This window comes from Lolium rigidum, chromosome 6 (genome assembly GCF_022539505.1).
Source record: "Lolium rigidum isolate FL_2022 chromosome 6, APGP_CSIRO_Lrig_0.1, whole genome shotgun sequence".
Lineage (NCBI taxonomy): Eukaryota > Viridiplantae > Streptophyta > Magnoliopsida > Poales > Poaceae > Lolium > Lolium rigidum.
This window is the reverse complement of record NC_061513.1, coordinates 148,059,249-148,121,613: the sequence shown is the minus strand read 5'-3', so window position 1 is coordinate 148,121,613 and position 62,365 is coordinate 148,059,249. Positions and strand designations below refer to the sequence as shown.

At 42.1% G+C, this 62,365-nt stretch overlaps 2 protein-coding genes and 2 long non-coding RNA genes across 5 annotated transcripts; 2 read left to right on the top strand and 2 right to left on the bottom strand.

The window, feature by feature from the left end:
- Positions 1–23,413: 23,413 nt before the first annotated feature.
- On the top strand, positions 23,414–26,757 carry LOC124667968. Of its 2 annotated transcripts, XR_006991504.1 has the most exons (8): positions 23,414–23,662; positions 23,807–23,955; positions 24,027–24,091; positions 24,200–25,420; positions 25,708–25,864; positions 26,012–26,141; positions 26,444–26,497; positions 26,600–26,757. It is a non-coding gene; the product is annotated as an uncharacterized LOC124667968 (long non-coding RNA). The 2 variants fall into 2 exon arrangements; XR_006991503.1 differs by having other exon boundaries at positions 26,444–26,757.
- Positions 26,758–34,599: 7,842 nt separating this feature from the next.
- Positions 34,600–41,109, bottom strand: LOC124663405 (glutamate--cysteine ligase B, chloroplastic-like). The gene is made up of 9 exons (XM_047201112.1): positions 41,104–41,109; positions 40,490–40,516; positions 39,035–39,187; positions 38,852–38,959; positions 35,627–35,719; positions 35,120–35,203; positions 34,909–34,977; positions 34,753–34,823; positions 34,600–34,672 (listed from the first exon to the last, which is right to left on the bottom strand). The coding sequence occupies exons 1-9, from the start codon at positions 41,107–41,109 to the stop codon at positions 34,600–34,602; spliced, it is 684 nt and encodes a 227-aa protein (XP_047057068.1).
- Positions 41,110–46,082: 4,973 nt separating this feature from the next.
- LOC124667969 lies at positions 46,083–47,618 on the top strand. Its single transcript, XR_006991505.1, has 3 exons — positions 46,083–46,433; positions 46,602–46,698; positions 46,989–47,618. It is a non-coding gene; the product is annotated as an uncharacterized LOC124667969 (long non-coding RNA).
- A 2,764-nt stretch (positions 47,619–50,382) lies between these two features.
- On the bottom strand, positions 50,383–51,998 carry LOC124658894 (tyrosine decarboxylase 1-like). Its single transcript, XM_047196891.1, has one exon. The coding sequence runs from the start codon at positions 51,996–51,998 to the stop codon at positions 50,484–50,486; it is 1,515 nt and encodes a 504-aa protein (XP_047052847.1). The 3' UTR covers positions 50,383–50,483.
- Positions 51,999–62,365: the final 10,367 nt, after the last annotated feature.

The following is a 62,365-nucleotide window of genomic DNA, read 5'->3' as shown; positions in this document are numbered from 1 at the left end:
GGTGATGTGAAAGTAGCAGTGGTATGAGAGCAATAGTAATAGTAACACAGCAGCGGTAATAGTGATATGAGAGCAATAGCACCGGAAAGCGAGTTGACATGTAGAACAAGTATATGATGATGAAAGATGGACCGGGGTTCCCAGCTATCTACACTAGTGGTAACTCTCCAATAACAAGTGTTGGGTGAACAAATTACGGTCGGGCAATTGATAGGATTGAAATAGCATTAAGACAGAATATCAAGATCATTAATCATGTAGGCATGTTTTCCAATAATAGTCGTACGTGCTCGCAATGAGAAACTTGCACAACATCTTTTGTCCTACCAGCCCGGTGGCAGCCAGGAGCCTCAAGGGAAACTACTGGATATTAAGGTACTCCTTTTAATAGAGCACCGGAGCAAAGCATTAACACTCCGTGAAAACATGTGTCCCTCACATCACCGCCATCCCCTCCGGTTGTCCCGATTTACGTCACCTGGGGCATTTGGTTCCGGACGAGTGACATGTGCATACAACTTGTAGATACAATCTAAGCAATAATTATAGAGCTCAAATCTAAGATCATGCCACTCGGGCCCTAGTGACAAGCATTAAGAATAACAAGATTGCAAGCAACAATAACTTCATAAACTTTGTAGATAGACAATCATAACGTAACAATCCATCGGATCCCGACAAACACAACACCGATTACATCAGATGAATCTCAATCATGTAAGGCAGCTCATGAGATCATTGTATTGAAGTACATGGGGGAGAGAATACCAACTAGCTACAGCTAGAACCCGTAGTCCATGGGGGAACTACTCACGGAGCATGATGGAGGCGATGGCGTTGATGGAGATGGCTTCCGGGGCACTTCCCGTCCGGCAGGAGTGCCGGGACGAGACTCTGTCCCCGAGGTGGAGTTTCGCGATGGTGGCGGCGCCCCGGAGTCTTTCCGGAGTTTCGTCAAGAGTTACGGTGTTTTTAGGTCGAAAGGGGTTTTATAGGCGAAGAGGCGGCGCGAGGGGGGCACCGGGGCGCCACACCACGAGCGGCGTGGGCCCGAGGCCAGGCCGCGCCGCCCTATGGTGTGGTGGCCCTCTCGGCCCCTCTCCGACTCTTCTTCGGTGTTCGGACGCTTCCGGGAAAAATAGGAGGTTTGGTCTTCGTTTCGTCGAATTCCGAGAATATTGCCCGAACAGCCTTTCTCGGAACCAAAAACAGACGAGAAAACGAGAACCGGCACCGTGGCATCTTGTTAATAGGTTAGTTCCGGAAAACGCATAAAAACATTATAAAGTGCAAGCAAAACATGTAAGTATTGTCATAAAACAAGCATGGAACGACGCGAAATTATGGATACGTCGGGGACGTACGCATCCCCAAGCTTAGTTCCTGCTCGTCCCGAGCAGGTAAACGATAAAAAGAATAATTTCTGTAGTGACATGCTACTTACATAACCTTGATCATACTATTACAAAGCATATGAAATGAATGAAGTGACTCAAGGCAATGATCTATAGTTGCTAACAAATAGATAACATATAGCAAAACTTTTCATGAATAATACCTTCAAGACAAGTCTCAAAAGTCTTGCACAAGAGTTAACTCATAAAGCAACAAGTTCAAAGTAAAGGCATCGAAGCAACACAAAGGAAGATATAAGTTTCAGCGGTTGCTTTCAACTTGTAACATGCATATCTCATGGATAATTGTCAACACAAAGTAATATGATGAATGCAAATATGCAAGTATGTAAGAATCAATGCACAGTTGACACAAGTGTTTGCTTCTAAGATGGAAGGAAGTAGGTAAACTGACTCAACATAAAGTAAAAGAATGGCCCTTCAAAGAGGAAAGCATCGATTGCTATATTTGTGCTAGAGCTTTGGTTTTGAAGACATAAAGAGAGCATAAAAGTAAAGTTTTGAGAGGTGTTTGTTGTTGTCAACGAATGGTAGTGGGCACTCTAACCCCCTTGCTAGACAAACCTTCAAGAGCGGCTCCCATGAATTATTTTTATTTTTGGTTGGCACTCCTTCCAACCTTTCTTTCACAAACCATGGCTAACCGAATCCTCGGGTGCCTGCCAACATTCTCATACCATGAAGGAGTGCCCTTTTATTTTAGTTTTATTATGATGACACTCCTCCCCACCTTTGCTTACACGAGCCATGGCTAACCGAATCCTCGGGTGCCGTCCAATCAATCACATACCATGGAGGAGTGTCTATTTTTCTTAATTAATTTGGGACTGGGAATCCCATTGCCAGCTCTTTTTGCAAAATTATTGGATAAGCGGATGAAGCCACTAGTCCATTGGTGAAAGTTGCCCAACAAGATTGAAAGATAAACACCACATACTTCCTCATGAGCTATAAAACATTGACACAAATCAGAGGTAATAAATTTTGAATTGTTTAAAGGTAGCACTCAAGCAATTTACTTTGGAATGGCAGAAAATACCACATAGTAGGTAGGTATGGTGGACACAAATGGCATAGTGGTTGGCTCAAGTATTTTGGATGCATGAGAAGTATTCCCTCTCGATACAAGGCTTAGGATAGCAAGGCTATTTGAAGCAAACACAAGTATGAACCGGTACAACAAAACTTACATAAGAACATATTGCAAGCATTATAATACTCTACACTTGTCTTCCTTGTTGCTCAAACACTTTTACTAGAAAATATCTAGACCTTAAGAGAGACCAATTATGCAAACCAATTTCAACAAGCTCTACGGTAGTTCTCCACTAATAGGCTTAGACTACATGAAAAAACTTAATAATGATCTATTTGAGAGCTCAAAACAATTGCCAAGTGTCAAATTATCCAAGACATATGAGGCATTTTCTTTTTCCAACCAAATATAAATAAGTGCAATAGCTTCCAACTTTTATCATTGAACATTAAAAGTAAAACGAAGAACACGAGTGTTCATATGAAAAAGCGGAGCGTGTATCTCTCCCACACAAGGATTGCTAGGATCCGATCTTATTCAAACATAAACAAAAATAAAACATACGGACGCTCCAAGTAAAGCACATAAGATGTGACCGAATAAAAATATAGTTTCGGGGGAGGAACTCGATAAGTTGATGAAGAAGGGGATGTCTTGGGCATCCCCAAGCTTAGACAGCTTGAGTCTTCTTGAAATATGCAGGGATGAACCACGGGGCATCCCCAAGCTTTGACTTTTCACTCTTCTTGATCATATATCATCCTCCTCTCTTGACCCTTGAAAACTTCCTTCACACCAAACTTCTCATAAACTTCATTAGAGGGGTTAGTACTCAAAAAATTTGAATCCACCTTGGTCCTGTAGTGGCACATTGCAAGAACTCAATAAAACATTAGCTACAGCCCTCTACGTCTAGAAAACCTCGCTTAAAGTCCACAAGAGACAATGCAAAAAACAGAGACAGAATCTGCCAAAACAGAACAGCCAGTAAATACGAATTTTAATAAAATACTTCCGTTGCTCAAATCAGAAAACTCAAAACTAACGAAAGTTGCGTACATATCTGAGGAACACGCACGTAAATTGGCATATTTTTCTGAGTTACCTACAGAGAGAACAGCCCAGATTCGTGACAGATAGGAATCTGTTTCTGCGCAGAAATCCAAATCTAGTATCAACCTTCGATTAGAGGCTTCACTTGGCACAACAAAACACAAAACTAAGATAAGGAGAGGTTGCTACAGTAGTAAACAACTTCCAAGACACAAATATAAAACAAAGTACTGTAGCAAAATAACACATGGGTTATCTCCCAAGAAGTTGCTTTCTTTATAGCCATTAAGATGGGCTCAGCGAGTTTCGATGATGCACTCGCAAGAAATAGTATTCGAAGCAAAAGAGAGCATCAAGAGGCAAATCCAAAACAAGTTTAAGCCTAACATGCTTCCTATGCAAAGGAATCTTGTACACAAATAAATTCATGAAGAACAAAGTGACAAGCATAAGAGGATAAAACAAGGATAACTTCAAAAATTTCAGCATATAGAGAGGTGTATTAGTACCATGAAAATTTCCACCACCATATTTTCCTCTCTCATAATAATTTTCAGTAGCTTCATGAACAAACTCAACAATATAACTATCACATGCAGCATACTTTTCATGATTTCCAAACACATAATTTTTATCAAGTTCAAGAATAGTGGAATTAAAACTTTCAAACTTACTTTTATTAATAATATAACAAGGTAGTTGATCAATCTCAATAGATATGGGACTCATAGAATAAGTCAAGAACTCTCCAATCCCATTTTCATTTGTAGTACAATTAATATTATCAAGTAACATAGGACCATCGTCTAAAGCTTTATCATAAACATTTGCCAAGCAAAATTCTTTAGTACCATGCATTTCGACATCAGGCACAAACAAAGCATTATCATAAGATTTATCAAAGTAGCATGGATTATCATAAATAACAGTAGCATAATTATTTTCATAAGTTTTACTCATAGGCAATACTTCAAGAGAATCCACAGGAACATAACATTCAACCTCTTCCGGTAAGCATGGAGGACAATCAATTAGTGTAAGAGATAAATAGTTACTCTCATTAGAAGGTTGGCATGGGTAGCTAATCCATTCTTCCTCCTTTTGTTCATCACTCTCCTCTTCTTTTTCATCCAATGAGCATTTAGGTTCATCAATTTCCTCCTCTTTTTCATCCAATGAGCTTTCAGGTTCATCATTTTCTTCTTCCATCGGTTCCTGCAAATTGTGAGTGCATTCTTGTGCATTAATGTGTCTCTCTTTATAATCAAGGATATAAGGATTCCTACTGTAGCATTCTATGCAAGAATTAAGGATAGTAGAGACATAATCTTTAAGGCCCTTACAAACAACACAAGTTTCATAATTCTCAACCATGAAGGATTCTATCTCGGAGGCTCCCATAAATAAGACAAATTGTTCTACCTCTTCGAACCCATAATGAATATAGCAATTCCGATTATAGCTCTTAATTAAAAATTCCTCACTAAAGCCACATTGAAATTTAAGATGTTTAATATCCTGTTGAGAGCAACAGTTTATATCATGGCATTCAAGCAAGATTTTAGCAATTGTATTCAATTTTTTTTATCATAGCACTCATTATTTTACCAGTTCTTGATTCTCTATAATTATTATAACATTCTATAAGTTCCAAGTAAGTTGTAGGTTCTCCCATAACAGCAATTTTTAATTTTTCGATTTTTCAATTTTTTATGGATTTTTGGGTATATGAGGAAAATAAAACAAGACAAAAATTAACTAGGCAAAAGTAAACTAAGCAAAATAATACTAGACATAAATAAACTAAGCAAAACAAAATAAACTAAAATAGAGAGAGAGGTGGAGTGTACTCCCCAGGTGAACTTATGAGTAGAGCTATGCCTCCCCGGCAACGGCGCCAGAAAATAGTCTTGATGACCCACAAGTATAGGGGATCGCAACGGTCTTCGAGGGAAGTAAAACCCAAATTTATTGATTCGACACAAGGGGAGGTAAAGAATACTTATAAGCCTTAACAAGCGAGTTGTCAATTCAGTGTACACTGGAAAAGCACTAGCAACGGGGGTGATGTGAAAGTAGCGGTGGTATGAGAGCAATAGTAATAGTAACACAGCGCGAGTAATAGTGATATGAGAGCAATGGCACCAGAAAACAGTTGACATGTAGAACGAGTATATGATGATGAAAGATGGACCGGGGTTCCAGCTATCTACACTAGTGGTAACTCTCCAATAACAAGTGTTGGGTGAACAAATTACAGTCGGGCAATTGATAGGATTGAAATAGCATTAAGACAGAATATCAAGATCATTAATCATGTAGGCATGTTTTCCAATAATAGTCGTACGTGCTCGCAATGAGAAACTTGCACAACATCTTTTGTCCTACCAGCAGGTGGCGGCAGGGCCTCAAGGAAACTACTTGGATATTAAGGTACTCCTTTTAATAGAGCACCGGAGCAAAGCATTAACACTCCGTGAAAACATGTGTCCCTCACATCACCGCCATCCCCTCCGGTTGTCCCGATTTGTCACTTCGGGGCCTTTGGTTCCGGACAGTGACATGTGCATACAACTTGTAGATACAATCTAAGCAATAATTATAGAGCTCAAATCTAAGATCATGCCACTCGGGCCCTAGTGACAAGCATTAAGAATAACAAGATTGCAGCAACAATAACTTCATAAACTTTGTAGATAGACAATCATAACGTAACAATCCATCGGATCCCGACAAACACAACACCGATTACATCGGATGAATCTCAATCATGTAAGGCAGCTCATGAGATCATTGTATTGAAGTACATGGGGGAGAGAATACCAACTAGCTACGGCTAGAACCCGTAGTCCATGGGGGAACTACTCACGGAGCATGATGGAGGCGATGGCGTTGATGGAGATGGCTTCAGGGGCACTTCCCCGTCCGGCGGGGTGCCGGGACGAGACTCTGTCCCCGAGTGGAGTTTCGCGATGGTGGCGGCGCCCTGGAGTCTTTACGGAGTTTCGTCAAGAGTTACGGTGTTTTTAGGTCGAAAGGGGTTTTATAGGCGAAGAGGCGGCGCGAGGGGGGCACACAGGGGCGCCACACCACAGGCGGCGCGGGCCCGAGGCTGGGCCGCGCCGCCCTATGGTGTGGTGGCCCTGCGGCCCCTCTCGACTCTTCTTCGGTGTTCGGACGCTTCCGGGAAAAATAGGAGGTTTGGTCTTCGTTTCGTCGAATTCGAGAATATTGCCCGAACGAGCCTTTCCGGAACCAAAAACAGCAGAAAACGAGAAGCGGCACTGTGGCATCTTGTTAATAGGTTAGTTCCGGAAAATGCATGAAATCATCATAAAGTGCAAGCAAAACATGTAAGTATTGTCATAAAACAAGCATGGAACGACGAGAAATTAATTACAACTCTAACTTTCCTTAATATACCTTGGGCTTCCGAACCTTCTTATTCTTCGGGTAGTGGGCCTTCAGTAAATCCCGGGTACTATCTTCGGCAGGCCCATTTGGGATGCCTATGTCACCCCCCCATTGTAATTCTCCACTGAGTAATAGATCTAGCGGGACGTATGCCTTTTACTCTCCGGAGGGGCTGAACCTGGGTAAAACCTTGCGTCTTGTGCATCTCGATCTGCAGATGGCTGAGTTCCCTTGCCCCCGCATCAACGAAGTGCTGCCCCCCATAGCACCTGTCGTGGTCATATCCACGACACCCACCATTGTATGATATTAAATGACTTTGTTGTGCTGGGAATGCATGAAGATGATAATATGTCTATTCTTCTTGGGAGACCTTTTCTTAACACTGCATGGGCTATTATTGATTGTAACCAAGGAAAAGTAACTTTCAATGTCGATGACAAAGAGCACACGGTTTATTTTCCCAAGAAGATTGATGGGAAATATGGTCTAAATTCAATTATTAATGTTGATACCATCCAAATTGAGAAATTTCATTTGCCTTTGCCCAAGCCGAAGAAAGAGAATGATATTGTCATGATTGGGACTATGCCCATCAAGATTGAGGTAATATAATCATATTGTGAAATGCAAAGTTTCGATTCATATAAAATTGTTTTGATAACAAGACTTGATCAACCTTGTTAACAAAGTAATTTTGCAATGAATGAAACTATGTTTTCACCTATGTACCATTGATTGACTTTATACTAGAATGTCTCAGAGTTGTTGTAGATTTGGTTTTGAATTTTTTCCATCATTCCATAATTGTTTTCCTGTGTTAGAATCATTATTCAAATTCTGAAAATTGCCCAAAATAAAATTTCTCGAAAAATTTCAGAAAATATATCTAAAAATTTTACGCATGAAAAGGGGCAGAGAGGTACCTAGGGCAGCCCAAGGGGACCCACTGGCCGGCCACACCATGTGGTGGTGCGGGGGACACCCAGGCCGTGCCAAGGCCTGGTGTGTGCCCCCCTGGCCCTCCACTTGCTCCCTCCCCTGCCATTACACTCACTCACCCGAGAAAATACATCCCCATTGCTCAAACTCGTGTTCTTGCTGTTCTTTGTCGCGAATTTTCGATCTCCTTGCTCAGCCCATATTTCCTGCTGAAATTTTTACATTTGCTCTCCGGTATGTGACTCCTTCGATTATCCAAGTAGAATTTTGATTGGTGGAGTTTATTTTGAGTATTTTGCTGATGTAGATGACATGTTAAGTGAGCTTGCATGCTTGTATTATGATGGGATAAGTTGTTTTGATGCATGTTTAGTCCTCTTATAAGTGTCCATAGTGTTCTCCTTCATTTGTTTGTCTTAAAATCATTTTTATGAGGTTTGTTAAAAATTACAGAGAACAAGGATGGACAACCACACATATGGATAAATCTTTGAGAGAGAAGCACCTGGACTAAGGAGGTCTTCAAGATCCTACAATGAAGATCTCATTGCTCCGGACATTGGTGAATGGATGATGGAGATGCGCATCCATCCACTTTCCCTTGCACTAACTTCATGATAGATGCAGGGATTCATGATGATTTCTTGCTCCTTGTTTACAGGTTTGGCTTAACTGCTTACATGAATGATGAGAGTGAGCAATATGCTTTACTCACTAAAACTTTTGTTGAGAGTTTCCACTTTAGCAACACTAACTTCAATCCGAGTGTTGCATTTCAAATCTATAACAAGTCTGTCACTTTGCCTTTATCAAAATTTTGTGCAATCCTAGGTATTCCTACTATTGGGACATCAAGGAAGATTAAGGACAATCCTGCTGATTTGCTGGAGCTCTACCGGGAGATAACGAATGATGATGACCGCAAAGCCCAGCGTGGCAAGATAAGGTATATTTAACTCCCAGCTATTAGATACTTTACTTATTACCTTGCCACTATTCTTGGTAGGGAAAATACTAGCAATATTTCTCATTATCACTTAGCTTTTCTAGCTACTACACTCAACGATAGTACCAAGTACAATCTTGGTGCTCTTATTGCTCATTGTTTAACTGCTAAAGGACCCATTTATGGGGGAATTGTTGCTGCACGTATTGTAACTGCCTTGGATCTTCCTATTGATCCAAATGATGTGTTGTTGGAACCACAAAGGCTTGATCTTGCTGCTATGAAATACCATCAATTTGTTACGGCTAACTCTTGTGCAAGAAGTTTAGTATATAGAATGTTATTTGTTGATGGGAAAAAAGGGAGGTTCCTCTACCACAATCTAGTTTGTTTAGTGTTCACAGGAAGCCGTGGTCACGCTCAAAGGAGTTGGACAAGCAGCTGTGACTGCTTGGATTCCACGGGCAGCAGCAGGAGGAGGAGGAGGCGATCACTGATGACTACACCCACGCAGTACACCAGGCCATCCTCGAGTTCATACCAGGACGAAGGTGCTTCCTCGTCGTATTACGGGGGCAACATTTCTTTCGATGCTTGTTCACCCTGGGGGGAGCTACACCGACATCTCGCTCATCTACATATCATATTCCGTCGGAACTTTGTATATCCATGTTTCACTTTCTTTATGTTCTTGTTAGTTTATTTCTGTAATTTATCTTTTATGAATCTTGGAAGTTGTTACTACTGTAATAACCTCTCCTTAGCCTATTTATTTCATTTTTGTATCAAGGATAGCCTCTAATAGGAAGGAGGTAAGAATTGGGGAAGATGCTGCCAAAAAACAGATTTTGTGATGTCACCATAAAAATTCGTATAAATATCCAGGATGGAATTTTGAGCTGACAATTTTTGAGAATATGCCCCAGGTTGGTATATAACTTTCGTTAGTTGAGCACTTTTCAAGCTAGGCTACAATTTTTTTTTAAATCTATCTTTTCATGTTGTTCTAGGTTGACAGATTTCTGCCACTTGTTGCATTTGCGTCTTTATGTTAGTTTTCTTTCTTTTTGTTGTTCTTACTTTCGTTTCTACTTTCCAAAACATAAAAAGATCAAAAATATTTCTGTTGTTTCTCTTCATTTGCTTCTTTAGTTTGCTTCATTTCCCTTTATGGTTTGCTATTCAAAAATTTAAAAAGATTTTGTTTTGTGTGTTGATTAAAAATTGAAAACCCAAAAATATTTGTTGTTCTTCTTTGGTTTTGTAAAGTTTCTGCAGGGTTCAACGGTACTCCGTGACTTCATTGGAGCTTGTTTATCATTTCATATTATTCAATCCACACAAGTGAAGAGCAATAATGACGGTCACAACAATTCGAGTTGTGGTGACAGGCTGGTATGAACTCTATTTGTTTTCATTTTTGTACATGTACTCATTTATGTGTACATGCTTAGTTTGTTTGTGTAAGGTGTATGCTACTTAATGATGCTCTCTCATGGTTAGTTCCAATTTACTAATATTAGGTAACATGTCATATAGATGTTTGCTTGTTTGCTCTATTAATATAACGGTATGACATTGTGGTATCCTCCTCTGAATGCTTCATTTGAATCGACTTGACACATGCTTAAGCATGCATAAGACTAAACAAAAGTTTAAGCCTCGATGATTTATCTTGCCTCGGAGTTCTTGAATTACTTATATGCTTCCGTTAATTTTATCTGTCGCAAGCATGATTATGACAGCTACTGCTTTCTTGATTGTCACTTACCAGTCTATTGCTAGCCTTCACTTGCACTGAGTATGAGCTCTACTCGTGCATCCAACCACTAAAAACCAAAGTGTCAATTGTGTCCACCATACATACCTATATGTGGTATTTCGCTGCCACTCCAAAGTGAATTGCTTGTGTGCTACCTTTAAACCTTCAAAACTACAACATGTTTTGTGTTTTATTTTAGCACATGAGGAAATATTAAGTGCTTTATTGTCCTTTAATGACTTAATACCACGACTAGCATGTATAATGTGCTGGTCCATAATATTGCAAAAAGAGCAAGGCGTTGGGTGCCCATCCCAAATAAAATATAAAATGAACAAATAAACAAACAATGCTCCACACATTATGTACTGGAGAGATCCTAAATAATGGTGTGCATTGGAGAACTATATGGGAGCCGCTCTTGATGTCACTATATGAAGGATGATAAATCATTTGATGCCAGTCGTTGACATAGACATGCACACCTCTCAAAATGTATATTTTAGACACTCCTATTGCATTTGAAATAAAAAAGCTCTAGCACATGAGTAATCTTACTTCCCTCTGCTCAGGGCAAATCTTTCACTTTTATGTTGAGTCACCACCCGTTCCTTGAGCACTTTCTTGAAAGCATGTTGTCATTCTTAGTTTAATGTGCTTGTCCCGGAATAAGATTAATTGTGGTATAACTGTGATGCTTGAATCTTTCGATATTTTTACTTCTAGTCTTCTCTTGAACTAAAGAGGTGCCTCGGCATTTATGTTTTGATCCACAAATAGGGCAAGCGAGATACCACTTTATCATATCATATTATGAACATTGCAATCCTGCAGATACTTACGTTTCATGTTGCTTATTATTGTGTTGGTATCTTTTCATGACTTGCATAACTATTGATTAGCCTTAGTTGCATGCTTCTTATTATGAATTGCCTAAGCGTTTGATCATGTAATGAGAATATATACATCATATGAAGCAAATAGGTTCGTGAAAGTTTCTTTTATCGCACTCAGTTGTCAGTTGTCACTGAATTGCTTGAGGACAAGCAATAAGCTAAGCTTGGTGGGAGTTGCCAAAACATATCTACTTCCCCGAACACTTTTGCTGTTGTTTGCCCTCTATCTTGTGTGTTTCAAATGCAACTAACACGGACTAACGTTGTTTTCAGCAGAATTGCTCTGGTGTCTCATTTTTTTTTTGCAGGAATTCAACTTTCAGGAAAATTCCCGGAAAATATCACAAAACTCATATTTCACCCGAAGACTCACGGAGCCAGAAGACGAGATGCAGGGGGGCCACGAGGGGGCCACACCTGCCCTAGGCGCGAGCTAGGCTTGGCCACACCTAGGGGTGGTTTGGCCGCCTCGACCACCCCCTCGACCTCTCCTTCACACTATATTAAGCCTCCTGACCTGAAAACCGAAGGGGGTTCGATGATTTTCCAGAAAGAGTTTTGTTGTTCCGCCGCCACCAGAAACCCTAATCCGGGACCAGAAACTCCGTTCTGGCACCCTGCCGGGACGGGGATTTGGAGGAGATCATCGCCATCGCCATCACCGATGCCTCTCCATCAACCATCCATGACTCCCCCAACAATGTGTGAGTAATTCCCCGCTGTAGGCTGTAGGGGATGGTAGGGATTGGATGAGATTGGTCATGTAATAGCTATAATATTGTTATGGACATAGTGCCTAGTATCTGTTGTTAGTATTTTTGACATTGTTGCAGCTTGCTATGCGTAATGCTTGTCACTTTGGGCCCAAGTGCCATGATCTCAGATCTGAACATGTTGTTGATTCATGATGATAATTGTTATTTTTGATCATATCTGAAAGTTGTATACACATATTGTTGTCCGGAACCCGAGACCCCAAAGTGACAGAAATTGGGATAACCGGAGGGGATGGCTATGATGTGAGGATCACGTGTGTTCACGGAGTGTTAATGCTTTGCTTTGGTACTCTATTAAAAGGAGTACCTTATTTACCAGTAGTTGCCCTTGAGGGCTGCAACGGGTTGGTAGGATAAAAGATGTCGTGCAAGTTTCTCATTGCGAGCATGCACGACTAAATAGAAAGACACGTCTATGGTTATCTTATACTAGGATGCTTATATCATTGTTACTTGCAATACCTACGTCTTGCTATTATATGGACTCTCTCATTCATGCACCGTACGTTCAGCCATCCATGTGCCTACAGTATTTTAATCCTGCTGTCTACTGCAATCATCGCTACTGATGTTTTCATTTCATTACTGATGTTACTTCACTACTACCACTGCTATAAAATTGTTACAACTGATAAACTGTTGCGAGCAAGTCTATTTCTAGGTGCATGTGAATTTACAACTCATCTGTTAAACCTTATAAATATTCTTTGGCTCCCTTGTGTCGAATCAATAAATTTGGGTTTTACTTCCCTCGAAGACTGTTGCGATCCTCTATACTTGTGGGTCATCACACAGCTGCCGCCGAAGGAAGTACATGCTCTACAAGGACACCGCCGGAGGTACATCCCAGCCGGGTCAAAGATTACATCATCGCCTTCCTCATCGTGGTGATCGTGAGGATCTTGTTCTTCTGAGTGGTCTCTGATCATATGTAACATGCTATGGCATGGTAATCTCACTCTATTTGGATTGTGATAAGGATATGGAACTGTGATTTGAGCAACCAAACAACTGATTACTGTTTTTGTGTGTGCAAGTTGGGCTAGAAACGAGCAACCAAATGATGGGGCATGGGTTTCTTGTCCGGCGCGTAAAAAGCCACATAGACTACCAAACGATCCGGCTTTCATGGCTCATGGCCCGTTCGCGACGCGCATGTGAGCTTATCTCGCTAGCGCAGTGAGCCACAGATTAAATGCAGGCTACCAAACGCACCTCAGAATGAGAGTATTCCTCTAGATCTTTTTTTCCAGCTCTCCTTATGCATCTAGTCAACCGAGCGCTTAGAGTAGAGTATTTGTGCGATAGTAGAGAGGGCAAAAGTAATCTCTACTATTAAGAGCAAACTGGTGAATGCCTGGTGTCACATTTTCAGGATGGACAATAATACCCCGCGGTTCTTTTCTCTCTTATCTCTTTATCCAACCGCAACACACTTCCCCTAAAGATTTGGGGCTGCTAGATATCCCTTCCTTGAATCAAGGGATTTGTTACATGGACACATTTCAAGATCAAAGATAGAAAAACTAAGCGTCTCAATTCTCTACTCCACCTCCAACATGTCATGAGATCCAAGCAAAAAATGATTTATGTCTATGTGAAGCACGCCATCTGCCTCGAGCTCCGCCATGAACGTCAAGCAGTTCCCCAATAATAATCGTCGATTACTACACCTCGCCAACGAAGCGCCGCCGGCCCCAACTACGCCCTTCGATGTCGTCCCGCACCGCCCTCCACATCCACGCCGAATCCATCTGCCGTGGGCTCTATGCAAGGGCGCACGACTGCCCACCCCGCCTTCCTGCTCTTGACATCGACAGATCCCGACGCCTAGAACGGCGGTGACCTGCACTCGAGCGCCCGCCTGCTCATGGTCAGCAGCACCGGCCGCGTCGCCGGCTCCATGGCCACCATACTTTCCAAACTCCACCCCGACGTAAACATCCTCATCGGCGGCAGGAACAGGTAACTTCCACATCGGTGATTTCAGCTGCACCCTGTATGTTTGAAATGGGAGCCTTTAGTTTCAGGATATAAGTAAATTGATACATTTGAACGACCAATGCAAACACGTGTTGTTTATTTTTATCTGGAAGTGTCAGGGACATGTACTTGCTTTTAAATTAGCTAGCCTGTGTTTGTTTGTGTTCTGATTTGCCTGGGGGAAAGGCGAATCTTTGATACAGAATTTCTGGAAAAAAGATACGACGGCTGGAGGAAGCACTACATGGTCAGTAATGCAAAAAAAAACCACTGATACATCATTTCTGATTTATACTTCGGTTCCTATCTTTCATGCATTTATCAAGGCAAATTTGTGTGCAACCGTAGTTGATGGATGGTTTTCGGCTATTGATTTTTCCTGATACGCCATGACAAAAATATAACTGAATATATGCAGGTTTTATCTCCTTTGACACTTTTCATGTTTACTGATGTAACGGCTGATTGTCATGTCCGTCTATATAATGTTAGCATGAGTAAAATTCTTTATTACTTACTCAAATAAGAAGCAGATTTGAGTAAACGACATGGCCTCTATGTTGCATTACTCAAAACTTATCCTGGTTTTGTCCTGTTCGACATGAGGATCTAGGAAATGCAATTCATTGGTCAGACGATCCAATCTTTTGTATCCAGCGGCCTCAATCTCTCATGTATGTGCTCTATCTCTCCTTTCTTTCTACTGCCATCTATCTTTGTTTCCATATTATATTACGCCTTGTGGCCAAATATATTGAGAAGGTGTAATTTATTAGATATCAGCTTTGTGGCTTTGTACTGAGATAGTAGTTCGCCTGTCTGTCCCATGTTTCTATGCTATATAGCACTTTACAATGAAATCGGGGGCTTTGTCTGTTTTCTGTTTGTCTGATTTCATTTGCAATGAAATCGAGGGCTTTGCCCCTCAATTCGAAAAAAGAGCATTTTATATTATTTTCTTTCATATTTGTATCAATAGTGCATCGAACAGATATTCAGTGTCTATGATTCATGCCATATAGCATTTACACTCATTTCCTTCTTCAGTCTATACTCTATGGTAAAGATGTAAATGACAGAGCATGTTCTTATCAGTATATCCACGATCATCTCTAAATGAATGTGGATGGATCAGGATAACTATTGACATATTTCATTTATGATAGTCCCTCATACACCATGTCCTTGCACGTCTTTCTGCTAGAGCTCTGCAGTGAGGTGAGTCAGCCAGCACCCGATCAGGCAGGGTGGCCACAATGTGTTTTAGTTTTACTGATTTCCATTGTATTGTAGGCGTTGATAAGAAAAAACTGGAGAATGTATACAATGCGATCGTGGTTATGCTTAATGCATTTTTTAAATATCTTTTAGGCATGTAGTACCGTCAGGGAATGAAAATGTTTTGAGTCCTTGAGGATTGGCATGTCCAATTCGAATCTTATCCGTGATCTGTAGGGTTTTACCTCTGGGCATTTAACTAGGGTCTTTTTTTCCGGATCTTCTGGTGCCATTTGGATATAATTCATCCATGGATCGATATTGTGAAAATTATCACTTGGTGTGCATTACCAATTCACATTGTTTTCAGCTTGTTGTGAATTTCCAAATTGTTGTGAAAAGTGACCTTTGAATCTGCTAGGCACACCTGAACTCAACTATTGAAGTTTGAAGCACCAATTCCCTGACATTTGTTTTTCTCTAAACACTGACAAGATGAATATTCCTGCATGCTCAGCCATGTAGCAGAAAAAAAACCTACTTTTTCATATTGTAAAGACTTAATTCTTGTTGTCTCGGATATCAATGGTTTTGTTGGTTGATGTCTATGGTTTTGTTAGTATTATCAGGAGGGTCAGTGGATTGATACTTCAAAAATAGGAACAGAGCTATTGTTATCAGCTCCTAAATTCTGATATTTTTTTGTTGGAGTTGCAACTAATCCATTCCAAAAGTTTCTACCACATTTCCTCTTGAACTGGTTAATTTGGTTTCTGTAGTGCACAACGTCATGGGGCTCAAGGTAACATTATCAAAGTACAATATTGCTATATTGGTGAAGTTCTGTTGTTCATGCAGTTCGTGCCCACATAGCTTGTTTAAACAAGAGAAATTTATACTATAGTTGCAGCTAGAATTGTGTAGATTTGACAGATGAAAATGAAAAAGGCGTCACATTATGAGGTCTGGAGAAGAGTATTTCTAGGCAGTCTTTCCCTTAGTGACGTGTCGGGCATGCTGAGCACCATGACCGCCGCCTCGACCGCCACGCAGAACTGCTGGGAGAGATGTTGTCGGGCATGCTGAGCACCATGGCCGCTGCCTCGACCCCCATGCAGAACCGCTGGGAGAGATGCAGGGGAGCAGCTGGACGCGTGTCACGCCTCGGCTCACCACGCGTGTGTTGACCTTGGCCCACCCCTATTCGCCGGCCGCGCGTTGGCAGCCACAACGGCTTTTTTACCGCGAAGGTGCCCTGAAGGTGGGGCATCCGCGTGAGGCTGGAGGTCGTCATCGAAGAAGGGGATTGACCTTGCGGGAAGGAGATTGTCGTTTGAAATATTGAATTTTTGCGGGCATTTTGCAAAAAATTAGAAAGTTAACATCTACGCTTGGAATGACATGCAAGGTTAACAGTGAGTGAGAAGACGAGCACGACTATGTAAGATGAGCAAGTGACTCAAATGAACACTAAGCCGTTTCTAGGTACCATACATCATGTATTTCTAAGGTCGATGACCATATCAATTTTCCTCTCTAAGTTGTGGTACCACGGATGCATTTTACTCGAGAAGAAAAATTTCAAAACCGTGGCAACGCACGGGCATTCAACTAGTTATTCTCCTAGCCACGCAAGAGCAGAATTAGTGATGGAACAACATAACGCATACCACTACTGGCGAAAAACATACACGCGCAAATGTGCATCTCCAACGGTTTCCAATACATGTTTCGTTTCTTTATCAAAAAACATGCAAATAGCAAAAACGTGTAACTAGCAAGAGTTTCCGTTAGAATTGCATTTTCTCAAGAAATGTGCAATTGATGGTGGTATTCCATTAGGAGTTGCCATCTATCTATCTATTATATTATTAAAACAACAAACAACCAACGGTATGGATTAGCTTGGCAGAATCAGATTAAAAGACAATGGTCAAGATTAACTTCGTGACGTCGGCTATTGTAGATTTGAATGTGCGCATGGACCGTGTCCTTCTCCACCACGTTTGAAACGACGGAAGGAAAATCCTCCACGCCTCCACTTATATCTAAACAAATTCTGTTTCTTTGGATGCGAAAAATCTTTGGATCAACTCTTTCGATGTGGTAACAGCCAATCTCAACCTACAAAAGCTCTCAGCAAAAACTCTTATCTCTACCAAAAGAAAGCTCTTATCTCTCTGGCCATATGAGGCATTATTTATTCGTGCGGCTCGCCCTGATCAACCCGGCGGCGATTCAACATGGAAGCTGTGACGAAGAAGTGTATATCTCGAGGTTGATCGGTCTGACCTTTATGGCAATTGCAACTACCCTGTGTTTATAGAAATTGAGCGGTTGTCGTCTTCAGTGGAGATCGTCAACGCCGGCGGCCGGGCGGGTCGCTCTCAGTGATCCAACGTTGGCGTCTTTAGCAGATATCACGTGCAGCCGTGTGGGTGGTTCTCTAGCGGCCGGTGTTTCCTCTTCATTCAGGCATGTAAAGATTGCTGCTCACCCTCCAGCTTGATTACACGACTGGTAATCTTGCCCTTCATCGTCCTCTCTAGCAACAACAAAGGTAGTCGTTTTGATCCGGAGAAGGCAGCGTACCCTGTCCACTAGAAAGCCTCCGATGAGCTTGACACGATAATGGGGAGCTCGCACCAACGAAGCTAGCTGGAGGGGAATAGTCGATCGAACAGCAATCTTGCTCCACGGAGCTAACGAGCACACAAGGTCCAGGATCTACCTCAAAGGTACTAGACAAGTCTGTATATCGATATCAATCTGGTGTGAACTGTTAAGCAACGATGCCTGAAGACCAGGAGGCGGCTTGGATGGAAAGACAGGTGCGACCTTCGACGACGGCTGTGTCCTCATGCACGCTTCGAGATGATGCCGGCGTATGCTACATGCTGCGCACGCCCACGGCGCGTGGCACACAATATCAGTCATGCAAGCGATCCGTAGCTGTGCTGACTCCGCTCTGTATATTGGATTTGCAGCAAATTTGCACGGAACTGCTGGGGACGTCATCGTGTTGGTGGCCATGTCATATTGAACTCGATGCTGGCGCTGCATGGCGAGATCTCCCTATGCAGGATCCTCCGAAGAAGGAAGCCGGCCGTGTCGCAGCGGATCCGTCCGTTGCAGTACGTACCTACAGAGTTCATGCATGTAGCATGCATGGGACGTACAGCCCCAACACCATGTCAAGGAATAGTCTCAGTAGGGAGCACGACTGATCAATCGATACGTGAAAGCAGAGGGGCGCTTGATAAAAGATCGGAGGTTGCAGTTGGTGCTTCGTGTGCAAGAGGACGAGAGACCGAGGCAGGGGACCGGTTCACGCATGGTGGTGGGTCGTGACCGGCACGAGGAGGAAGATGAAACAAACTCAACGTGTAATTATCGTGGAGTTAAGCGTCGTCTTCAGAAGCTGCTGCTGGTATGCTGATTACAAGCGCGTTGACATATTCCAACCTGGTAGCGTGCTTATATCTGTTTGTGAGATATTTGAGTGTGTTCTAAATTTCTAGATATGGATGCTCGCTTGGGATCATTTTATGATGAAACAATTCAGCGTATTTCTTAATGATTCTAAACCTGGCAAAGTTATTGCTTGAGTGGTGACACACAATTAATTGCTGGAGTTTGAGGAAAGGAAAAAACGTTGCATGTTTGAATCACCTACAGTATATCACATTATAGAACAAGGAAGAATAAACAATGAAGCTTTTTTTGACGCTACATTAAAAACAATGAAGTTAATCGTGTTTAGTATCTATAACATGTGTAAAATGTTTTACCACATAAAAAATGAAAAATTATCTAATACATGTTTCATCTTAATTCTCATAAATTCTTACTAAGTGTAGTATAAAGAAGAAGAAGGGGAATATGATATATATATTTAAAGTACCAACAAATATTATTACTAGCCGCGCAATTTGCGCGGGCAACTCAGCTAGTTTTCTTTAAAACACACAATTACAAACCGGTTTTCAACAAGTTATTTTTTCTCTAGACAAGTACAATTCCAACCAGTTTTCGATAGGTGTTGCACTTTCTCAAGAAGCATGTAAGTAGCAAGTGGTATTCCAAAATGAGTTGTATTTCTCTCATGAAATACGCATATACCAACCAATCGATACAATTAAATTGCATTTTTCTCAAATGAAAAAAAGTTCAACTCCATACTGTGTAGTTGCACTTTCCTTTTCTTCAAGAAACATGCGATTAGTAAAAGGTTTTTTTTTTTGCGGGGGCAAAAGGTCTATTGAAGGAGTTGATTTGCTGTAAGAAAATTTTCCATTTTTTGAGTGCGGATTTTGTACATCCACACATGGGTGTGGATGTACTCTGTACCGTTAATGAGTTTCTTGAGATTCACGTTGCGGCTGGTAACCTGGTCATTTTTTACATTCCATTCCTCATTTTATCAGTGATATCCATCTGTGCTTTTCTCCTCTTTTCCTCCGCGTGACCCGGCGACAACCTAGCCTTTATCCATGACCGTAGTGGAGAGCCGCCCTGGGGGCTCCATTTTCCCTTCTCTCATCAAGTTCCTTTGCCAATTTTCTCGTTATCGCGGTGGTCGGCGGCGGCCATTCTCCCCGTCGCGGCGCGGAGTATACCCTTGCAGCGATTAAGCATGTCGCGCCCAAGCGGGCGTTGGTGCGTACGAAGCCGGCCGCGCCCAAGCGAGCGCCAGGCGGAAGAAGCCGCCACACTCATCGGTGTGGATGGGAGCCGGGGCGGCGGCCCCGGCCAGCGAAGTGATGAGGCTGCCCAGCGCGGGTGGCGGGCGATCTGACGCGTGTCTTGGTCTGGCCTGATGGGGACGAGTTGATGCCGGTGTTGCTCCGGCATGGTATGAAGCTGGTTGTCATTCTGGTGACTGCGGTTTGCCGATGATGTTTCCGGTACACGTGCAGTTCCTATGGACGAAAGTCCTGCTCGACATCTGTGTTGACGCCGGTGACGACAACACCTCCGACTGCAGTTTCCCTGGACGAAAGACCTGCTCGACGTCTGTGTCGACGCGGGTGACGACAGCACAAATGGAGAAGGGTACAGGACATCGCAAGAACTTCTCTGCCAGCTAGAGGTAATCATCTTGCCTCTTCTCTGAATATTTGGTAGTTTCATTCTGTTCATTCCGATCATTGCCCAAAAATAATCTAATCTAACAAAGCTGAGATGTGTGTCACTTGAGTTAGGTAAACTCGTATTTGAGCACATCACGACTGAATAATCACCGAGAGACGATCAGGCAAACCAAGGCGCTTGCATGAATTTGCCGATGTATGTTCTTGATCCTTACCTCCAGCAGACCGAAGTAGCAAGGCTGGAGTGCGAGCATGATGACACTGTTATCGCCAGATTTTAGCCAAATCAGAAGATGGGCCGTGATTGAGATGGGCTTGCAGGATATGCACATAAAGTGTTTCTGAATCGGCCTCGTGCGAGAATTTGGGCTAGATTGCCCGTATATTTGTACATTATGGTAGATCGTGTTTTAGTTTAGAATTAAGAGATAGAGTTTGGTTCGTACACAGTTAGGTTTATTCCAAAGATAGAAAGTCCACGGACTATAAATATGTACCTAGGGTTATTGAGAAAGGAGGACGATCACGTTCACAACAAACACAATCTAGGCGCATCGCCACCCCTTGTTTCGAGGGTTTCTTCCGGGTAAGCGTCATGCTGCCTAGATCGCATATCTAGGCAGTATCAGTTTATTCGTTGTTTTGTGTTGCTCGTACTGAAGCCTTGTTGATGGCGAGCAATACCGTTATCATAGATGTTTTTGGGCTAGCATCGATACTTTTCTGACATGTTTGCTTAGTTATGCGGCCCCTAAATATCTAGCTGCCTTTGCACCTATCCTGGGTGTAAGGGCAGCATCTTGCTTGGACTTTATTTAGTAGATCTGATCTGTTATGGTTATTCCTTGTTCTCCAAGGATTAGTTTGATATCCGCATGGTTAGGCCTTGCAAACGGGTTGAACGATCCAGTAGTGCGTAAGGTATGGTTTGCCGATCCAAGAGGGGTTGTTCCGGGAATCGACTTTGTGTTGGTTTTTAGGCCTCTTCTATGATTAGTTTTCTATTATCTTTCGTATCTGCCAGGCTCAACTACGTGTAGGACGTTCCAATTATGCGGTGAAAGCCCTAGACTGTCGTAGATTGGTTTAACTTGGTATTGATCAAGCAGGATCCCCATGTTATCGTAGATCCAATACGAACCATGGATGAATCGGCTCTTTGAGCCGATTCACGATGGTAACTCGAGAGCCGATCGAGGCTCGAATTTAATGTTTACGTGTCCGCCATGCGAGAAACTAATCGAAGCAATCCATCACCTTCCCGGCTAGGTATAGGTCGGGTGGCACGCCCTCGCAACAGCCAGGACGTGTGCCGGAGCTTTGCGGGCCGTCGCCCGAGGGACCAGGACCCACCAGCAGTTCTGGGAGCCTCCCGGCTCTTCGTGTTGCTCGTCGCTGCTCGCCGGTGGGTTTTGGCAGGCAACAGACACCATGGACTGCCTCCATCAAGCTCTCTTCGATTGCAAAGATGCATGGATCCAGGTCTGGGAAGTGTACCACCATCACTGGCGCTACAACCATCTCATTGCATTTGTTTTGCTACCATCCGGCTTGTAATCGAACTGGTAGGATTGCTAACTAAACCATTTCTGTGTTTGGACCATTCTATGTATGGCTATTTTGAGTGTCTTACACCAAACTGTTGGTGTATTTAAGGATTTGTTAAGTGTTCGCTTCCATAATGGTGTGCTTGACCATATGCAGATCTTTATGTAGGTGTTCCATTTTTTTTTTTTGATAAACCTGGGCTGAAGAGGAAGCTACATTACACCGCGCCTTGGATCCATTTCCATTAAGAATGTGCCTAAACCACATTTGATCTGCCGTGGAATACAACCTATTTTGATTTTAAAACAAACACTGCTGAAAGCATTCCATGGAAATGATCCTAAAACATTCCAAACCAAGATGGCTCTAACCTGACCAAAATGTGGTGCCAGATGACTTCGATCCCCAAATTCGAGCAAGTTGGGTACATGTTGCATTCAGTAATGTACAAGAACGGCTTTGCACTGGAGAAAAAATGGTAGCACTACAAGGGACCAGAACATGAACAGAAAAGTGTAGGACACTATTCTTAAAGATAACATTGCTGCACGGTAGAAGCTCCATCCAGACCACCTCACTTCCGCACCGTCCGATCAAATGATGTGGCTTAATCCTGCGCGTCCGTTTCGGGTCTGGTGTCCTCTTGGCCGTCCGATCGTCCCAGTTTTACTGCTCATGTGGTCCGCGCCGTCCATTTTTTACGGGGCCTGCTTTACTGAGGCGTGGCCGCACGGTGTTTGGTCAGGGAACCAGGGGCAAAATCGACTTTTCACCTCTCATTTCGTCCTTCCCCTGGCTTTCCGTACGTGCGTGGCGACCGGCGACGCGCCGCCGGGTACCATCGCTACAGCCACCGGCGTATCCATGGGCAAGGAGGTCCCGCGTCTCTCGCCGCCACCAGAACCCTATCCTCTCCCTTCTCCTCATCTCTCCCGTGGTGTGGCGGCGGATGGCTAAAGATCTCCTAGGGTTTCTCGCGGGGAACGAGAAGGAGTCCTCGGCTCCATGGCGACAGGCAGCAGCGGCGCTCGCCAGCAGGTACGCCTCCTGACCTCCCACTGCCCCTTCTCTGCTCTCTCTCCCTCCCGTCTCACCTCCCCATCTTCTTGCGGCGTCCAGGCGCGTGTGTTTCGGCGATGGCGACCATGGATGAAGGGGGCCGCGCGGGGTGGCTGAGCAGTCATTGGTCGCGGCTTCTTCTCCCCCCGAGCGCGGACGCCAGCAACGGAGGAGCAGCCAAGCAGCCAGGGGCAACTACAGCGTGCTCCTCCTCTACCCTGAGCCCTAGTGGGAGTATCGCAGCGGTGGCCTCGCCGCTGCCGACGGCGCGAGCCACAACCATGGCTGCTCCGGACCAGTGGTTCCATGGCGCCGATCTGGAGTGCGAGGGAGGCAGAGAAAGTGAGGCCTCGAGCTCCTCCGCACCATCCTCTCCCAGAGCTTCTTCCCCGACGCCATTTTTCCCTTTCCCAAGATGCACTTCCTCCATCTTGTGTGTAAAGGTGGCCATCACGCACAGATGGACATGGCTAGTGTGTGTAGAGCTGCTCCATTGCTCAAACAAATAGTCCCAAGGCCAGGTGAGCTCCTTCTTTTGATTTGGCCTACTGCTGACTAGAATTATCATGCATAGTTTGCTTGAGCTGTGCACATTTTTTCCTCAATTTCTGTTCTGACTTTGAAGATCGCATGATTTGACATGGCAGTTGATTTTTCTGTTTCAGATATATGATACTGGGGGTATTTAGGGGCCATCTGGATCTTTCACTGTGAATAACGTCCAACTGTTTGCTGGCTATGTTCTGGTATTGGTTCATTTATGGAAGGGTCCAACTCCAAAGCATTGTCTGTTGGTGATGAAGTGAAATACATGGTAACATATTATGCTGATAATTTTTTGTACTGAATCAAGCAACCTGTGACACTTGCTAAATCAAGTTGCAGTATTTGTTTTACTCTTGGTAGAGCAGCTGGAGGAGGGCTGCAGCAGGAGTGTGCGAATCTGCAAGGTCTTGTTCTGATGCAAATTTTTCTATTACTTTGAATGCCCATAAAGTGTGAGTGAATCCAGTCTGTTCTTTTTGCTTGCAAAATTCTGATGTTGATGCTTATGTTAGGCTGTGCACGAGCTCGAGGACGGCGCTGATGGGTCAGCCAACTCCCGCGGCAGATATTTCTTGGATGGGCTCTGTGGATTTTGTGTTCTGCTACTGCCAGGTTTAAATGGGAGTTGAGAGTACCATGTGCGGCATCAACCAAAGTGTTTACTTTTTCTTTGTTCTCAAGAAATCAAGTGAGGAACTAATCTTTCTTTTGCTTCTTTCATAGTATTGAGTGTTACATTTTGTATTGTGCTGAAGTTGATCCAATTTCAGCACCGCTCCTCCAGTTCTTGATAGCAGGAGAGTTCTCTTCTCACCCTATGTCAAATGCTTTTATTTTCTGGCGAGATTGCAATGAAATATAAATTGGATACCTCGCTGACCACATCGCCTTCCGTTTGCCTGCTCTGCCATGCGAACACTGGCTCTGCGTGGTGGCCACTGCAAGGTTTTGAGGCTGGTTGAGGTTTCATACATATTTTCTCCTTCCCGTTGTTGATCCAAGATTCTGCTGTTCTCGAGCCCGAGTGATGGCTACTGATGGGAGAAATATAGATTTTTTAAACAATACATCAACACATTATATGCCCAAAATGTCATTCTATACCTCGTGCATTTACAAAGTATGCAATGCAAAATATTTGCAGTATACTTAGGAGGTTTGATTGATGGAGAATTCAGGTTGTTAGCATGCACTTACATGTGAACAGAATCATTAGACTGAAAATTTATTTACTTTCTTGCATTGTTAATTGTTGTGGTCAATTGTATCCCCAAACTAAGGACTTAATTCCATGTTTACCTTCAGCCTAAATGTTGTCTTAATTATCTGAAATATCATATGATGTTTATGCTTAGGACATAGATTATTACTGATCATTTTATCACCCATGTTTAACCTACCTACAGGGATGACTTGCTTGTATATTGCATTGCTTCTTTTGATTATGTGGCTAGCATTTATCATATAGTGCATCTTTCAGTTATATGGCTTCCATGAGCAAGGTGCTATTGCCAGGTAGATGAAGGATTCATTCATGGGAACAATAATGGTTCTCAGATTTAGAGTCCGTGTTTGCTGTCCATCGTGTATAGGTTTATATTTTTTATGGTATCATTTCTGGACCTTGTTTTTGAATGTACCATTCTAGACCTTCTTTCTTTGCAGGGGTTGGTTATGTTCAATCCGGGGTTTCTTCATGATTGTGCTTGTTGGTCACCTGCCATGTCTGTTAGGTAGTTATTTTTGTTGGCCTAACTGTGTTACTTATATGCTATGCTGATATTTCCCTCTTGCCTTCTTATCATGTTATCTCCACATATTTTGCCAGCTATTGATTTGCTAGCCAGTTGGTAGTTTTAGGGTGCTACATCCTGCGGCTGTTCTTGGTTGTTACTTTTGCCTTATTATATTTAAAAAATAAAAGGGAGTTACCCAACATACATTTTTTCTGATCTTGGCCTTTAATCTAGATTTCTCGAAATTTGTCAGCATCTACTAATTCATATTATTTTCTTTTCAGTTGTAGTGGTGCAAGCTCTGGCTCAGAGGAGGTGTTCTGATGGCCTGTGGCATATTTCACCGAGGAGGCTCATCAGCATGAGTTTCAGGAAGAATACAGTGCAAGTGAGCTTTACCTGGCAAGTTCATGACTCATGAGCAAGAAATTATGGTTTGAGGTGATTTTACTGTTTCTCTAAATTTTCTCATTGGTATATCCAGGAAGGACTAATCATAGCATACTTAATATTGAAATTTATTTCACACACATTTTTAGCATCAAAGATCTTGAATTATTGTTATTCTCACATGTTATCACTTGTCAGAATATACCTTTCATATTGAAGAGGAGGTGCCATCTGGTTGCCGGTAACTGCGTGTTGAATCTTCTGCTGGTCATATCCTCCTACAACGATTCTCCAACCCCTCATTCCAATGATCCTCATCTCAGGCAAGGTGTGTTTGCTCTCTGTCCTAGCTCTCTTTTGTTTTAGATTTGGATCTGAAAATAGAAGGCTACTAGCTGTAATTTGGTGCACTGAGAATGAAAAATAGGGATAAGGTTCTCCTAGCTCTCTTTTGATTTACGTGTGGATCTAAAATACTGGGCTATTAGCTGTAATTTGGTGATGTAAGAATGAACATAGGGGTAAGGTGTCCTGTGTTAGTACCTAACTTGGTGTGAAATCTGGTTTGTTCTAATCCGTAATGGTCTATTGTTGCTGATTTGTCATTTCTCTAAATTTTTATTGGTTCAGGTGTGCTAGGGAAGAAGATGAAGTTGTATAGAATATTGGACCCAATTGTGGCAGGTAATGGCTAGAATATTGTCAGATCTGAACCATACTGAAATTTAGGGATCTTTTTCTAGGATGCATGTTACATTGGTTGAAATGGCAATCTAAATTTTGCAGGTTACCATCTTTGAGTTGAATATAAATTAATAGAGGCAGCTTCTTGATATTAAATTTTAAGAAGTGGAAAAATTTGCTCATGTTTTAGAACAATAATAGGTTCAGTGTAAGCTAGAAAACATAGTATGCCAATGGAATGTCATATTTTAAGTAGCAGCATCCGAGAGTGTTACGCTTATCCGCCCCGCTTGCGTATCCGCTGCCAACGCCGCGGGGCTGACAATGGCCAGCCTCACCGCTCTCCAGGCCCCCAAGGCCATCGGCACCAAGTCCGACGGCACGGGCAGCGCCAGCAACATCCTGATCAGAGCGGCGTCCAGTGGCATCGGCACTTACGCCGTCCAGCTCGCCAAGCTTACTCTGATCCGGCAACAGAGAGCGGAAGATGTAAAGAAGCGCGAAAAGGAAATGGTTGGTACACACCCTTTGCTACTGCTAATTAATAACACTAGATGACCCGTTGCGCTATCGCGCAAACTACATAATCAAGGAAAAATTAAAATTATAAATTTTAGCTTATTTTAGTATCAATAATTAGCTTGAAATTTAACTGCTTTAGTATAATTGTAGACACACCATTCTATAAAGATGCTGCAGTAAGATATGATAATTCCAGCACAAAGGCAGAAGCGAAACAGTAGCTCATATAAGTACTTTTTAAGGAAAACCCCAAGACCATAATACTGAAGTTCGAATACAATTGTATGGTGTAGCAAGCACAACCAGCCATTTTCAAATAAAGGCAAAACTTATAGGATTGCAATTCTTCCATTTATTCATTTCATCCGTAAATTTCATTTTTTGTGTGTGGTGTCTCTCAATTCATGAAAGTGCAATAATATGATAATACCGTCGAAGCTGAAAGGAAAATGCCAGAGTCAAGATCGTTTTATTTGCAAATCAAGGTTTAGTTTTCATAGCTATAGTTGTATCCACATTTTTAGTAAATATATTTCACCAAGGTATGAAAATATGAAATGTTTTGTGATCACGTGTTTACTTGCCCAGGAATTAGTAGGTTAGACAGATTTCCCTCTTTTCGGAAACGGGGTAAGATTGCATGTTGATACTTTCCTATAACGACCTTTAAAATGTCAATGCTTTTCATTTGGATCCAAATATCGCACGAACATGCCAAATATGTGACACCGACACGACATCATCTCAGCCACGATTCCAGGAAGCAACAACCATTATTTTTTCATTAGAGTTTTGCAAAAGATTGAATTTTTATTTTTTTGAACAGGAATGGCCTCAACAGGCTTCATTTATCACAGGCGGTTACACACCATATTTACAAACTGGACCCTGAGTAAAAGAGAAAGTACATGCAACCATTGGAAATAAGCAAAACGAACCCTAGAAATATACAACAAAAAACAATTAGGTCCTTGGTCTCCGCCGACGATGCAAGACCTCCCGCCACGGCCTTCCCCACCAGCTCCGGGGACGAAACCGCTTGGAGCAGGAAGGAAGTGGAATGTCGTCGCTAGATCTTGAGAGAGCATCCGATGGAGGTTGAAGAAAGCCTCACGCCGCATCCGCGTCAAGGCTTGGAGTTGCTGCCCGCCAGCATCTTGAGTCGGCCACCAATTAATGGGCACCGACGATGTACTACAAGAATAAGCACCTTCAGATCTTCCCCACCACCTGCCTGATGCGTAGGATACAGCGCCGCCACACATCTTCTCCTCGCCGCCACGGCCGACCGGAAGAATCTTGATAGCACCCAAGCTCCACATCGAGAAGTGGACATAAAGCACGGCCTTATTGAAGGAGTTGTCGGCCCTACTCATCGTTACCAGCTCCGACCATGAGAGCAAGAGAAATACGAACAGAAGCCCTACACCGCTCAGATCTCGTGTGCCGCCTCCACCTACCGGCATAAAGCCAACCTCTGGCATCTCGCCAACACACCTAAAACTAATATAAATAGGCCGAGAAGTCCATCCTCTTCTCCTCCAAGCAGCAGCACCGCCGGAGTGCTCGGGAGAGAGGAGCGACTGTCAAAGTTACTGTACCAAGGAGAGAGATGAAGGAAGAGAGAATGTTGCAGACTGAATTTTCTATTGGGACATACTATCTCTGATAAATATGTGAATCTCACGCTGTAAACATAGTGGCATAAATCTAATTAACCCTATAGGAAATGACCTAAAGAGAAATTTGTGTGTATGTTTTGGTTATTTATGATTTCCAGCCTCGAATACTCTGAAAATGTTATAACACAAAAGTACATAGTCTAGTTCATAAAATGGTGAAAACAGTTAGCAGTTACATAAGCTAGTACCACTAAACCCAAAAGGAAATCAAAACACTTAGAAACATCGATCCAGCTGGTATCAAAGCTTATAACATCCTCAACTGTCCATAGTTTCAGTACCAAGTCTGGCGTATTCCCACATGCCATTCTGAGTACTGTTTTCTGTTTCAGTTATAATGTCTAATTGATTTCAATTAAGCTAAAGAACTCACCAAAAAATGTGGACGATCAAACTGATTCTATATGTTCTTAACATGTTATTAACTCTTATGAATGATAAATCATACAAAGCTCCTAAAGCTATGAAGCTGACCACATGCCATAACTATATTGCCTTATAGAGGGATTCAGTCAAAGTAAAAAAAATATTCACAAAATATACAAATCAACAGATCGTGAAGGGACGCATGTCCCAGGTAAAAGTAACAACGTCATCACGACCCAACAACCATCATATCATCACAATTGATCTGCAATAATCACGCAGAGTTGCACAAATAAAAGAATGGTCAATCCCCAAAGTTGCACAAGAATCGGAATGAGGAGCTCACAGAGGTGAGCCTGGGGACGTCTTTCCTATAGACCTAGCTCCTCTTCCTCAGTCCGCTGCTCCTCTCTCTAGCCTCCGCTGTGTTGGCTCCCGTTGTCTTCTTCACAATTTCAAACTATCTAGCGTCCTCTTCCTAGCCCATGGCCACACAAAGTTATTGAATCTCCTTCTCAACCATGGAACTTACCTGACAACAAAGAAATGAAGCGATTCAAAAAAGGGTAAACACGCTGCAACAAACAGTAATAGAACTCCATAATGCAACTAAATAAACCACTCATGACACACCGCATTCTAGTTCTAGCAAAAAGTTATAACATGCAATTCTTGGATGATAGCTATAGTAAGTGATTGCTAATTTGTCAGAGACAATGCTCTTGAGAAAGTCCTTCAAAAATACAATATATGCACTTCTGAAAATCTTATGCGAAAAAAAATACGCAATAGCTTATCAAAACAAGTGCGAAGAAATACTACACAGTTCTCTACAGTGTGGCCATGTGGCCATGTGCCCATGCACATAGCATGACAATCCGAACTCACACATTATTTTGTGGTGGGCAAAACAAGCATCTCCATGGAAGCCAACTACAGTGGCACCATGGCTTATCCTCAAGAAATGCAACAGCAGAATTATGAGCAAGTTGATGCCACACAAGTGAATATTAACCAGCATCTTACCTTCCGAGTGTTGATATCAAAGATATGAATATAAAATTTCCGAAAAGGGAATCAACGGAGAAGTAATTATCTTACTTCCTACTATATAATGATATATCATTCTTCTAGCCCCTCATAAATATATGAATGTCAAAATTTAATCTCTCTATACATCAATTAATACTGATAGGATCTCAAAGACACTTGCTATCCCTTTCAGCCACAAGAAGAAACAATGGTGTATCTTGCCTTCAACATAAGAAAATTATATGCCTCAAACTGCTAAACCGAGGAAGTTTCCAATTACTTACATCTTTCTCCGACAATATAATCTAAACATCATATTGCAATAGTTTTGTGTGAAGAACAAAGCACACCATCGGAAGCGTTGAACCAGAGTACATGTGATGCGAAACCACAAAAATATAGCCAACTTACCATGTGGTCAACAGGATCAAGCTTGGTCAGCAGAGGAACACTTTTATCTCCTGGATCTTGATACACACGAGCTGGAATGGCGTCTCGCCCCAAGGGAGCATAGGCTGCAAGAGGAGCGAAATTACCTCCTAGGCTATAACAACCAGTTACCCAACATATATACAGGGCAAATGGAACAGGCAAAATTGCCTTCAAGACACCATTCTGAAATGCGCTTTTGGTAGTGTCAGGTGCAACAAATTTGAGAAAACTAATCCCTCTGTTTCGTCAGGTTCATCAGGTAAAGTCATTTCAAATTCTTCAAGTCCCATAATTTTCAACGAGAGTAGCACCTGCAATTTATAGTTGGGAAAACAAGTAAATTAAATGAAGTAGATGATGCCGCATCTTCGGAGACATTTGAAAGCAAATAAGAATGAATCTAACAAATCTCCAGGAAGCTTATTTGGGAGAGAAGCAATCAGTTACACCCTCACATGAAGCTGTCCGAGCTAAATGACTACTCTCTTTGCAATTAACAATAAAAAACAAAATGGCAAAAAGAATAACTGAGCTTAGTTGTAGAGCATACCATTTCATCAGCAAGCATAACCACAGTTTTGAGCGACAGTTTTCTGTTGCAAGAGCTGAAAAAATGTTCCAGGCTTGGCCCCAACACGAACATAACAAGAACATTGTAGTCACTCTTAGCACCAAACCACGTGACAGTTGATGTCCAGGCTGCACAACCAAGAAATGTATGTTAGCATCACTATGGGAAGGAGCATCTTAAATTTATGAGCCAAAAAAAAATGGAGGATGCATTACTTCCGTAATATTTAGGAGCCGCTTCATGTGGGCCATCAACGACAGGCAGCTTATTGACATAATTCTACATTGAGCACATCTAGCCAGTGTCAGACAATAGCGGCACTGTTGACGTTACATGCACCAAGTAGGCAAACATGAAAATGTGTTTCTGTTGGATGTACTCATATTCTCATAGTCCTCAATGGCCAGGAAAGTAATCTGTACAGAGGCATAACTTCAAGGGACAAGTATTTGGTGGAAGTAAAAGTTTGAAAGAAGTGCCTATAACACAACTGATAAACTATCTTCTGAATATTGCAGGTGGTACATAACTAAACCCCATATCAGTCTGTAGCTAGAAAATCAGTCATTTCTGATATATTAATTCAAATCAACCATAACGTTCCAGCTATGCTTCACATTCAAAGTCCTAAATTTGCTCACTTTGATTTTCTGCTCACCTTAGCTTTCCACCTCACTTTATAGCTAGAGGGCCACACTGTACATACATTTTTAACCAGCTTCAATTGTTTGCTCACCTTCAATTCCATCTCACATCATTCTCATAACTCGCCTTGCCTGCTAAGTAAAGCAGAGCATGAGCTTAGATTTTTGCACGACACAAGCGAAGGCGCAAAACTACAAATGGAAGTACCTTGGCGAAGGCTGTGTCGGTGCTGGTCTGCCTGGAATACCACTGAGAAACCATTATAACACATCGAAGCAACCTAAAAAATAGCATCATGAAGATAAATAAACAGTGTCATGCAGAAGAAAAAGAGGCTAGGCTAGCTAGCATAATGCAAACAAAATCAACTACATGCGAGCGAGAGTGTGCTGCGCACAAATGTAGCTTGATGCAGCTGCCGGCATTACTTGTCTGCGTGCCAAACAAAAGTGTGACCCTATTCCAGCATTGGTCCAGGCTAGGCTCCTCGCATGGCTTGGCGGTGAGGGCTCGCGGCGCACCCTCGCCTTCTGTGTCTGGACTGCAGCAAATACATGTTCTGATTGCAAAAACCTGATATCAGCTATAGATAAATATAGATGTATAGAAAAGCATTTTGTGCTAAGATTTTAGTCATAATTAGCATTAACTAAAACAAAATAGCTGCATATAGAGGAATACTATTGAAGTTTTCGCAAAAAAAAGAACAAAGACTACAAGATGCATATGCATATGCTGCTGATATTGTGTTGTATCCAGGAATCATGTTGAGGATAGAAGCATCCTTGAGCTGCTCTCATTATGTGAACGTCTCCCTGCAAAATGTTTAATGGCTAGATGCATTCATATTACAACATGAAGATGATCACTATCCTAATAAAGTTCAGGGATACAGTGTCCAATAAATATTGTCTAAAACCAAACAAGGAGCATGTGATCATCCACTTACAGAAAAATATTCTAAATTGATTAAATTAGAAACAGTGGCGATTAGCTGGGAACATTTATCAAGGCAAATAACTGAAGCAGTGATATGGGAAAACAAATCTGGTTGAGGGAAATATTTATACACCGAACGATGCACAAAGTGTAAAAACGCTCTCTCTTTCCCTGTAACATTTAAGGTACAGTATGACTACTGGGATAAGTTGCATTGCGAAATACGAACACTATCCCTACACACCATGTTTCACCTCAGATTTCAAACACCTGGACTGCATCCTGTATACAGATTGTAAGAGATGATATATTATGTGTCCCATGTTTGAATCTTTCCAGGCTGACAAAACAGGAGGAATAATAGTGCTTGCTTGGACCCATATTACTTGTCTCAGATTTGTCTAGATATTGTAGTCCTCAGGTTTCAACTAAATACATGTGAAGTACTGCCTCCGTTCCTCAAAAAACTTTCTCAACTTTTTCTAGATACGGACAAATCTTTAACTAAACTATGTCTACATACCTCCATATATGGACAAAGTTGACAATGTTTTTTAAGAACGGAGGTAGCAATATTGTTTTCTCTGCTGAAGATTCGTCTGGATCATCACTAAGCACAAAACAAACATCCATATCTAAATGCATATGAGTTTCCGGTCTTACTGGAAACCTGAGGACTACAATATCAAAATTTCAGTACAACAAATGAAAAAATGACAAACCAAAGTTTAGAGAGGATGACCACAGGAGACTGCGTTCATATAATTTCCACTACTGTCCAACCTCTCCATCTGTTGCAGCCTGAACAGGTGACCCGAATAGCCAACGAAAAATACTCCTTACAATATACCTCTGAGAATGGGGAATAAAGATAGAGCATATGAAAGTATGTACGAGAAGAAAGAGAGGTTAGTAGGATAAGCATACCTGCGCTGCAATCATAACCGTCGCTGAGGCTGCCCCATCCGGCTGCACGATCCTGTCCCAAAAGGTATTAGCACTGCAAATTTAAAAAAGGAGGGATATAGCTCAATTCTATTTTGGAACAACATCACACAAGAACATGCGACCAAAAGATAGAACAATCAAAGCACTCAAGCTGAAACACGTGAATTTAGACCCAAAAGAACAATGATATTCTGTAAGTAGTCATTTCCTAAGTAAATACATGTGTGTACATCACCATAAACATGAGTGTTTTTTCAAAGAAAACAAACATTACCACTTTTCTGTTCCCACTTTAGCAGGTGGGTCTGATGTTTCTAAAGGATTCACAGGGAGGGATGACATGCACATGTAATTCACCAAGCCAATTAAGAGGACAATGCTGGACATACTGCTTGTATAATATGAGACGGGCAGCATCCATCTGATATTTTTCCTGGGAACTGTGGCGTTGCTAATAAATTTATCCATTTGACAGACCCAATATACTTGAAAACAGAAATAGTAGCAAGTAATCAACCTGGTTCACCTCCAATCCCAGTTTTTTTATCTACCACAAGAATGATGCCCACTGCTTGCTTAGACAGATTATATCTTTCTATTAGAAAAACAGGGCCAACCCACAGCTCTATTATATTATATTCAACCCAATATTATAATGCATATTTAGATGCACAACAATGTCTACTGAAGCAATCAAACTCAAGACAAAATACATATACCAAGCGTAGCTACCGGCTAGCTAATTCCAGTTCACAATTCTGCACTAAAACAAACAGAACAAAAGCAAGCTCAAAGATAAAGCACAATCCGAACAAAACATAATTAATTGAGCACGTACATGCTACAACCCTCTACATGATGTGAAATAGCCACTGTTGCTGGCCTGGTAAAATAAACCACGACCATGGTATCAATCAAATTACTGAGATTCTAGGTGGGGGAGAGCAAGGAGTTCATATGAATGATTACCCAAATGAGTTATCAAAAACAAAAGGAAGCATCCCCGTTCGGTTGTTATCAATATCAGTATAGGTATGGCTGCAGATGATGGTAATCATGTTAGCAGCTTCATAAATGAAATATCATATTTAAGTTCTCAAAATCTTTGAATCAAACACCTTCTTAAACTGAGAAACCCATTTGGTTTTCCTTCTTTGAACGGGGAATTTGCAAATATTGCTGTCGCAAGCTGTTAAACAAACGAGTCAGGTTCGACTGAGAGCAGAGCAGAGCACTAACGATTATTGCCAGAAGGATAATACATATATACCCACAGGCTGCAACGCGAGGCTAGCACGTAATTTTCTTATCATATCTTGCTCTGATCTGAAGTCGAGATTAACCTGCATGCCGGAACAGTGAACTATTAAGCAAAATTATTCAGTGAAGTCACAAATAGTTGCATATAGTATTTTTGAGGTGAAATCAAATAAAGAGAGAAAAGATGTCTAAATGGCACAGAACACAAAGATCATAATGACTTACCTGTACAGTGCATGTCCGGAACATCGTATCAAGGCCAAGAGAACCAACTTTGGGCATGTAATTTCTCATAATTTCATCCCTTGCCTACAAAGTAACAACATCAATCTTGATGTGAACTAGTAACAGTACAACTATCTTTCACACAAGAAATGTATTTATATCGTGCAGAGGGTGTGCGTAAGAGACACCAATATCAGTTATCGGTCATTTTGTCCTAACTTTTAAATGCTCAATGAAGTCGTACTGTAGTTTTGTCACGCATAATTGTGTACCAAGCAAGAAGGGAATAAAGGGATCTTGATCTAAAAAAAAAGGGAATAAAGGGATGCATCAAAACAAGGTATTTGTAGCTATATTACTCCCATGAACTATGATCTGTAGCTTCATTTCTCGGCAATTGACTAAACTGAGATATAAGTCAAATAGAAACAAGGAACTTTAACAGTCTAAGAACAGAACGCACTTTAAACACTACATTTTATTTTTAAGTTTTATGGAGTGAAATACCTTGGGCATTTTTGGTATATCATTCAATGGTAATGTTGGCTGAAAACCAAGTCCAAGAAACCCAATTCCCATTTCCTCTCCAACTGCTTTGACCTACAATAACCATGATAAGTTGGTATCATAGCATATAACTATGTACGACACAACACAAGAACATACAACATAGTGCAATTATACTTTGAGTAGATAAACCTAGATAGCATAAACAAAACATGAAACGGTTAGATAATTGCGCGCACTTGGGTTTTGATTTAACAAGAAATGCATCATAATATCATACTAACTCCCACAAGAAACTTAAAATATAGATTTTTTGTTTGGCTGAAATCCAAGTCCAAGAAATCCAACTCCCACAAGAAACTTAGTATTATTACAAATGCATTTTTTGTTTTGTAAATATTGTAAACATATAAGAAAGAAGAGAACGAGGGAACGGTTATAGGACAAGAAAATATTAAAAACAATATTACAAAGTTTTATTCCACAATTTACACAAGAAGAAAATAATTTTCTTACATATGACTTTGCAGAAAAGGTGGTGTATGAAGCTATTATGGAAATGGAAAAGAATAAAGCTTCGGGGCCATGCGGGTTGCAAACAGAGTTCTACCAAAAAATTCGACAGATTTTAAACATGACTTGATGAATAAGTTTGCTAAATTCTAACAAGAACAATAAGCACTCTTTCATCTAACTTACGACACTATTACTTTGCTCCCTAAGAAAGAAAATGTCGTGAAAATACAAAAATACAGACCGATTTGTTTATTGACTGTGCGCTTTAAAATATTTACAATAGCTGGCACTAACCGTGTAACTAAGGTGGCACATATAATAATTCAACCAACTTAAACGGCCTAGGGAGATATATTTTATAAAGGGTGCTGATTCTCCATGAAACAATCTATGAACTTCATACAAAGAAAATGGATAAGGTGTTTCTTAAAATAGAGTTTGAAAATCCTATTATAAAGTTCAATGCCCTTGCGTACAAAAAGTGTCGTGCATGAAGGGCTTTGACCCTAAACAGTGTCAATGGATCGATCATTTTTTTTTAGTTAGGGGACTGTTGGTATTAAAATAAGCAAGTACATACGTCATTATTTTCATATCTAAAAAGGATTGAAACAAGGTGGTTCGCTATCACCCATGTTATTCAATCTTGTTGTAGATGTGTTGCAATTTTAATTACGAAAGCGTAGGAAGATGGTAAGGTAGACATAATCATACCTGTGATGATACCATCATCTTTTGTGAACATGACATATAAAAAGGGCTCAATAGGATAGTTATATATATATATATATATATATATATATATATATATATATAGTTATATATATATATATATATATTCTGCATTTTTAACAACTATGGGGACTAAAAGTCAACTTTCATAAGAGGGAAGTGATTTGTTTCAGTAAAAAAAAAGGATGTAGAGGATCATTATAGAAGTCTATTTGGTTGTGAGTGATGATCATTCCCTTTTAGATATTTGGGAATCCCAATTCACCATCGTAAACTAAAAATTTGGTGAACGAATGTTGGTAGAGGATCGTTTTGAGAGAAACCTCACACGTTTGGTGGGAAAATTACTCTCGTACGGGGATCCCAGTCCTAATTAATTCAGTTTTAACTAGCATTCAGATGTTTATCCTATTCTTCTTTGAAATACCAAAAGGAGTATGAAAATATTGGATTTCTTTCAATTAAGACTTTTTTTATCAAAATGATGATCATAAGAGGAAGCATAGGCTAACTCAATGGACCATTATATGTGGACCAAAAGATCAAGTGGGACTTGGGTGGAGGTATTAGAGTTAAAGCCCTCGTACTTTTCTCTCTGGAAAGGTCTTCTGAAAGTAAAAAAGATAAATTCTTCGAATGAGGGTCTTTCAACATAAGAAATGGTGAGGGTAATCATTTCTGGAAGATACGTGACTGGGTGATACTCCTAGTCTCACAAATATCCATCTTTGCATAACATAATATACAAGGAAAATAAGTTTTGGTAGCTAATTTTATGTCACGGTCAATGTTAAAGATAGCATTTACGCAAGCTTTAACGGGAACAGAGGAGCGAGATGGTTTCATCTGGTTAACCACTTGATAGATATTCATATGCCCATGCAACCTGATGTGTTTACTTAGAAGCTAACAACATATGGTTCTTTCATGGTCAAATCTTTGTATATTTGCTACATGAATGACCATACAAGGTTCCACCGTAAATACATGCATATATGGAAAATGAAAGTACCCCTAAAGATAAGTATATTTATGTGGTTCTTACATCGTAAACTGCTACTCACAAACTCAGTTTAGCTAAACTAAATTAGCAAGGCAGTAAAAATGTTTTTTTATCAAAATGAATCAATACATCATTTATCCATATCATGTCCCCTAATAACATCACATATCTGGTTTTTTTTTTTGAACGAACATCACATATCTGGTTGGTGTTAATTTGGGCCATAGGGAACATACACAATGACTATAGTTTAAGCAATGTAAAATCAACTTTCTTTATGGATGTTATACTGCTGGCTATACATTGGATCTGTATGTGATCCTGCCTACAACCGACGGAGAAGTTAGAGGGTTTGGCTACTTGAGATGGTTTATCGGGATTTATACAACCAGTGAAGCTGGCGTTTTGATCATAGGATAACACGTTGATGCAACACCATTTCATGTTGTCTTTTGTTTTTGGACGGTTGATAGTGTGACCCATATTCTCTAGTAAGACCTAAACTTTAATAAGGTAATAAAAGACCGTATGCATCGATCAATGGGTGGAGGGACAATGCTATGTCTCCCGTTCGACCAAATATTGTACATATGTAAACATGTTCAAACTTCAGTAAAATGTTGTGGGGTTTTATGGTACGTCGGTACCCCACAGTTCCTCTTATAAAAATAAACTTAGAATATAGAAAGTTGTCCCCTGTGGTTAGGATACAAATAAATAGTATTAGCCCTGCTCGTGAACTTTCTATGGTTTTTTTTGTGATTGGAATGCAAATAAATATTTGTCTTGCGTGAATTTTCTATGGTTTTGGGGATATGAATATATGACCAACTAATAAAGAAATAGTTGCCGGGTTGGAGTTAAGTATGATATTAGAATGTCACATTTGAGAATCCAACAAATGAACGTTTCAGAGTTCCTCTAAAAAGTGAATACTTTTCCATGCAATACTACGCTCATTTAGAGAAGTTTACCTGATAAAGATGTGAATTAATCTCTGCACAAGTTTGATGCAACGTTTCAACCGGAGCACCACTAAGTTCAAACTGGCCACCAGCTTCTAGCGAAATGTTTTGGTTTCCCTGCAGAGTCACGTGATTTACGAGGGATCCAGTGAATAACATGGATATATTAACATTTTTCTTCCAGGAATATACCTGCTTGAGACCAATAACATGGTTATCTTCCATTATCTTGTCCCAGCCGAATCTATCAGACAACCCATTCAGCATGCCACTGATCTGCTCATATGTTATAGGGCGCAACGTTTCAACATCGAAACCAAACTTTTCATGTTCCGTGCCAATTCTGTATAATCAGAAATTAATGAACTGGCAGGGTTAGATGAAATACTTAACTGAAATACTTGGCAGGAAATATACGAGCATAAAGTTCAACATAAAAATTATATTATGAGATCCAAATAGTTTGAACGCACAAGAATTATCTTTCAATACCCCGTAAATTGTAAGATTGGCAGAGTCTTTAAAATATCAAGACCTGGCTAGTAGCAGACTATGGAATTTTGTTTTCTCTCATTTAGGATTAGGGTAAGCTTTATAGATCGTTATTTCACGCTTAGCAAACGACAAGTAAGCTACGCCAACCACAAAATAGAAACTACATCATGCAAAATATAAGTTGATTGCAGTTTTGTATATCTCTACCGCCCACGTCAAAGAACAATCCCACTCACCCGTTTGGGAAAGGTCCACAGCAACCTCGGTTGTTTATCTTCACTGCCAAGCGATAAGACAGGATCGTCCGGTCAGGGAAAGGTGGAATGGAGCAGGTGCGCACCGCGCACTTGTATCGCCACCGTGCACTTCTCTGCTGAGTAGCTGCTACATGTGACACCATAAACAGTGCGTAGTGCATCCGTCATCATAGAGGTTTGACCCACACTCTCTCTCAGATGTTCCAAAACTTAGAGCCATCTCTCTCCACTAGATGACCGGTTGCGCTATCGCGCAAATGGCAGAATCAATACATGAGAGAAATGCCTAAATCAGTGCAAACGAAAGCGTATTAATAATATGCTAATGGATGACTAATACATAGGATAATCCGTTGTGCCCCAGCCCAACAAAGACCGAACTGGAGCCTAAATTGAAGCCATGCCTTACCAGTAAGTGAAATCATGGTGATAATCAGCAAGAAATAAAACGCAAATGAATCAACAGTAAATAGACAACTGATATTTTGGTTGCACACGAAGTTGATCACAAAATCACCAATAGCAGTGCACTGTCATACAACATAGATGATAGAATCAAAAAGTCACAGCATAGTAAATAGCCCATGTTGCAATAATATGTTTAGTTCTACTGTGATGCTGTCTAAGCTATAAAATACATATAAATAAGGCAAAGGGGTTAAATAGAAAATTAGGATTTGGCATTCTAACTCCAAACCGTCAAGATCTCCGGTAAGGTAGCCCCGTCCCGAACTGTTCTCTCGCCAACTGGCAGGCTGCTACAAAATTAGAGCTGAGTAGCGGATCCGTGGCCTATGCTTTGCTCGGAGAAGATGGACCGCCAAATCTGCAAAAGAAAAAGTAGAACTACGCATTATTGGTTGTCAACAGCTCTGTATAGAGAAGATAGCGCCATATAATTTTTTTTTGGCTTAGCCAAAAGCTAACACAGTAATATTATTTCCTATATGTTATATATCTAATTCCAAAACTTGGCTTTTCAGTTATCAGATACACTCACATTTACATTTTGTTTTTTCAGGTTTATCTAATTTTCAACTGTACCTGTGCTCTAACCAATTTTACTCTTTTGAGACTTACTATTGATCTATTCTAGAACACTCAAATTCAGAATATTGTTGGCTCTTGCGATATCTAATTTCCCATTAGAATGGAGGACCTTGCATAATCTCATGGTGCACAAGAAGTTGAACCTAGGCACAAGACAGCGATTTCACAATGTCGGCCCTTGCGACAACCAGTAGGACCTCAAAGATGAAGAGGTAAATTACCTTTGGTGGGTACTAATTGGCAAGCTGCTGCAACTGCCATGCATACTACAGGTAAATACACCCGAACCGACTGTATGCGGCTCCCAGAGGCAACTGGTACACACAAAAATGGCCAGCATAATTAGAATCAATTAACGGTGGCTAAAACAAGCCGAGTATACCAGTGAAAAAAAAACCAAAAAAGGAGAATTAGGAATAAAGACATACAAAAGGAAGAGAAGTCTGTATATGAAAATACTTGCATCGCCCTGTAATCAGAGGGTGAGTTCAACTTACACGTGCCTATTACTATTAGCTACAGAGGGTGAGTTGTATATAACTAAAGATTAAACCCAATTTGTTATTGAAACATAAATGAAAATATCACTGTTTACTTAGAATACTTACACAACCATGCGTAATTTACGAAAGCACGATGCAGCGAAACTCACCGTGAGATAATTTGACACACTTCTGCTGCAGCCAGAGACGAGCTTTAAAGCTTCCAATGCACAAGCAGCAGAAATAATTGCATGGCTGGGATGATATTCTTTACAACACCCTATAATCAGGAATGCACATGTCATGCACTCATGCCCTCTTAAATTACACGCCACACATGATAAATGTGTGGCATGTTAAGATGGAGGGACACTATTTGACTCCATTTAAAAATTCAAATCAACCGGTTAAAAGGCCAAAGATGGTGCAAGTCACTGTATAACATCATTTCGTTAAATAATAGATCCATAGAGCAGCGAGCAAATCCAGAAAGCAACTCCTAAGAAAGGCCAATATGCCATACACACGTATATTTACAAAACCTGGAGTAAAAGGAATAACCATCATGCATTGTATGTTTAGATAAACCTACTTAAGGCCAATATGCTTTGCTATTGCTTTGCAGTCCACTGGTAGACAGACTGCAATATATGAAAAATGGTAGCTAATAATCATTTCATACTGCATAGGGTGTGTACAAAACAATAATTTTTTATAAAGCAGCCAAAGAAAGAACCTGTGAGCAATTTTACAGATCATGGAGAGAAAACAAATATTTAATGTGCCAAAAAGTATCAGATCTAATCACCATAATGTTACTGGCCAAAAAGAAAAACTGTGAGAAAATCAGCCTCCTGTGTGTTTTATTTTGAGTTATCTGCATCATGAAAATCAGATCTAATCACCATAAATATTGAGTTATCTGCATCATGAATAAGTAAAATAAGAGAGACAAACAAATTAATAGCATTGCATCATAAATGGTATAAACTGACTTCGGAATAAGAAGGGTTTATTTAAATGTCCTCTCTAAATATGATTGTACCCAATTGCTTGTGGCAGACAATGTTGTAGACTAAAACATGGCAGGATAAAAGGAGAAGAATATCCTTTAACTAAACATGATGGATATACAAATGACATATAGGAATAATAAAGATATGTAAAGGAAATCAACAATGGTGTGTTTTGAAGAAAAAGTAAGGAAATACACAATAAGCGGATTCTTCACAGGCCAAGCAAGAACCATCCGGTTGAAGTTCACTTGGGAGTGCTAATCAAGTAGAAACAGACAATTGGAGCTAAAACAGGAATTTCAATTGTAAAATCCAGTAGCACCAAAAAATGTTTTGAGGACGTAAAACAAAAGGAACAACAGCATACATGATTAGCAGAACTAATTCTATGATCATCAGATAGCTTCCATTCCTCATGTTGTATCGTTCGTGGGTTTTAGCGGATAGAAGATCTGATAACTATGTGATGTACCATTGTTCAACATAAAGCATCCGAAGATTTATAGAGGGAGAGGGAGAGATAATAAGATAGGGTTTGACCTGCAAAGCACCAATATATTGATGTCTGACTCAAAGAGGGGAGCGGAAGACAGTTGAGGCGGCGACCATCGCCAGCTCCAAGGCGATAATATTTAAGCCTAACTACCAAATATATGGACATTCAGGGAAGCAAGCGCATATGATTGCTTGTTCTCTGAAAGTTATACCTAGAAATTACAAAAGGCCAACTACCAAAAAGAGGACAATCAAGAAGTATCTGTTTATACCAAACCCGTAGATAAAATGGTCTTTTCATTAAGACCACATTTACAAACCATAACAACAGGAATGGCACGAGTAAATCATATGCAATTAAAATAAGCAAAAACATAGCACGAGTACAAATAAATAATTTTTGGATACTTATTCATAGGAGATTAAATCAAATAACACAACTGAACCAATTAGATGGCAAGAGCTCATGAATCATAAGCCAGATCAGAGGCAAATATTAACAAAATGTCAGAGGCGAAATCTAAAAGCCAGTTGGGAGCTTCAGTAGTCAGGTGTCGACCAGTTTAAGAGTATTAATGTGGAATGGTGTAGTTGGACAGTGGAGCTACATGACACATAGATTGAGTGTGATTTAAAGCTTGTATTTAAAGCAACGCACATAACACACATACAAAACTTGAAGAATCTTGAGCAGACTATGTTCAGGCTTTGACTCATATTTCAAGCTCAAACTACATAAGCAACACCGAGAATCAATCATTGACATCTCTCAGGGGCGCTCTCTGCCTCTGTAGCAGCACACTATCTCTATTTATAAAATGAAAACCAGTAGGTAAATTAAATGCATACTCCCATACGGTAAGGAACTGATTCTGGGCCCCATGAAAACGAAATAATGTAGTTTTATTGTAAAAGGAGGAGCTTGCATAGACATTTGACAGCAAGGAGTAATTGGCCTAATCTTGACAACGAACCAGTTGTAAACATTGACATCAGACCCCTGAATCATAGACCATAAACTTGAGGGGCAAAGTACTTGTGTTCAAGCTGGAGAAGTTTGTACCCTTTTGTTTGCAGCAACCTTGGGAACAGAGCACTAATGAGCACTTTTAAAACTAATTAATCGCAAGAGGAAGCGTTATAATCCTAGCTTAACTTATTTTAATTTTATATATTTTCATAACCTCCCCAAAATGCAGAGATACAAAGAATGCGATGTCCACACCTCAAATAACCAAAAAATAACTGCGTGCAGCAAAAGCCAAAAACTTCAAAATGTTTGTGTTCACAACCTCTACAAGAAAATACAGCCAATATTCCGTTGCACTGCATTATATAAAAAAGGAAAAGTCCAAATAGCATCATGTTTTTATATAAAAAGGAATTTCATTTTTTAGAAATAGCATGTGATATTTTCTACTGTCAAGCACTCCCCATTTTTGAACATATATAATCTAACTGGTGTAGGCACAGATGCTATAGTAGAGTTACATGCAAAATTAAAAAAAAGTGTCAAACACAAGACAAGGAACAGCAGAAATACCTGTCACACAAAATTCATGTCAACTCATCACTTTCACTTTTAACTTCAAATCAACATGTACATTACCTAGTGTAAAATAATTGTCATTGTGGGATAATCTAAAGAACAAAAAAGGAGAGCTAGAAAACATGAAGTACCGCTAGAAATATGATCTTCAATGGTAAGGAAAAAGTTACCAGCGCTGAACCTATAAAAATATTGTCCATGCCTTTCCTAAAATACCACTGATTACATCCTGAATGCCATATTTGTCTGCCGAGAGAAATCACCAAATAACACATCAAAGCACCGGAAAAAATTAGCATCATGAAGAAGAGTTATACCATGGAAGATATCAGCACAATACACAGCAAAAATCAGTATGGCCTGCAGTAAATATTCACAATATTCATATCTTGAGCTTTGATTGACCATGGTATAACTCTTCCTAATACTTACAATAAAGGGGAGAGCATATTAACCTAACCAAGATAATATACCTTCCTAATCCTGGAGATCTTCCATCTGAACTAAAACCAGTAAACCTGCAAAGTAATAAACAACACAAAAGGTAGTTTATCAGCAAATCCAATAATAAAGAACATAAGAGGCTATTGAAATATATATAATCGCCACTTCGGTAAACAGAGGACAACTTCGATTGTTGTTCAATCCTTTTGAAACTTTTATCGTTAAATACTAATACTAATAAATCACAAATATACAGATCTGCATAACAAAATAATTTCAGTTGATTCGTGCTTGCCACAAATACTAATAAACCAGCAACGCACAATGACACTAAAAACATGTCTAACCAGCAGCTCACACATCTAGCAGCACAGTACCAACAACAAAATCCAGGGGGGCGAGAGAGGATGCAGGAGTTCCACCTCGTCACTGCCATTCTTCAAGCAGATCCCTGGCCATGCCCATCACTGTCAGATCGAGAAATACATGAGCTAGTGTTAGGATTTTACCCGGTACATGTTGGGATGTGGCGCTTCTTGTCGAGGGAGCAGTGGACGTGGTGGTGGGGGAAGGTTTGGATCCGCTCCCTCCTCCATGCGCGCTCCTGCAGTGCCTCCTCCGGCCGCCCCGTTGGAGGTGGAGTTCTCCTGCACCCGCCCCTTGCCGGAACCAGACCTTGCCGCGCCTGCCCCTTGCCGGAGCAGGAGCTCGCCGCGCCCACCCAGGCCAGCCCCCTGCCCGAGCCGGAGCTCGCCTGCTGCACCCGCCCCTGCCCGAGCTCACGTCGGCCTCCCCGTGCCGGAGCTGGCCGGGGCTGGGCGGCCTTCGTCCGTGCATCGCTCGATCCGCCAGATCTCGAACCCCTGCCGGCTGTGGATGACCTTCTCGAGCTCGAGGCGCCGCGCCGCGCCTCCACCACTCTCCGCGTTGAGGCCGCCCTCCTCGATGAACTCTCCTGCAGCACCTCATCTTGCCCACGACCGGCTCGATCTGGGGGGAGAGGCGGCGCGCCGCTGGCCACCTCCACTTGTAGTGCCCTCTGCGACCTCACGTGGGGATGGAGCGGAGGAGAGAAGTCGGCCGGCGATTGGGGAGAAGGTGAGACGAGGATTGGTGAGGAGGGGGGCGGGGATTGGGAGGGCGGATTTGGATGCCCCGATCTAGGTTTTCACCGTCTCGCGGATGGAGACGAAAGGCGACCCGAACGATTGTCTGAGGCTGTCTCTAATCGTTGGCCCCCGCACGTAGCTGGCCCCAGGCGTCATCGACTTAGTAGGAAGATCGGCAAGTGAGAAAAGAATTCACCGATCGGACGGCTGCAGTGAAAAGCGGGATTGTGCTGGGTGAAACGAACGATCCGGATGGATTTGCCCCTCTCAGACCCCCTGGTTGGCCGGGTATGCTAGGAACATTTATAGAAGGAATGTTTTGGCTTTCCTCTGTGACATGTTCTCACTGAAAGCCTCAAACCTGTTAGAGCCAAAAAAATTACCTGCAGTTATTAGCTTTGTTACTCTACTTGCTGTTGGCAGCTTAAGAAGAGAGTAAGGCTGAAGCACACAAGTGGCCTGCCTGGGCGAATGGACCTGATATGTTATGTTGGGGGACACAGCGTTTCCTTCCTGATATCAAGCTATGTCATTTTTATCCTTTTTAAAAGTTCTAGCCTTGAGCACTATAGACTGGTTATTCACTGATACATACCCCTGCTTCCAGTTGGAGAACTATTATCTGTTGGAGAACGTGTCCTGCTACTAAAATTCACAATTCTTGCATGCTTCTGCTGCCCTTTTTTCTTTGAGAGTATGAAATCCCTCTTCATTAATCCCTCTTCATTATTTGAATTAGGAATATTGGTGTATCACCCTCGTTGCTTCCACAAAGAATTAGGAAATTTGATATACTTACTCATTTTTGTAGTGCCTTTCAATATGAACTGGTGCTTTATGTCTTTATATGTTCGAGTTACAGGTTTTCTGACCAATGAGGACACCAGTGTTTTGGAAGAGAGCCTTACTTCATCCCACCAAGTGGTGAATTTTTAATTTTCCTGTGAGATTATCTTCAGGTTAGATGCAGTTTGAACACTAAAAGCTTCCTAAATGCTGGAGCACTATTGTCAAGTTAGATTACTACTGAAAGAGCAATTCTGTTAAATGGCTTCTTTTTTTAACATGGAAAGCTTCCTTTTGAGCATCAAATATCTGGATTTCTTCATACCTAATTTATAATTTTGGGAACTGGGTGGGGTTATTTACATCAGACTAATGACCTTGAACTCTATAGAACACCGTTAGGCATATATTCCCTTGTGCAACTACCATCAAACCACAGCTCTAACATAGATCATGATCGCAGATTTGCTGGTTGTTGCTGATGCTTTGATTTGATGGGGCTGGCTAGTGAGTGAAATATTGGCATGGCATCTGCAGGTAGCCAATCTTTAGTTGGTGGGAGTGGAAGCAACAACATTAGTATTTTGAAATGAACATTTCCCAAAATAATGCAGTATAGTACTGAAATGAACTTTGCCCATGACAGTTCGTTCAGTACCTTAAACCTCCAAAATTTTCAACAATATTTTAACATAGAAGTACATTCTGGCAGGTAGATAAGTAGTCTAAAGCAATAGTAGTGAGGATTTGTGCTTCATTTGGAGCAAATTGATACCCTGTTCTAGAGGAGATGGTCAAGCAGAGGCAAAATTTTCATGTGGTATTTTAGTTTGATGTATGGGACAAGATCTTTTCTAGAAGGAACATGCTCATTACATTCTCCTCTACATATAATTTTACGTAGTATAGCCTGTGAATATCTTGGCACGAGGGTTTAGACCTTCTATAATTAGTGGCAAACACATTATTAACAAACTGTGACATGCTTGTTCAGCTATCTTGCACTAATCGTATGACCATTCATTGATTAACATCCGGGCAGACTATGGACTCCTCTGAATTCCTCTGAATTAGCTGCTAATTCAGACAATCAAAGAACCAACACAAATTTGTTGGCTAAATATGTGTTTTACCGGCGTCCATTTTTTGCATGCATGTTCTGCATATATCTTGACAAGCAGTGACTGTGCAGTAGATGGGTGTCTTTACTTTTCTAGACTTGGGTATCCAAGTGGAATTACAATGGTTCTGCCTATCATGCCTTTGAGCTGAGGGTTTGAAATTTCTCTACAGGTTTTGCATAGTTCTGACATGGATCTCTTTTAAAGCAACACGAACAAGTAATTTGTAATTATATAAACTGTGCACACTGAATTATTCAAAAGAATTCCATTGGAATATTTACATATGAATGTTTCTTTACTAATATTTTCCTAAAATTTGCTTAATTAACATTTTTGGGAAGTTGAAAAACTGAAATCTATTCTATTGAACAAGTGAGGAATTTGGGTGCTCGTGCAAAATGTCTACAGGTCAGGGTGCCAAAACGTTTAGCCACTCCTTACAGAAACCATTCCAACATCAATATTTTTATGTTTTCTTTCTTCTATAGTATAATTTTCTATACTTAGGACATGATTCTCGGTTCAGCTGAGAGTTTATGTAGTTATATTAAGCTTTATGAGAGATGTTTTATCACTGACATGTTTAAGATACTTTGGATTAGTTTTCAAGTGAAATGATTAACACTTCATTGTGTGTGTACGACACTTAGTGGTGATCTCTGTTTTACTTACCAAATAATGTTCACTTTGCTGACCGGTAATTCTGTACGATGTTTGGGAACTGCCTATCCTTATTCTCTGGCCGATGCGTATGGGATTGGTCTCAGTTCTAGGTAGCATCATTCAAAAGACATTTGTTTAACTGCACTATCTGTTGAACATTATGAACATTATCATTGGCTGATGTATGTGTGGTTGGTCTCAGTTATAAGTAGCTCATAAGGAACTCATTTAAGTGCACTTCCTGTCTAACATTATGCCAATGAAAATTTCATATGGCAGATGCTGGAGGAGATCTTCAGGATGTAGTGTGCACTCATGGGACCATTTTGGTGATGTCTCCAGCATCTCCGGCTCTGCATGCTGAAGTGTTTGCCTCCACTGTTATTGTTACTTCGCTACTGCATGTTTAAGGCCCAAAGCTTCTCCACTGACTACACAATACAAGTCTTGGTATTATTACAGCCCATTCACCCGTGTTCCTATACCCGTAGTTAAATAAATTTCTGTAGGACTAAAATCACTAGATCCCTCAAATGATGCTAAATTGAACATTTTCAAAACGTTTGTTTACATATGCTTGCTCGCCGGTAGGCGGGCAAGCGCGCGGCAAGCCGCGCTTTCCTATCTAGTAATGGAGATTTGTGCGAGGAAGAAGGTGTGGAGGAGAAGATGTTGGGGAAAAACGAGAGATGCGGGATGGTTTTGGACTTTTGGTGTTAGGACTTGGGGGAGAGAGGAAGAAAAGGTATAGCACTGGCAAGGCTAGGCCTCTCGCTCCTAGATTCCTGTGTGCCAGAGACGTGTTTGTTGGCTCTAGACTATTCTCCTCGGAGCCACATGTTTTGCATAAATGTAGAAAATAGCTCTAGAAGATTTCTCTCTCTAGCTATCATTTTCGAATCTTAAAGAAATGGATGGCTATGACAACACCCACACCCATGCTTGGGTGTACAAATGTATTTCCGTTTTTATTGTGCAGAAGTTTTTTTTAATTTTTTTTTGCTTGCTATGTTTGGTTAAAAATCATTTATATATTTTTAGGTTAAAAACGATTTCCATGCATATGTGTGCATCCGATAACAACCCATGGCCCTCTAGAAACGAAGCATCATATGTGCCCTTGCAAATTACTAGCAGTCCATTCCTGGAAGTCACGATTATTTGCTACTAGTAGAAAAATTGCAAGAAAAGATAAATCTGGAAAAACATGCACGTCTTATTTATCAAATTGTAGGTAACAGTACACTCCACAGAAAAGAGAAATCTGGAGTGGCTTCATGCCACATATTACAATTAAGAAAAATATTGTACTGACGATGGATTGGTTCCAGTTTTGATGCTTAATTCATCTCCCTAACTTGTGTGTACTCTCTTGGAAAGGCGCCGACTTCCTTGGCCTTCTCCTTGACAAGCTTCCATGCGCCTCTTGAAAAGCGCGCGGCAAGCAGCGCTTTCCTATCTAGTAATGGAGATTTGCGCGAGGAAGAAGGTGTGGAGGAGAAGATGTTGGGGAAAAACGAGAGATGCGGGATGGTTTTGGACTTTTGGTGTCAGGACTTGGGGGAGAGAGGAAGAAAAGGTATAGCACGGGCAAGGCTAGGCCTCTCGCTCCTAGATTCCTGTGTGCCAGAGACGTGTTTGTTGGCTTTAGACTATTCTCCTCGGAGCCACATGTTTTGCATAAATGTAGAAAATAGCTCTAGAAGATTTCTCTCTCTAGCTATCATTTTCGAATCTTAAAGAAATGGATGGCTATGACAACACCCACACCCATGCTTGGGTTACAAATGTATTTCCGTTTTTATTGTGCAGAAGTTTTTTTAATTTTTTTTGCTTGCTATGTTTGGTTAAAAATCATTTATATATTTTTAGGTTAAAAACGATTTCCATGCATATGTGTGCATCCGATAACAACCCATGGCCCTCTAGAAACGAAGCATCATATGCGCCCTTGCAAATTACTAGCAGTCCATTCCTGGAAGTCACGATTATTTGCTACTAGTAGAAAAATTACAAGAAAAGATAAATCTGGAAAAACATGCACGTCTTAATTATCAAATTGTAGGTAACAGTACACTCCACAGAAAAGAGAAATCTGGAGTGGCTTCATGCCACATATTACAATTAAGAAAAATATTGTACTGACGATGGATTGGTTCCAGTATTGATGCTTAATTCATCTCCCTAACTTGTGCGTACTCTCTTGGAAAGGCGCCGACTTCCTTGGCCTTCTCCTTGACAAGCTTCCATGCGTCCCGGACGTGCCGCATCTGCGTCATGGCTCCGCCCATTGCCATACGGATAACAAACTTGTTATCCACCACAAAGTGTGTCATGAACGCCCGTCCGCTCGTGTTGATGGCCACGAGGAGTTTGCGGTTCAAGGCGTCCACAGAAATCTCATCCTCTAGCTCATTCTGTGGGCGGAGGCGGAAGGTCACGAGGGAGAAGCTCCTTGGCGTCACCACCTCAAACCGTTCGTCGGCTCTGACCATTCGTTCGAACCACTTGGCCATTTCGACGTGCCTCCGTATGTGTGCCCTCATCCCTGCTGCGCCGTAGCGGTGCAAGACCACCCATAGCTTCATGGCACGGAAAGGGCGTGACAATGCAATCTGCCAGTCCTTGTAGTCGATCACCTCTGTGCCTCCCTTGCCGATATTGTTGAGGTACTCCGGGTTAGTCGACAGTGCGGAGGTAAGCACTTGTGGGTTGGCAACCCACAGGCAGCAGCAGTCCATGTTGGTGAGGAACCACTTGTGCGGGTTCATGCTCACCGAATCCGCGAGCTCGGCGCCGTTGATGCAGTCCCGGAACTCGGGGCAGATCAGGGCGCTTCCAGCGAACGCGACGTCGACGTGCAGCCACATGCAATACCGCCGCGCCACCTCCCCGAGACCGCGCACAGGGTCGACGGCGCCGACCCCGGTAGTGCCAATGGTGGCGCAGAGGTACAAGGGCACGAGCCCGCTGGCAATGTCGGCCTCCACCGCGTCGTAAACGCTGTCAGCTGTGAGGCCGTACCCCGATGATGCCGACGTTGGGATGATGCGGAAGTTGGCTGGCGGAATGCCGATGATGCTCGTGCCCTTCTGGAAGGTGGCGTGGCTCTGATCGGAGGCGTAGACCACCAGCCTCACGATGCCTTCATGCCCCAAGCTTCTTAGGGCGCGATCACGTGCGGCCGCAAGCGTGGACACCACACCTTCGCAGGTGCTTCCATGCAGCACACCCCTACCGCCGCAGGAGAAGAGGAAGCGGTCGGGGAGCCCTAGCAGCTTGCACATCCAGTCCACCACGACGCTCTCAAGCTCTGTTGCGGCCGGCGAAGAGGCCCAAGAGAAGGGTACAACGTTGAGACCGGATGTAAGCATATCGCCCATCAACCCGGCCGCGCTCCCATTTGCCGGGAAGTAGGCGAAGAAGTTGGGGCTCTGCCAGTGTGTTAGTCCAGGGATGATGTGTTGCTGCACATCCTCCAATATGGCTTCCACCGGATCGCCGTGCTCGGGCGGCACGTCCGGTAGAAGCGTTCGGAGCCACCCTGGCTCAGCGTCGGGCCGGACAGGGTAACTCTCGATGTCACGGTAGTAGCCGTTGAGGAAGTCGATCACCGGGCGCGACTCATCGAGGAATGCCTCGGGGCCAAGTGGCAATGGGGCGTCAAGAGGTGGCAGGCTCCCCATATAGCTAGCTGATGACAAGGACCTACACGGGCGTCCTGTAGGGTTGGACGTTTTGCAATGGCACGGGAGGTTTGCACGTCGTGCTTATATAGCCCAAACCATCCATGCAGCTGCACATGAGATCCATGTGATGATAGCTTTGCTGCAACGAACATACTCATGCCTGCCGCGCGTGAGCGGTGGGCCGCCCGACCCCACGACGTGACGCGTTAAAGGCCGAAGGGGCTCACGTTTTACTCGCTTTGGTTCGCTGGATCTCGGGGGCTGGGAGAAAAATCTTAGGGCATCTCTAGCGGCTGAGCGCCCGTTTGCGTTCGTCGGGCCGAGCGTCTGGTACCACCTTCAGCAGAGCGACGCAAAGTGACTGGGTCGTCCGCGGCGACGCAACCTGACCCAAAGACGCGTCACGTTTGCGTCTCCGCGGACGCAGCGGTCGTCCGCCCAGCACTCGCACGGGCCCGCCTGGCAGGGGCACAGCTGCTTCGTCTTCCGCGGCATTACTTACGGGCGGCGCGCTGCAGCCTTTTCAGGGCCGCGTTAATGGTGCGCCTCGGCTTCCGCGAGCGTGCACAGCTGGGCGGCATCGCAGTGGCAGGACATTGAAGGCGAGATGGCGTCCGCGCCTCTTAAAGGGACGCTGCCGGCGCCCATTTCCCCGACCACACCATTGCCAGAGCCCACACTATCCACCCGATTGACGCCATGTGGAAGAAATGATGGCCGTTCCGCAAGACCAAGAACGACCACGAGGCAAGCGGCTCGCGGTTCGGCAAGAAGCCACGGATCGGGCGGTACGTCCGCATCGAGTTCGCGCGCCGCCTTTCGGAGGAAAACGGGTCGGTGCCATGGTGCGGTGATCCAGCATACCACTGCATGTTTTAGTATACAAGTCGTTGATATGATCTTCATGAAGGGACTTCTTCACAAATATCATATCCCTCAGAGTGGTACAACAGAAACATTGCAGGTCATAACACTCCAGATTATATTACAAACATGGTCTTAACAAGTTGGTATTCTCGCAGGTCCGATGAGAACACCTTATGATACTAATATAGAACTCTTACAACTCAACATAAAGTTCAAACTGAGCTCAAAAACTTATTTAAGTATGCCACTACGCTGCTCGGCTCTAAGATAACTATGGTAGAACACTACTCCTCCGCCTCATTGTTGTCAACTCCGTAGACTATTCCTTAGTCCACGCCTTCTAGTCCTTCGGACAGATCAGTTTCCTCGTAGACCAGTTCGTAGTCCCCTTCCGGTGCTCCGTCGTTGGCCTCCACTTCATTGTCACAGTGTAGCAAGGGCGTCGAAAGAAAGTGAGTACAGAGGTACTCAACAAGTTCAAAAGAGAAAAGGTGTTTGATGCACTAGCTACGACCATTGATCAGGTAATCTCAGGTCAATGCATGTTTCGAAAACATTTCTTCAAAAGTTTTGTTTTACATTGAAAACTATGTCCGCCAGTCTTCACAGGTTGACCAGAACTTCACGGAGTTCCTTTCTTGCGCGTTCGTACTTCCCTTCCCGGAACTGGGAGTGACATGCCACAATTTAATACACTTTACAGAGGTGTGTTACTTTTCCCATAAGAGAACTTATCCTTGTTGCCAACTGGGCGTACTTTCCCGTTTACACTTCCTTGGTGTGAGGCCCGACATAAGAACCAAGTCAATCATTGCCTTCTCCGCGACCCCGCAGACCCACCCTTTTGTAAGTCTGTCTTGTCCTTTATCTATAGGTAGACCGACCCATGCATTTGTTCTCACCTATACCATTAAGGTAGACCGTTCCGAACAATTCTTATGCCCTGCCCTATACACCATAGATAGACCAACCCGGACAACCCTTACAATCCATCATAGACCATTAATAAGTCTGCCCTCTCCTGTATCTATTGGTAGACCGTTCCGGACCAATGTCCTTACCTTTATCAAATAGATAGACTGATATAGGCAACCCTTATCACTAGTTCATTGATATGCGAGAGGGAAAACATACAACTGACTTCCCCAGAGCCATTATAGATCTTATGGTTAACGCGAAATGTACGGCGCTAGAATCACTAGATGGCATTGGTGATTAGTCCTAGATGAGTAGAACCCTTGCAATGGAACCTCCACCATCAACACATACCATGGTTCCATTGCCAACCACATAGTCATATTCACAACTGGAAAAGTAAGATTTTATTTTCAATGCAGGAGTGATAAGTATATAGCTTTGCGAGTAAATTGATAGAACAAAAATCAAGATGGCATGGGCAAGACTGAACTTGCCTAGTGACTACGAGATAGTGCAGTTCGATGTGTTGGATGGAACCTGGACCTCGGGTTCTGTAAAGAAGCATCATTGTCCGGTAAGGACAATGTTATAAAATCCAAATGATGCATGCATGGGTGCATTATTTTATGTTGAATCCCTTTCCCCGGAGTTCTTACTAAAATTTGGATGAATTAGGTTTAGCTTTGATATTTATGCCTTAGGTAGTAATTTATAATCCTTTTATACTATTTTCTGATAAAACAAAAGGTTTAGGATTAATTTTCCTTTGGAAAATATTAACCTTAAATAAAAAGATTAATAATAATAGAATATTTATCTTTTTGTAAATATTGAGTTTTGAATATATTATAGTTATCTGGAATTTTCCTTGATTTTATATACCCAAGGAAAATTGCAAATTTGAATTTTCCATTTAAAATTCACATTAAAAATTATGAAATTTGAATTCTCATTGTTTATTTCATTTCATATTTTATTTTGGTTAAGGAATATTTTCTATGAATTATTCATATTTTTCTTGAATTTTTTAGAGTTGTTTTGAATTTATTTGCAATTTTTTAAGTGTAGGGTTTGAATGTAAATTTGAATTGAATTTAAACCTAAGTGAAATGACTAAAATACCCCCTGGGTCCCACTGGTGAGTCCAAATGGGTTGGACCGGACCAGCTTGGCCCGAAACGACCGTGTCGGCCCATTCCACTCTCTCTCGCTCACGTCTAACCCTAACCCTAACAGCTCAGGCGATTCTGTGGTGATGGCGTTGCCGCCATGGTCGCCACCACGCTCCGGCCAGCTCCGGCCACGCCACCGGCATCGCTCAAACGGCCGCGCGACAATCTATCCATTGATCCGTGTGGTTTCGTCGACTCCTTCCCCCTCCTCCAGATCGCCACCCTACCAGATCTGGAGGCAAATCGCCTCCGACGATTGGTGGTCTTCGGCGAGTTGTGGTCCTCGTCGTCGACGCTAGCGTGCTCCTGGGACTGACCTGGCGTGGGTGATGCTTCGGCATCGCCTGTGCCGTCGTCCCCAGGGTGATGTGTTGTTCGTGAAGTTCGTCGGCGTAACGCTGGCGTCCTCCCTGGACTTGCAGCTGCTACGGCCGCGTGGGCACTGTCTCGCCATGCCGTAGCTTCTACTTCCAGGTGCAGGTACGTTCTTTAGGTCCTCCTCCCTCTCATCTCCTTATCTGTGCGCCTCCATGCTTCTGCTGTTCCTCTTCCTCTTTTCTCCAAGCTTCCTAATTATCCTAGGATCATGTAGGACATTGTTGCTGATGCTCTTGCATCCTATCCTTCCTCTCAGTAAGCCCTGGCCAGCCAAACCATCACTGGTCATTGGCCAGTTGTATGCTGCTGTTGTTCATGGCCATGGTTTCTTTGCTCCATTGCTTCTGTCATGCTATGCTATGCTATGCTTGATGTGCTACCTAGGCTTACTGATCCATCCCTATCTCTAAGCATTGTGCTATTTATAGCACAAGATGCTGGGCTCCTTGGTCGACAGCACATGTGTGTGTGTGTTGTGCCGTCTTGTGCTCCTCCCCTTGCTCAGGATGGTGAACTTCTGTTGTGTTCCCCCTTGTCTTTGGTTGGGACTTGATGCCCGCCTTGCCAAGGCTTATCACCTCCCTTTCCATTTCTTTTTACTGCCAAGTGTCAATGACACTTGGTACTGGACTTATTCTTCTTTTTGCTTATGTTTTTCAGGTTTCCAAGATCAATCAAGATTTGGAGAATGACAAGATGAAGAATGATGAAGACTTTAGTTTAGAATAAATTCAATTGATGTAATCTTTATTTTTTTGTATTTTATTATTCATTCATTCTTGTATATTGGATAATGTAATAACAATGTAAATATGTGTGCATGATCAATAAAGCTCAAGTTTTGTTTTATGAGCTTTTGTAAATTTTTGATATTCACTTATGAATTATTTGTATATATTTGATATACTTTTAAATAATTTATATATGTGTGATGGGTGTATGAATTATGAATTCATATTTCATTTGTATATTGTTTAATTTACTTCATTTGTTTCATGAATTCAATTTGAAATGCAATTCAAATCTTCTCCCAAAACTCTAAGTTTCAAAAGAGGTCTTGTCGAAATTCATCACACTCACCTTGCTCTAACCCTAATAGCAACGAGAGAGAAACCTCGACCCCTCTTAGGTTTTATGTAATAAAGCGCAAAAATTTCCCCCGTTTTATGATGAAATGCACATCCCATTTCTAATTCTACCATTCGTTTGTCCTATGTTCTGGGATATTACAGCCTCTCCCCCTTAATAGAAACTTCGTCCCGAAGTTGTAGTTGAAGTACCTGAATAGCTCGGGATAGGACTTCCTGAGATCGTCTTCCTTTTCCCAAGTTGCTTCTCGCCCGGGGTGATGTTTCCATTGAACCTTGCAATACTTGATTGCTCTATTCCTTAGTTTCTTCCAATGTTCTTCCTGAATCTTCGCTGGTATTTTGACATAAGTTAAGTCTGATTGCAGTTCTAGCTCTTCATGTGAGACTGGGTCATTTGGTGCTTTCAGACATCTCCGAAGATGAGATACATGAAATACATTGTGAATCAAACTCAACTGCTTTGGTAATTCTAGCTCAAAAGTTGTCTCCCGGTTCTGGCTGAGTATTTTGAATGGTCCTATATATCGAGGACTTAACTTTCCTTTTACTCCGAATCTCTTTAGTCCTTTCATCGAACTAACTTTTAGATAAACCATATCTCCCACCTTGGGTTCCCACAATCTTCTCTTCTGGTCGGCATAACTCTTTTTCGACTTTGAGCTATCTTGAGTCTATCTCTGATGACCTCTATAACTCCTTGTCTTTCCTTAATGTAATCCGGTGCAAACTCTTTATTCTCGTCTGTTTCAAACCAACAGATTGGAGATCTGCACTTTCTTCCATATAATGCTTCATATGGTGCCATTTGGATACTACTTTGATAACTGTTTTTGTACGAGAATTCTGCTAATGGTAAGTGATCCTCCCATGAGCCTCCAAAGTCTAGAGCACCAGCTCTAAGCATGTCTTCAAGTATTTGATTAGTTCTTTCCGTCTATCCTCCGGTTTGTGGATGATATGCCGTGATAAAATCCATCTTGGATCCTAGAGCTTCTTGGAGTTGCTTCCAAAATGCTGATGTGAAGATTGAACCTCTGTCTAAGACTATCTTATTTGGTACTCCATGTTTACTAACTATCTCTTTAACATAGATATCCATAAGCTTTTCTGAAGTATCTTTCTGGTTTACCGCTAGAAAATGAGCACTCTTGTAAGTCTGTCAACAATTACCCAAATCATATCCTTCCTTTTGCTACTCATTGGTAGAACGGTAACAAAATCCATTCCAATCTCATCCCATTTCCATTCCGTAATATCCAAGGGTTTAAGTAATCTAGCAAGACTCTGATGTTTTGCTTTCACTCGCTGACATGTATGGCATTCCGAAAATACTTGGCTATCTCCCTTTTCATGTTGTTCCACTAGAACATTTCTTTCAGATCAATATACATCTTGGTACTTCCTGGATGTATTGAGTAAGGTGTTTCATGAGCTTCCTTAAGTATGATTGCCTTAACTTCTGGATCATCTGGTACACACATCCTCTTTTGAAAGTATAATGAATCAAAATATCCTACATGAAATTCTGATGGTTTGCCTTCCGCTATCCTATTTATTTCCTCCTGAATGAATGGATCATCAACTTGTTTCCGAATGATCTCATATTTCAAATCAGAATACATTTCATCCATGATCCTCAAGGTTGCTATACTTCCTACTTCATCACCTTGAATAAGTAAGATCTGAGCTTCTTCTAGTTCTTTCCAAAGTTCCTTTAGAATTTCCCATTCCGTAGGTTGGTTCTCTGTACTCTTTCTACTTAAAGCATCTGCTACTACATTAGCTTTTCCTGGTGTATAGTTGATCGTCAATGCATAATCCTTGATCAGCTCTAACCATCTCTTATGTCTCATGTTCAATTCCTTTTGAGTAAAGAAATACTTCAAACTCTTGTGATCTATATACAGTTCACATTTGGATCCATAAAGAAATTGCTTCCAACTCTTCAAAGCATACACGACTGCCGCCAACTCTAAGTCATGTACTGGATAGTTATGTTCATGTGGCTTCAGTTGTCTTGATTCATAAGCTATTACTTTACGGTCTTGCATCAGAACACATCCAAGTCCATTCTTGGAAGCGTCACAACCGTATAATCATTTCCTGGTTCTGGAACTGCTAGTACTGGTGTTGTGGTTAACTTCTCTTTAAGTTTCTGGAAACTAGCTTCGCACTCATTAGTCCACACAAATGGGGTGTTTTTCTTGAGTAACTTGGTCATTAGCCCTGCAATCTTCGAAAATCCCTCTATAAATCTTCGATAGTAACCTGCCATTCCAAGAAATCCTCTTATTTCCTTAGCATTTTTGGGTGAGTTCCACTCCAATACAGACTGAACCTTGCTTGGATTCACCGCTATGCCCTCTTTGGTTATGACATGTCCAAGAAATTCTACGCTATCCAGCCAAAACTTGCACTTGCTGAACTTAGCATACAGCTGATGTTCCCTCAAAATTTGCAAGACTATCTTCAAATGCTTTGCATTTTCTTCTTTGTCTTTGGAATATATCAGAATGTCATCAATGAACACTATCACAAACTTGTCCAAGTACTTCATGAATATCTTGTTCATCAAATTCATGAAAATAGATGGTGCATTTGTTAGTCCAAATGGTACTACCAAGTATTCATGGTGTCCATACCTTGATACAAACGCTGTTTTCGGAACATCTTCCTTGTTGATCTTGATTTGATGATATCCTGACCTCAAATCTATCTTCGAGAAGACTCCTGCTCCTTGAACTTGATCAAATAGATCTTGTATTCTGGGTAAAGGATACTTGTTCTTGATTGTTACATTGTTGAGATTCCTATAATCTCCACACATTCTCCTACCTCCATCTCTCTTATCCACAAAGATAACTGGTGTTCCCCACGGTGACACACTTTCTTGGATAAATCCTTTCTGTTCCAGTTCATCAATCTGGGCTTTCAACTCAACTAACTCCTTGGGTCCCATCTTATATGGTGGTTGAGCTATTGGTGTTGTTCCTGGAATCAGATCTATTGTGAATTCTATCTCCCTATCGGGTGGCATACCCAGTAATTCCTTGGGAAATACATCTTGAAACTCATTCACCACTGGAATTTCTTCAATCTTTACCTCCTTCAGGCTGTTTAATTCCAATCCTATCTCCAACTGAGTGTACTTGTCTCCCTAAAATACTATCTGACCTCCAATGGAATTGCGGAGTGATATTGTTTTATCTCCACAGTTGATCACTGCTCCATTCTCCGTCAACCAGTCCATCCCTAAGATGACTGATATGTCCTTCATGGGAATGATGAATAGGTCCGCGAAATACACACAGTCACATATGGTCATGACTTGTGCCTCTTTCACGTGGGTTACTAAGATCGTTCCCCCCATGGATAAGACAGTTATGGGATATTCTAGTTTTGAACATCTAATCCCATATTTTTCCACAAATTCCCGTGCAAGGAATGAAGTAGTTGCTCCCGTATCAAATAGTACTTTGCCAGGATGAGTAAGAATACTGAGCATACGTAGGACTGCTTGATCCGACTCTCCAGCTTTCTCCATGGTTGTGCAATTCATCTTTCCATACGGCTTGCCTCTCTTGTTGTTGTTGTTGTTGTTGTTGTTGTTGTTGTTGTTGTTGTTGTTGTTGTTGTTGTTGTTGTTGTTGTTGTTGTTGTTGTTGTTGTTGTTGTTGTTGCGGTTGTTGTTGTTGCTGCGGTTGTTGTAGTTGTTACTGCCTCCAGCTCGTCCTCTCGAGTTCTGTCCACTCCAAGACGCCTTGTTCGGACATTCCGGCTTCATGTGTCCTTCTTGCCCACAACCATAGCATATGATCTTGGGTTTCTGACACTCTCTCTTGATGTGTCCCCTCTGTCCATAGTTACTACAGATTATTTCGGATTTCGGGTTCCGATTTGGACCTCCACTGTTGTTTTGGTTCCCGGTAGGTCGGTATCATGGTTTTAAACTTCTATCCGGTGTTGGTTTAGTACTTGGGTATTTCCTTGGCTCGATACGAGCCCTCTTCCTCCTATCCTCTTGAACCTGCTTGTAGTCATCCTCGAAAGTGATTGCCGAGTCAATCAGTTCCTGGAACTCTGCGGTCCGTGCTAACCTCAGTTGCATCTTCATGTACGGATTCATGCCTTTCATGAACCTCTTCTTTCTTTTCTCATCTGAATTAACCTCCTCTGGTGCATACCTAGCCAAACGATTGAAATCACGAACGTACTGCATGATTGGTGCAGTGTTCTGCTGTAGTTCTTCAAACTCCCTCTTCTTCAACTCCACTACACTTTCCGGAACATGAGCATCCTGGAACTTCTTCTTGAATTCCTCCCATGTGAACACCTTCTCCGGTGGGTGTACAACGACAACATTCTCCCACGATGAAGATGCGGTCCTGACAAAAGATAGGTGGCATACCTAATCTTTTCCTCATCATTGCATCCCACCGTCCTTAACTTCCTTTCTGTATCCATGAGCCAATCTTCTGCATCCCTTGGTTCTGAAGATGATGCAAAAGGTAGTTGTTGTGGGTATACTTTATGGGTATATCAACGGCGTAGTCTAGATCCGGCAAGCCCGGGTGGCCCACAGATGGTGATGTGGCATGTGGCCCATCGGGCGGCCCAGTTGCTGTAGATCCTTGAGGATGAAGTCCAGCCCAGGAACAGGAAGCCGGATCCTAACCGACCTACAAAGGAGGCCGGATCCGTGAAGGCCCATGAAGTATCCGGATCCAGCACGTACTTAGAGGAAGGCGGATCCTTGACGTACACGGCAAGATATTGTACCGTAGTTAGGCAACTTGTATTCCAGCTAGGACTCTTCGTGTAAACCCTAGATCCGTGCGCCTTTATAAGCCGGATCCCGGGAGCCCTAGAGGCACAACCACAATTCATTGTAACAACGCGAAAGCGCCCAGATAATTCCAGACAAGCAGCAGTAGGCCTTGCCATCGTGCAGGTGGTCCGAAGCTGGGTAAATCGCGTACCACCGTCCCGAGGACTCTCCGCCCTATGGCCCCTACTTCTTCTCCCTCCATGAGGATCCCTCCTCCGGAGTACCGTCGAATAGGCAGCGACGGTTGGCGCCCACCGTGGGGCTCGCGGCGTCTGGAGGCCGGAACCGGTAGGGTTTTACCTTCGGAGGCATCGGCGACACCATCGCCGTGGGGCGCGTCAAGTACGCTGGAAACTTCCCGATCGTCCCTGAGGACGAGTGCTGGATTCCGGCTAAGACAAACCCCGTCAAGCTCTCCATCATCCCGATCGGCGGGATACACATCTTCATCGGCGAGACCGTCGATTCCGACGGGAACGCACCGGTAAGTAACGCTGACGTGACCGCCGCTGAGCGGGACGCAGTCGCGAAGATCCGATCTGAGTCGCAGGAACTTCCTAAGGAAGATTTCGCCTTAGATCTGGAAAAATCAAAGCCCACCCAATCCGCCCCTGAGCAGGAAATAACGGTGGAAGACCAATGCAGATCCGCCTGGGTCTGCCAGGTGTTAGAGAAGTAAAGGTGTCACTTCGTGCACTTCATAGCCCATACCGCAGGAGCCGCCCCTCAAGAAGCCGGAGCTGGCCCCGGGCAGGTTGAGGCACCGGAAAACGGCGACGCTCCGGATCAGTAGGAGGCTGTCGGAGAAAGCGACGCCCCGGGTGAAGAATCGATCCTGGGCAACCTCAGCCCAACCTCCGATGATACCTCCTCCATGGACACCGAAGAGTACGATCGCAAGTTGAAGGAACTCGGAGGTGGCGAGTGATGACCCACAAGTATAGGGGGTGTATCGTAGTATTTTCGATAAGTAAGAATGTCGATCCCAACGAGGAGCAGAAGGTGTTGACAAGCAGTTTCGATGAAGAATTCCCTGTAAATGCTCACAGACAAGTATTCGGGGGGGGGTTTTGATGTAACAGTTGAATAAAGTACGAGTAAGTAAAGTGC

Bases quoted from the DNA above. Each gene is read 5' to 3' on its own strand.
- LOC124663405 (XM_047201112.1), bottom strand. The intron at 39,188-40,489 runs ATGGCGCTATCT...TTCTGATTATAC, and splicing joins CTAAGCCAAAAAAAAATTAT to AGAATTGGCACGGAACATGA. The intron at 34,978-35,119 runs GTAAGTCATTAT...TCCGGCATGCAG, and splicing joins TCCGGACATGCACTGTACAG to GTTAATCTCGACTTCAGATC.
- LOC124658894 (XM_047196891.1), bottom strand. From the start codon at position 51,998: ATGGGGAGCCTGCCACCTCTTGACGCCCCATTGCCACTTGGCCCCGAG.